This window comes from Mus caroli, unplaced genomic scaffold (genome assembly GCF_978045245.1).
Source record: "Mus caroli unplaced genomic scaffold, Mus_caroli_1 scaffold_3, whole genome shotgun sequence".
NCBI lineage: Eukaryota > Metazoa > Chordata > Mammalia > Rodentia > Muridae > Mus > Mus caroli.
In genome coordinates this window covers 68,084,584-68,156,672 of record NW_028227258.1, presented here as the reverse complement: position 1 = coordinate 68,156,672, position 72,089 = coordinate 68,084,584, and the positions used below count along the sequence as shown (strand labels likewise).

Here is a 72,089-nt window from a genome sequence, read left to right as displayed (position 1 = left end):
CAACCTGAGACCCATGCCTCAAGCAGGAGTCCATACCTCTCACTGCCTGGAGGGCCAGGAACCAGAAGTTGGATAGTCCAGATTCTTTATTTTTATTTATTTATTTTTATTTGTTTGAGACAGGGTTTCTCTGTGTGGCCCTGGCTGTCCTGGAACTCACTCTGTAGACCAGGCTCGCCTCAAACTCAGAAATTCACCTGCCTCTGCCTCCCAAGTGCTGGGATTAAAGGTGTGTTCCACCACGCCCGGCCTGATAGTCCAGATTCTTAAGGAGAAACAAACCAACTGGGAAAAAGTCAATGAAGGGATCCCTAATGAATCTCTGCAATGTTTGTAGACAGGAGCCGAGAAGAAAAATCATCACCAGAGAAGCTTCCTCCAGTAAATGGATGGGAGCAGATGAAGTAACCTGCAACCAAATATTAGCCAGAAGTCAGAGAATCCTGCAATAGAGGGGGAGGATGGATTTTAGAAGGTAGAAGTATCAAGGACACCACAAATACAGGCCTCACAGGATCAACTAATCTAACCTAGTCCCATGGAGGCTCACAGACCCTAAACAGACAATCAGGGAGCCCAAATGGGTTCAGACTTATGGTCGAGTAGCTTGGTGTTCTGATGGGATGCCTAATAGTTGGAGGAGGCTCTGTCTCTGTTGTGGGTTGCTGTTTATATGCTCTGCTCCCTCAATAGTGCCCGTATTCAGGTGCAGTTAAGTAAAATCTTAATTAGTCAGATAAGGCTAGAGGCTGTGGATAGGCAGTGGAAGATGAGGGGGAGCTAAGAATTTTAGAGAGGGGAGAGTCAGAGAGGGAGACGAGAGATATGGATTAGATGATGGTAGAAGATTAACCAGAACCACATGGCTTGAAAGAACCACAGGTAGCTATGGATATCTTAGAAAGGCAATAGAGTAATATAGGATACATATACCCAATCTAGGTGTGCATCTCATATTTATGGCAATTGAGTTTTGAATTCCTTGTACATGCATTTTGGGGGTTGACGATTTACTGCTAAAAATCTGGTTGATAAAATATAAAGTCTCTGGAGTTTTCATTTTACAGCGTTCCAGGGATTTGTGTGAGTGGCAGCCAGCTTACTGCCAGCTAGACAAATGAGGCCATTGGACTAGGAAGGTCTAGATGACTAGCTGTGGAAACGATACAGGCATGCAAGACCACCATTAATAGAAAATAGCCTGGATTTTTTTTCTATAATTACATGGGACATTTCTCTGACTCTCTTGTCTGCTTTTGAGACCCCTTTCATGGTACTGGGTTGCTTTGTCTTGTCTTAGTAAGGGGCATGTGCCTGTCTTATTATAAACTGTTGTATTTGCTTGACATCCCTGGGAGGACGTCTCTCTTCTGAAAGGAAGCAAAGGAGTGGAGGTGGAAGAGGGACTGTTAGGGGGCAAGGGATTTCAGGAAAGGAAGGAGGGAAAAGTGGGCTGTAATATATAAGAGAATTTTTTTTTTTTTTTTTTTTTTTTGGTTTTTCCAGACAGGGTTTCTCTGTGTAGCCCTGGCTGTCCTGGAACTCACTTCGTAGACCAGGCTGGCCTCAAACTCAGAAATCTGCCTGCCTCTGCCTCCTGAGTGCTGGGATTAAAGGCATGCACCACCATGTCCGGCTTAAGAGAAAATTTACTAAAAGGGAAAATACCATAAAAAATAAATTCATGTTTAAGAAGACTCCACAGAATACCCTACATCATTCCTGGAGGTTCCACAGATTCCAGAGACAACACTTTGAGACACTAGGGTCTCTGAGCCCCTCAGGGCAAAGAAGAAGGCAGTGGTCAAGGAATTCTAGAGGGTGCTCAACGTTAGATCCAGATTGCCAAGATTTCCTTTGAACAATTTGTTTGCAAAACACTTAAGAGGAGCCTGACACCTTCACCCCAAAAGGAAACTGTTACAACATATTTGATCATACTGTTTAGCCCAAAATTGTGTTATGTACTGAAAAAAAAAGTAACTGGTTTTAGTTGTGGAGTGACTCAGCTTTGGTACACACCTTTAATTCCTCTGGATGGAATATAGACATACATTTAAGTACACACCTCTAATTCCAGACACTGAAGGTAAAGGTAGTTTGTAGAAAGAAGCCCCAGCAGGGCAGTGGTGGTGCACGACTTTAATCCCAGCACTTGGAAGGCAGAGGCAGGCGAATTTCTGTGTTCGAGGCCAGCCTGGTCTACAGAGTGAGTTCCAGTACAGCCAGGGCTACACAGACAAACCCGTCTCAAAAAGAAGAAGAAGAAGAAGAAGAAGAAGAAGAAGAAGAAGAAGAAGAAGAAGAAGAAGAAGAAGAAGAAGAAGAAGAAGAAGAAGAAGAAGAAGAAGAAGGAGAAGAAGAAGAAGGAAAGAAAGAATGAAAGAAATCCCAATTCGCAGAGAAACTAAGAATTCAGAGAAAGATTAGGCAGAAATGGATATACTCAACTGTTATGAGAAGAGAGAGGAAAGAAAAGAGCTCACTGCAGAGAGAAAGGGCAGAGAGAAAGGGCAGAGAGAAAGGGAGATAGGACAGTTTTAGCAGGACAGTAGAATAGAGGCAGGTTGAAGAGAGAACAAAAAGCAGAAAGTGAGAAGGAGTCTGAAGATTAGAACTGATTGTCAAAGTAGGAGACCAGGTGAGCAATTCAGGAGAAGCCAAAAAAAGCTATGTTGATTCAGTTACAGCGGAGAGGATTTTTTGAGCCAGAACAAATTAAATCAGGCAGTCGGGGATCAGAAAGAACTAGAAAGTGGGGACCTTATTCAGCTTTGCACATTCTAAGCTGTGAACATTATTAGCTGAGAACATTCTAAGCCTAGTTTTGATTTGATGGGGGCTAGAAACTTCCAGGATTAGTCCAAGGTCAGCAAACCAAGGCAGAAAGCCTCAGAGACAACAATTAATACATGCAAATAAAATTTACTTTGACAGGAAATTATTTGAATGTTGCCTGGACTGTCACCTCTGGACAAAAGTATGGCTAAGGCATCTTCAGTTAAAGATACCAGTGTCCAGAAACTGTGAAAGATGTCACCAGATTCTCATCTTTCCAGAAGTCTGGATGTGTTGCAACCACCCCTGGTTGTCTGTGTAGTGTATCTCTGTCTCTCTATCTCTCTCTACCTCTCTGTCTCTGTCTCTCTCTCTGTATCTCTATCTCTCTGTCTGTCTCTCTTTCTCTCTGGCTTTATATGGGCATTTGTCAGTTTGGTTTTTTTTGAAATGACTAGTTGCTTTCTCTGGTAGGAGGACATTACACAGCCTTACCACCTGTCTTCCTCATTTTTAGTACAAAAAAATCCTTTTGACTCTGGCAAGGCACCCATAAAGTCACTGCTACCATCCACCTTCCCTCCCAAAACAAAACAAAACACCCTTACACCTGTCTCACCTAACAGAGTCTTCATAAGCAAAACCTATGATTCCTGCCCAAGAGGGTCCCAGTCTCTTTAGAGCAACTTTCCTGCAAAGGGGTGAGGAGGTTTGCACAGTGATCATCTACAATCATTTCAAATGTTAGATTTAAGACAGGGGATCCGTCTATCAAGGTCCCAAAAGCACCAGATACAGAGTCACTGATGCTCAAGGTTGGCAGTAAGTCTAACCAAGGAATAAAAAAATCAAAATCAATTGATTGGTCCAAGATTGAAGGATAAGCAAAATTGAAGCAAGACAGAGGAGAGCTAGTAGCTACTGAGCTGACAGAATCACTGTAATTATTTCTGTGTCCCACTGACTGTGGGTCTCTCTAAGAGATGAAGACCTGGAGAAATGAGAGATATGGGCAAAATTTTACATGTCACTTTACATGAGGGTAGTACTAGCCCTAATCTTTGATATCTGTTGAATATATGCTGCACCCTTTGGAAAACAGAATAATCTCTCCTTTTCAGGGCCAGCAGAGCAAGCATGGCAGTTCCTGAAGAGACCTTACCTGTAGAAGATGCAGACTATGAGGTATCAAGAAGCTGAATCCTGCCAATGAAAGTGATTGAATTGAAAAGCATTTAGCATATTCCTAAAGGACACCCTTAAGTGACTCTGAAAAAGGAGGATTTCCTGAGGGGGAAGTACAAGACCACCAACCAAGCCGGGCTCTGGTGGTGCAGGCCTTTAATCCCAGCACTTGGGAGGCAGAGAAAGGACTGAGTTCAAGGCCAGCCCGGTGTACAAAGTCAGTTCCAGGACAGCCAGGGCTACACAGAGAAACCCTGTCTTGAAAAAAACCAAAACAAACAAACAAACAAAAAGACTACTAACCAAATTGGGAGGAGTCATCACAAGGTCTGTGGGTCTAAGTAGAATAACACATGGGAAAGAAGAAAGTCAAGTTTAGAGGTTTGGGGCTCTGCTTCCTGTTCACCATATGGGAGCTCTTCCACCTTCCCTCCTTTGTGAACATTCAGACTTCTGACAAGTTAAGGAAAATACCTTTTCCTTGATCATGTTTGTGGCAGAAATTAGTGTAAGACAAGCACAAGGGTAAATAAAAGCTGTGCATGGAATGACACGATCCCTACATTTATGAAAGGTTGACCACAGTAAGCAAATTACACTGGGGAAGGCTATTCTTATTCACATTTAGACTACCTCTGGAATTGTGTAACATTCAAAATTGGAAAGTATAACTTTTAATTTTTTTATATTTTGCTTAGTAGATAGATCCAGTTCAAATGCAGATTTTTCGGTAGAAAAACACACACCTTTAATTTGAGTTTTGAGTCAGGAAAACACACTGTAGCCCTGGTTGTCCTGGAACTCACTCTGTAGACCAGGCTGGCCTTGAATTTAGAAATCCACCTGTCTCTGCCTCCCAAATGCTGGGATTAAAGGCTTGCACCACCACGCCTGGCTAAAACACACACCTTTAAGGCAGATATTGAGACTAGAAGACACACCTTCAACTTGGCCACACCTTCTGCTGGAGGCCTATACATGGAATAAGGAAGCTTTGTGTCTTTACCTGTTTGCTCTCATCTTACTGAGCAAGCCCATTTCTTTACTGGTATTGGAGACTATTTCTTCAGAATTCCAGCACATACTGAAGAACACCTGAGACTTCAAACCTTGTAGACTAAGTAAGTACTGGCTTTTGTAGTAGTTGGATTAGCTGGACCTTAACCTGTATGTTAGTGTCATATGTCCACTTTTTATTTCTATAGTGGAATTCATTCTGTATGTTTTATACAGGACCCTGACTAAATACAATATACTTGAAATGTGAATGTATAACATTTTCCAAGCTCATCCAAAGTTCAATATAATTGTAGTGTTTTACTCATAAAGAGTTCCAGAGTATGTTTGTTAGAACCAGGTAAGGTAAGAATGGGAGGGGTGCCCCAGTGGGCCCATGCTTAGGCATCCCTTCCCCCTCTGGTATCAACCACAGTATAGAACAGAATTTATTGCTGGGCAGTGGTGGCACATGCCTTTAATCCAAGCACTTGGGAGACAGAGGTAGGCGGCTTTCTGAGTTTGAGGTCAGCCTGGTCTACAGAGTGAGTTTCAGGGTAGCCAGGGCTATACAGAGAAACCCTGTCTAAAAAACAAACAAAAGAATAGAGTTTATTATACAGTATGGTTTAGTATAGGTTTTGTATAGAATAGAGTTTATTTAGAGCATGGGAAGGGAAGTTGAGCAGGGATGAGAAGAGAACAGAGGGAGAGAGAGAGAGAGAGAGAGAGGGGGGGGCAGCCAGGAACACATGGAGAAAGAGGGAGAAGGGAAAGAGAGAGGGGGAAAAAGTAGTTACAGAATCAGGGAGAGTAAAATTGCAAGGAGGGAGTAAACAACCCCCTTTATAGTGAATCAGCGGTACCTGGCTATTGCCAGGTAACTGTTGGGTAGAGCCTCTGTGAGCTACTGCCTGTGAGGAATTACAAGTGTTTAGCAGATGCTTGAGAGTATTTTTTTTAAATAGAACTCTACTCCTACCATTTATTTCTTCTTACAAAAAATTCTGTCATTATATATTAAATTTTTTGTTTTATATATCAAAAAATACGTTTACAAAAGAGATAAATTTGTTAACAGCATGAACACTCTTTAAGATTAGCTTAGGAAAGACAAAAACTTTTGGTGGAGCAGAAGAAGCAAGAGGGGCTTTTTCTTCTGTCTGGGTGACTGAATATATATAAATGTAGTATAATAAGAAACATTTTGAACTATGTATTGAAAAGACAATTAGGGGCTGGAGAGATAGCTCAGCAGGTAAGACCTTCCAAAGGTCCTCAGTTAAAATCCCAGCAACCACATGGTGGCTCACATCTGTAATGAGATCTGATGTTCTCTTATGGTGTGTCTGAAGACAGTTACAGTGTACTTACATATAATCATAAATAAATATTTAAAAAAAGAAAGAAAAAGAAAAGACAATTAACAGACATTGGAAAATTTGAAAACCTTGTGAATATGATAAATGATCATATACTTTAGCATGAGACTATATACTTAAGTGTATAGGCTTAAGTCTATAGTTAAAAGACAACTAAAGGAAACTTATTTGTAACAATGACAGCTGATACTACAGATTTAGCACAAGAAACACTTTAAGTCTATGGGATAAAGACAATTAAAGGAAACTTAAAATTTGCATTTTTGATTATAAAAGTTGGGTCATATAGTGGAGTGTTTAATTAGGGTTAGGCATAAAAAGGGGAGGAAATATGAAACATTTAGTCAATGGAAACTGAGTTTCCAAAAGAAAGTAACAGAAGGTTAAATCTGTGAAAGGTTACAGCTGAACTTTTGTATTCTTTACCTTGAAGGTTGACAGTTAGGCAAACCTGTCTTTCATAAGAGATCTGGTAGTTGCAATTAGTAAACAAATTGATTAATGAGCCAATAAGCTGGTCAATTACCTTTGGGTAAGGAGCTAGAGGTCTGTTTTCTAGCTGAAGTTAGCTTAGCTGTCAATATAGTCAGATATTTGGGAAATGCAAATTATAATCTAGGTGTCGCTAATTATAATGACAGAGGTTAGTCAATAATCCATTACCTAGACATTTTCCCCAAGTCTCTGCATTCTCCATCACAGCTGGGGCAGAATCAGTTTGTCCATTAGGCCCAGAAGGCAAGAAACGTTTTTATTTTTATTTTTATTTTATTTTATTAGATATTTTCCTTATTTACATTTCAAATGCTATCCTGAAAGTTCCCTATACCCTCCCCCAGCCCTGCTCCCCTACCTACCCACTCCCACTTCTTGACCCTGGAGTTCCCCTATACTGGGGCATATAAAGTTTGCAAGACCTAGGGGCCTCTCTTCCCAGTGATGGCCGACTAGGCCATCTTCTGCTACATATGCAGCTAGAGACACGAGCTCTGGGGGTACTGGTTAGTTCATATTGTTGTTACACCCATAGGGCCACAAACCCCTTCAGCTCCTTGGGTACTTTCTCTAGCTCCTCCACTGGGTTCCCTATGTTCCATCCAATAGAAGAATTGTGAGCATCCACTTCTGTATTTGCCAGGCACTGGCATAGCCTCATAGGAGACAGCTATATCAGAGTCACTTCAGCAAAATCTTGCTGGCATATGAAATAGTGTATGATTATGGGATGGATTCCCGGGTGGGGGAGTCTCTGGATAGTCCATCTTTAGATGGACTAATCTTAGCTAAAAACTTTGTCTCTGTAACTCCTTTCATGGGTATTTTGTTCCCTATTCTAAGGAAGAATGAAGTATCCACATGTTGGTCTTCCTTCTTCTTGATTTTTTTTTTTTTTTTTGTGTGTGTGTTTTGCAAATTGTATCTTGGGTATTCTAAGTTTCTGGGCTAATATCCACTTACCAGTGAGTGCATATCAAGTGACTTCTTTTGTGATTGGGTTACCTCACTAAGGATGATACCCTCCAGATACATCCATTTGTCCAAGAATTTCATTGTTTTTGATAGCTGAGTAGTACTCCATTGTGTAAATGTACCACATTTTCTGTATCCATTTCTCTGTTGAGGGACATCTGGGTTCTTTTCAGCTTCTGGCTATTATAAATAAGGCTGCTATGAACATAGTGGAGCATGTGTCCTTCTTACCAGTTGGGACATCTGCTGGATATATGCCCAGGAGAGGTATTGCGGGATCCTCCCGTAGTACTATGTCCAATTTTCTGAGGAACTGCCAGACTGACTTCCAGAGTAGTTGTACAATCTTGCAATCCCACCAGCAATGAAGGAGTGTTCCTCTTTCTCCACATTCTCTCCAGCATCTGCTGTCACCTGAATTTTGATCTTAGCCATTCTGACTGGTTTGAGGTGGAATCTAAAGGATGTTTTGATTTGCATTTCCCTGATGATTAAGGATGTTGAGCATTTTTTCAGATGCTCCTCTGCCATTCAGTATTCCTCAGTTGAGAATTCTTTGTTTAGCTCTGTGCCTCATTTTTTAATGGGCTTATTTGAATTTCTGGATTCCAGCTTCTTGAGCTCTTTGTATATATTGGATATTATTCCCCTATCAGATTTAGGAATGGTAAAGATCCTTTCCCAATCTGCTGGTGGCCTTTTTGTCTTATTGACAGTGTCTATTGCCTTACAGAAGCTTTGCTATTTTATGAGGTCCCATTTGTCAATTCTTGATCTTACAGCACAAGCCATTGCTGTTCTGTTTAGGAATTTTTCCCCTGTGCCATATCTTCAAGGCTTTCTCCCACTTTCTCCTCTATAAATTTCAGTGTCTCTGGTTTTATGTGGAGGTCTTTGATCCACTTAGACTTGAGCTTTGTACAAGGAAATAAGAATGGATCAATTTGCATTCTTCTACATGATAAATGTCAGTTGTGCCAGCACCATTACTTGAAAATGCTGTCAATTTTCCATTGGATGGTTTTAGCTCCCTTGTCAAAGATCAAGAGACCATCGCTGTGTGGGTTCATTTCTGGGTCTTCAATTCTATTCCATTGATCTACCTGTCTGTCCTTGTACCAGTACCATGCAGTTTTTATCACAATGCTCTGTAGTACAGCTTGGGTTCAGGCATGGTGATTCCAGAGGAAGAACCTTTTTTGTGGAATTGGAATGTGGGAGAGATGACTGAACTTGTCCTAGGCGATATGAGAGATTTAACTCTCCAAGTGTCCTCAGTTGGACAGTGTAGGGTGAGTCCAGGCAGCCTCAAGGCAATGGAGCTCTGTAACTCATGGTTATCATAACACAATCTATGCAGTCTTGTCACTGTGCCTACATCTTCTCATACAGCTTTGTGTGGGGTGGGAGGGTTGTAACTGTTATGCTTTGGAAGTGTCTATCTGACCTAATAAGCTTAAACATTTGCTGTTACATTTAGCAGATTTCTGAGATGATTGAGACATAGTATATACTAAGCATATCTGAGTTAGGCAATCTTTAACCTAAAGCAGTGATCTTTGATCTTGTTTAGTGATGTAAATATTTATATTAGTTTTAAAATTATTGTTTACCAAGGTAGGATAGAAATCAGAGACCCTATGTCAGGATGTTCTAAGGTGACAAGGCAGTGAGGTAGGAACTGCCCATAACAAAGATGGTGGATGAACATGGGACTGTCATTAACTAAGATGGCACTGAAGCCACAGCCATTCATGTGACCTCCCGTAGCTAAGATGGCACCGAAGCAATAACATAGGAAAACCTTATCTGCCCACAAAAAAGATGGCAGATACTCACAAGACTGCCCCCAACCAAGATGGTGCTAAAGCTACAGCTCTGCCAGGAAGAATGTCACATGTTTGTTATATCTTGGAATGGCAGAAATAATTGTGTATCAATAGATAAAAACATATAAAAAGACAAACACCATAGAGATAGTGGACATGTTTTGTCTGGTGGACAAGAGGTCTTTGTTTTCACAGTAGCCAGCCTCTGTTGCTGTGACCAGAGCAGTGGGATCTGTGCATGGACTAGCTCAGCTGTCACACCTGGTTTAGAGTTGATGGAGAACAGAATGGAAAAAAATCAGAGAGCTGACAGTGGTGGTGGTGGGCGGGCCCCAGGAGCACAGAAGCATAGGCAGCAGCTCAACCTCCTGTGAGCAGGGTGGGGTGGGGAGTAAGAGGCAGCACCTGCAGCTGTGCTCTGTCTGCCTGCAACTCTGCTCTAGCACAGCATGTTTTGTGCAGCATGATGTTAGGTCAGGCAGGGAGCAAGAAAGCAAGGGGGAAAGCAGAGAGAGGAGGTTTGAAGCAGCCACAGAATCACGGCAGAATCCAGGGGAAACACTGTTTCTCAATGGTTATCATACTACAATCTAGACAGTCTTCTTTTTTTTTTGTTTGTTTGTTTGTTTGTTTGTTTGTTTGTTTGTTTTTCGAGACAGGGTTTCTCTGTGTAGCCCTGGCTGTCCTGGCACTCACTTTGTAGACCAGGCTGGCCTTGAACTCAGAAATCCGCCTGCCTCTGCCTCCCGAGTGCTGGGATTAAAGGCGTGCGCCACCACGCCCGGCTTAGACAGTCTTCTTACTGTGCCTGTATGTGGGAGGGAGAATTAAGAAGAAAAGTAGCAAGAGATGGAGGTAGTGTGAGGGGACCCTGTGTAGAAACCTTTCCATTTTTCTGGATGGCTGGTGAGAGACTTGTAAAATATATTTAAGTGCCCTTAAACGGCAATGAAGAGTCATTGCTTAGTGGATATTGGGGCCAAATGTAGCCTGTAAATTTGGAAGTCTTAATGAGTGGGAGGCATCTCAGTAAGGATCCTGGGAGTGGTTGCAAAGGCATATCCTTTCTGGGTGAGAGTGGCAGTTATTAATTTCTCCTACCAGCATCCTAAGGATAAGTTAACTAAAACAACAGGAGGGACAGATCACCAAGACCTCAAGTAGTCAATTGGGGTCTCAGCTCAGGCCAGTACCTGAGTGGACAGTGAGGAGAATGGTAACCAGGCTTGGGGTGTCACAGCATTGAGAAAGAAAATGATGCAGGGGAGAGAGAAAATCTCACTCAAGGGAAAATGTCCTGTAATGAGGAGTCAGCAAGGAGACCAATCATAAAGATTGGGACTGTCTCTATCCACAAGAACACCACAGGGTGGCTGTGAGCTCAACATCCCTCCCTTGGAACCAGGGGATATTTACACTGACCAGTGTGGGAGAGGGAACTTACCAATTTGCTTTTGCTTGGATGGATAGGTCTAGAGAGAAATTGGCTGGAAAGTTCATGTGGCAGCAGGAGATGTTAACCTGACAGTTTTTAAATCTGCATCACAACATCAATTGTGTTTTATAAAAAGAAATCCAGGATGTGTTTGTTAGATCCAGGTATTGTGAGGGTGGGAGTGGTACCCTGGTGGGTAAACACTGAGGCATATCTTCCCCCTGAGGTACCAGCCAAGATTAGTATAGAATAGAGTTTATTTACACCATGGAGAGGGGAGTTGAGGAGGGATGAGAAGAGAAGAGAAGAGGAGAGAGAGAAAGAGAGAGAGAGAGAGAGAGAGAGAGAGAGAGAGAGAGAGAGAGAGAGAGAGAGAGAGAGAGAGAATTTAAGAGATATTGAAATAAAATCTAAAATACCTATACTTGTATCCAACAGGAAGAAGAATAAATAACTTCTAGTTATTTTCAGATCAGCTTTAACCTCCAAAGTACCTCCAGCAGAAATGTCAGGGGACATGGAAGCCAAGATCTGGGGCTCCACACAGATCAGTGTTAAAGAATTCTGCTATGAGTGGACCATTAGCAACTTTTCATTTTGCATGGGGGGAATTAGGAGAAAGATTAAAAGCCCAGTGTTCTCTTTGAAGGCCAATGAGGACGTGGCCTGGTGTTTGAGAGTACACCCAAACGGGTTTGATGAAGAAAGCAAAGATTACCTGTCAGTTTACCTGGTGTTGGTAAACTGCCCAAAGAGAGAAGTTAGAGCAAAGTTTGAAATCTGGATCAAAAATTCCCAAGGAGAGAAATATCAATATACGCAGAGCTTGAATGTCCCTAGCTTTCAGAGAAAGCAAAACTGGGGATTCAGTAAGTTCATCCTTCGAGATTCCCTCCTCTCCCATCGGAATTGGCTTCTCCCTAAAGACCAGCTCACCCTCTGCTGCAAGGTGAGCATAGTAGGAGCCATCATAAACATGCCTGGACAGAACATGATACCTGCAAACAAGGATCCAAGACATATGTTGACAGATGACCTAGGCAAGCTGTGGGAGAATTCCCTCTTCACGGACTGCTCCCTGTTGGTAGCTGGCCATGAATTCAGGGCTCACAAAGCCATCCTAGCAGCTCACTCTCCAGTTTTCAGAGACATGTTTGAACATCAAATGAAGGAGAGACTAGCAAACTGCTTTGAGATCCAGGAGCTGGATTTTCAAGTCTTTAAGGAGATGATGGGCTTCATCTACACTGGGAAGGCTCCAACCCTCCACAGCCACTCCATGGCCTGTGATGTGCTGGCAGCTGCTGACAAGTATGGCCTTGAGGGCTTGAAGGTCATATGTGAGGATGCCCTCTGCAGGAACCTCTCTGTGGAGAATGCTGCACACACTCTCATTGTGGCTGACCTCCACAGCACAGAGCAGCTGAAGACTCGGGCTCTACATTTCATTGCCCTTCATGCTTCTGAAGTCTCTAAAAGCTCCGGGTGGAAGTCAGTGGTGGAGTCCCATCCCCACTTGGTGGATGAAAGATTCCACTCCCTGGCTTCTGCACAGAGTGTTTTCTTGGAGTCCTTATTCAAATGCCTTAAGGGATTTTAGGAGCTAGACAGATATCACCAACACCTGTCTTCCCACATCAACAACCAGTCTCATCTATAGAACTATGTCATAACACCAGCTGTAGCCTTACTTTCTGCCTGCATGCATCTCCTTCGAGTCCCAGAGACAATTCTTTAAGATCCCTCAGGCTAACTCCTTACTGTATTCTAGCGCCTAACTCCAGAACACAGTCACTGATAACTCACTGTCCAATCCTGAGGGGAAAGCATGAAAGATGCCTGTAGATCTTCCCTTCTCCTTCAGTTCTTGTAAAACCACAACTACCAGTCTAATCCCCAACTCTATAGAATCTTTCTGGCCTGACCACTTTTCTTTTCTTTTTTGTTTTTTTGTTTTTTGTTTTTTGTTTTTTTCCAGACAGGGTTTCTCTGTGTAGCTCTGGCTGTCCTGGAACTCTCTGTAGACCGGGCTGGCCTTGAACTCAGAAATCCAACTGCCTCTGCCTCCCAAGGTTTGGGATTAAAGGCGTATGCCACCACTGCCCGGCCTGACCACCTTTCACAGTGTCACTGAATTCCAAGGAGACAATGTAAGCAGATTCTGATGGAATCTCCTCCCTCCTTGTGAACCCTTTCAGACTTCTAACCTATCTCCATTCCTTTTTTTTTTTTAATTTTTTATTAGGTATTTTCTTCATTTACATTTCCAGTGCTATCCACCCCCCACTCCCCTACCCACCCACTCCCACTTCTTGGCCCTGGCATTCCCCTGTATTGAGTCATATAAAGTTTGCACGACCAATGGGCCTCTCCTCCCAATGATGGCTGACTAGGCCATCTTCTGATACATATGCAGCTAGAGACACGAGCTCCGGGGGGGAAGGGGGGGTACAGGTTAGTTCATATTGTTGTTCCACCTATAGGGTTGCAGACCCCTTTAGCTCCTTGGGTACTTTCTCTAGCTCCTCTGTTGGGGGCCGTATGTTCCAACCAATAGCTGACTGCGAGCATCCACTTCGAATTGATCCATTCTTATCTCCTTGTACAAACTCAAGTCAAAGGACTTTTTATGTGGATCAAAGGACTCCACATAAAACAAGAGATACTGAAACTTAGAGGAGAAACTGGGGAAAAGCCTTGAGCATAGGAGCACAGGGAAAATATTTCTGAACAGAACAGCAATGATTTGTGCTCAAGATCAAGAATTGACAAATGGGAACTCATAAAACTGCAAAGCTTCTGAAAGGCAAAAGACACTGTCAGTAACACAAAAGGCCACCAACAGATTGGGGAAAGATCCTTACCAATCCTAAATCAAATAGGGAACTAATATCCAATATATATAAAGAACTCAAGAAGTCGGACTCCACAAAACTAAACCCTATTTTAAAAAAATGTGGGGGAATACAGAGCTAAAAAAAAGAATTCTCAACTGAGGAATAAATACTGAATGGCTAAGAAGCACCTAAAAAAAATGTTCAACATCCTTAATCATCAGGGAAATGCAAATCAATACAACCCCGAGATTCCACCTCACACCAGTCAGAATGGCTAAGATCAAAAACTAAGGTAATCATAGATGCTGGTGAAGATGTTCAGAAAGAGGAACACTCCTCCATTGCTGGTGGGACTGCAAGCTGGTACAACCACTCTGGAAATCAGTTTGGTGGTTCTTCATAAAATTGGACATAGTTCTACCGGAAGATCCAGCAATACCACTCATAAGTATATATCCAGAAGATGTTCCAACTCATAATAAGGACACGTGTTGGCTGGTGAGATGGCTCAGTAGGTAAGAGTACCCGACTGCTCTTCCGAAGGTCCAAAGTTCAAATCCCAGCAACCACATGGTGGCTCACAACCACCCGTAATGAGATCTGATGCCCTCTTCTGGTGCATCTGAAGACAGCTACAGTGTTTTTAAATATAATTAATTAAAAAGAGGACACATGCTCCGCTATGTTCATAGCAGACTTATTTATAATAGCCAGAAGATGGAAAGAGCCCAGATGTCCCTCAATAGAGGAATGGATATAGAAAATATGGAACATTTACACAATGATGTACTACTCAGCTATTAAAAACAGTGAATTTGTAAAATTCTTAGACAAATGGATGGATCTGGAGGATATCACCCTAAACAAGGTAACCCAAGCACAAAAGAACACACATGATATACACTCACTGAGAAGTGGATATTAGCCCAGAGGCTCAGAATCCTTCTTAGAAGGGGGAACAAAATACCCATGAAAGGAGTTACAAAGTTCAGAGCAGAGCCTAAAGGAATGACTATCCAGAGACTGCCCCCACTTGGGGATTCACCCCATAAGCAACCACCAAACCCAGACACTAGGCAGATGCCAACAAGAGCCTGCTGACAGGAGCCTGATATAGCTGTCCCCTGAGAGGCTCTGCCAGTTCCTGACAAATAGAGAAGTGGATGCACACAGTCATCCAATGGATGGAGGACAAGGTCCCTGATGAAGGAGCTAAAGAAAGTATCCAGGGAGCTGTAGGGGTCTGAAGCCCTACAGTCAATATGAACTAACCAGTACCCTCAGAGCTCCCAAAAATCATAGAAAACACATGGTGGAACCTGTGGCTCTAGCTATATATATAGTAGAGGATGGCCTTGTCAGTCATCAATGGGAGGAGAGGCCCTTGGTCCTGTGAAGGCTCTATGTCCCAGTATAGGGAAACACCGGAACCAGGAATGGGAGTGGGTAGGTTGGGGGGCAGAGAGAGGGGATAGGGGATTTTCCCAGGGGAAACTAGGAAAGGGGAAAACATTTGAAATGTAAATAAAGAAAATGTCTAATAAGAAAAAAAGTAAAAGATCACTTGCCACAGACCCTCTGGGCCCCTTTGTCTTTGAGGAACGGGTTTCTAGTCACAGGTGGACAAAGCATTGGATGAAATGACAGATGCACACAGGAGAGGGTGTAGAATCTGAATGTAATTTATCAAATTGAGCATCAAACTTTTTTTTTTTTTTTTTTTTTTTTTGGTTTTTCGAGACAGGGTTTCTCTGTATAGCCCTGGCTGTCCTGGAACTCACTTTGTAGACCAGGCTGGCCTCGAACTCAGAAATCCGACTGCCTCTGCCTCCCAAGTGCTGGGATTAAAGGCGTGCACCACCACCGCCTAGCCCAAACTTTTTATACAGAAGAAAATAGGGAAGTTAGGTGACACATCAGCAAGGTACAAATGAGGTTACCGGATGCTTAATGACTCTTACACAAAACAGAGGAATGTAAAAACAAAGACTGGCCGGAACTGGGCAATAAAATAACTGAGACAAAGTCAGCCCTATCTAAGGTCAGCTATAGTCTTAGAAGCCAGGTGTAAGGTCTTTACACTTGCAGGGCAAGGGCTTTCACACCCAAGTCATGGTTCTAACTAGGGAGTCCGTTCTAGCTAACCATCTCATGAATAATGCAACACTCTAAAACAACAGCCTGATCTACTTCCTAAACCATTGTAAATTCCTGTATATGGGAGAGACTTGGCTTTTATTCTAAGTGATAGTATAATACCAGAGGCAATTCTGAATGTCACTGAACAGGCAACTTTCCTGAATTCCAAGTCCATGGTCAGCTCAAGGACTTTCTAGGACGTTGGACCACTGGTGAAGGCTTAGCTATGTCAGAATTCAATCTTAAAGAGACTTATAATAAGATAATACTAAAAGAGAGCATGTGGATCCATACACTAGACTAACTCGGGAATAGGGTATGAGTATATGGGTTAATGAGAATGCCAGAACTCCAGGAGGTAAGCTTCCATGAAACTCTTTGCCTCATGAGTGGCTTTTAGGCTTCACAGCCTGTCAAGCTGACTCGACCAGAGTACATGGCAATCACTAATATTTCCCTGGCACTACACTCCAACACTGTGGACTATGATCAAGTATTCCTTGGTTTTAGTTTAACAGGTAGTGTTTTATAAGTGCTGGGGTTTGCATCCTGAATGGCTTCCACCATGGAGTCTGATAACACCACACATGTTCTGGATATTGAATCAGCTGGTCATGGCTGAATTCTCCTATCTGTCCAAATAGAGATTGTCTTAACCATCTTCTGGAAGAGGTAACAAGTAAGGTGGAGGTCTCAGATTCCTTGGAACCATGATTTCAAGCTTCCTGTTTTGTCCAGGAATGCTGAAGGAGTCCTGTACTATGCTTACCTTGCAGCAGAGGGTGAGCTGGTCTTCAGGGAGAAGCTAAATGCCCCTAGGAGAAAAGAAAAGCTCAAAAAAAAAATGAAAATTTGAAACCCTTGTATTGGTTTCTTGATGTAGATGGTGTTCACTTACATGTCATAGAGACTGCCCTGTCTTATACTTTGCAGTGATGGAAATAGAGACCTGAGATCCCCTCATGCACTGATACAACAAATTATGAATAACATCACTCTCAGAAACAGTGTTGTCTGCTATGTGTCCTTCTTGTACCAAACTTTCTTTAGGAAAATCTGGTAAATCATAAGAAAGAAGAAAGGACTTGTGGGAGTAATGAGGGTATGAAGTGTGAAAATGCAAGGAAACTTGCCTAGCATGTGGAGGTCCCCAATTCTATTTCCTGCCAAACACACAGATGCAGGTTCCCATAGGTATGTATGTAGATTGGCTCCAGAATGAAGAAAACTGTCTGGGGACCAAGCAGAGGATGGCAGGCACAGTGAACATTTATATGGATTGATCTCTAGGGCATCCCTTAAAGGGGTCACCGAGTGAGGGTGTGTGGTACTCATGAAAGATCTTCTTACCTGGAAGACTGAGATAGTTAGTAGGATGAAGGCTAGCCTGTTGTGCAGGAAGATGTTACAACAGTAAAAAACTGAGAATGTATACAATGAAGAGAAGAAGAGAGTATGAGAAGGATCTTTTTCTGCACTTGCCAGGGGAAATAATCATATCTAGCAAATTTCAGGGTGGAAAGCTATGCTTTGATGTTTCCTTCCATCTCTTTCTGCAGTGGTGGAATTCAGGGTACACCCAAGACTAGGTGATGCCTGATTCCTCTTCGTCTGTCTCTGAAGGGCTAGGGCCCATAGGCTGCACCACATGCATTCCATTTATTTAAAAAATATTTTATTCATTATATCTTTTTCATGCCCTTAAACAAAACTCTTAATTTGTTCCTTATGTATTAAAAAGTCAAGTATTTAATTCCTCTGAGGGGAGAAGTAGGAAGTTCTCTGTGTTTTTATGTCCAATTTGATCTAAAGAATAAGTTCCAAAACAGCCAAGGCCATTTAAAGACACTGTGTTTCATGAGGGAGACGGGGATGAGGGGGGAGAGAACTCAAATCAACATGAAAATGGTTTGTCATTTTGTGGAGGGTTATTAATGTTTTTAGTTCACAATAGTCTTGAGATTGTCTCAGGAAATTGCTTATAGACAAGATTGTGAACAATGAATCAAAATTCTGTCTAGAAGGGGTGAAAATAACTGTTTTCTCTATATACATAAAAAGGGGCCTGCATTGGGAAATTCAGAGAATCCTGAGTGCTTGATGTATGTGTCCATCATACATAAGGAGATTCTATCTCCCACACCAAAACAAACTCACAAATCCCACCTCAACATCCACACCCTTAAATATGACTCCCCAGAAGATGAACTATGAAGGTAAAGTCAAGGTGTCCTTCTGAAAATTATATTCAAGATCAGAGGCAGAAGAACCTAAGCCGAAGTGGTAGCCTTAGATACAGAGTAAGGCTGCTCTGGGAACCTAGTTTATTTGAATTGATGGCATCCTTCTTAAATGAATTAATATCTAAAATGAAAGCAAACACACAAACATTAAATAAAAAAACAAACAAACAAGCCAAAAACACAGGTTGAGCAATTATTAAAACAGCAGTTGAGCAGGCACATCATCGTTAAGGAGAATGTGCAAATGATTAATAAGTCAAGGGATCCCCAGCTTTACTAAACATGCTGGCCGGTCTCATATTAACATCACAAACTAGAGGTATCTGAGAGGAGGGAACCTTAATTGAGAAAAATGCCTCCAGAATATTTAACTGCAAGGCATTTGCTTAATTAGTGACTGATAGGGGAGAACCCAGCCCATTGTGGGTGGTGTCATATGTGTGCTTGTGATCCTTGGATGGTAGGCTGAGCATGCTATGAGGAACAAGCCAGTTAGCAGCACCCTTTCATGGCCTTTCATCTGACTGAGGGCTGATTAAACACACACACACACACACACACACACACACACAGACACACAGACACACACACACACACAGACACACACACACACACACACACACATATATATATATATATATATATATATATATATATATATATATATCCCAGAAATTTCATAATAAAAGACCTAATGTGTAAATAGAGAATTCACAATAGAGAAAAATTGAAATGTCTGAGAATCTCTTAAAGAAAAGTTCTCTGATCTTTGTTATCAAGGAAATGCAGATCAAATCTACTTTGAGATTCCATCTTATGTCTATCAGAATGGCCAAGGTCAGTAACAAGAGTGACAGTTCACACTGACTAGGATGCCAAGCAAGGGGAGCGCTTCTCCATTGCTGGTGGGAGTGGAAAATTTTACATCCACAATGTAGATCAGTATGCTGATTTATCAGAAAGATAGTAATCATTTTACCTCTAAGACTCACCTGTATCACTGGCATGGTATTGGTCAGGGTTCTCTAGAGTCACAGAACTTATGGGTGGTCTTTATATAGTAAAGGAATTTATTGATGACTTACAGTCTACAGTCCAACTCCCAACAATGGTCAGTAGCAACTGTGAATGGAAATCCAAGGATCTAGCAGTTGCTCAGTCCCACACAGCAAGCAGGAAGGAGAGAGGGGAAGAGTTCCTTCTTCCAATGTCCTTATGTAGGTCTCTGGCAGAAGGTGTAGCCCAGAATAAAGGTGTGTACCACCACAACTTTAATGTCAGATGACCTTGAACTCGGAGATCTCCCTGTCTTCTGGAATTCATAACCACTATGCCTCAAGATTTACATACCAAGATCCAGGTCAGAAAATTCTATCTCCCAGCCTCCAGATTAGGATCACTGGTGAGCCTTCCAAATCTGGATTGTAGTTCATTCCAGATATAGTCAAATTGACAACCAGGAATAGCCACTACAGGCATATACCCAAAGGATGCTTCTTTTTAACCACAAGAATCTTGGTCAACCATGTTTTTTGGTGCTTTATTCATAGTATCCAGAAATTAGAAACAACTCAGATGTCTCTCAACTGAAAAAAAAAAAAAAAAAAGAATAAAGATACCGTGGTACACTCACAAAATGAAGAATTACTCAGTTGTTAAAAATAATGACAGAAAAGCCAGGGCACAAGGCCTGGGCTAACCTGTAAGACCCTAAGGCCTTAGTATTGAGTGTGTGACCACCAAAACCACAACTTGACAATAGATCGCTGCAATGGCAAGAGGTTTATTGTTCTGACGTGCGTGGCGTTGCTCAGCCTCCCAGCGAGAGTCAACCCCGAATTCAAAAAGCACAACTCTTTTATACTCTTTTTATGGTGGGTTATTATGACTGGTCAGCAAAGCAGCAGTACATTTTGAACTTATGGCTCAGCTATTAACGTCACAGCTATTAACATCACTGGGAATTCTAGCAAGGTCAGGGCAGTTTGTGGTATTTCTTGGGATTTAGTGTGAGGCAGGGCAGGGGGATTGTTTTTTTTTTTTTTTTTTTTTTTTCTGGGAACTGCTATTTTGTTATGGTTATTTTTCTGAGAAAAGCTCATTCATTTGGTTTTGGCAGCTGTAGACTTAGTCATTTTTGATTGCTAATTTGGAAAGTCCCTTCAGAAAGGAAGGGGCTTAGTGTTCTTGAACTTATTTTGGATTCTATAAACCTGCTCTGCTACAATCCAGTCCCATATCCAATGGGTTGAGTCAATACACTCCAACATCTACCTTATCTGTGAGCTGCTGGAGTGCCTGGAAAAGCCACTTCTAGGTATCAAATGTCATTATGGAACAGGGCAGATTCCATGCCTGATACCCAGCTTTCAGAGTGGAAGAGCTGAAGTTGCAGGATTCTGCTTTCCCTACTGGGAGATAGAGAGATTACAGGACAGTGGTGCTGCCAGCAGGCTACAAGCACAAAGGTGAAGCCCTAGTAACCATAGAGTGCCCTAATTTGAGGGCAGTGAGCTGTGCAGTAGCCTGGAACTTGCACAGACTCACCCCAGACACAGGTTGCAGAGCAACAGGATTGCCTAATTCTGGGCACCATTAAGATATCTGAAGTGAGTCTTGGCAATGTTCTAGTATTTATAGTGTTTTGTTTTGTTTTATATTTTGTTATTTCATAGAAGTCTATTCTTTTCTGAGAGACAGAAAGGAAGAGGATAAATATGGGAGAGAAAGTAGGAAGGAACTAGAAGTAGAGGGAAGGAAACTGTATTCAGATTATACAGTATTAGAAAATAATCTATGCACCGTCAATAAGACAAAAAGAACAACAACAGATTGGTAAAGGATCTTTACCTACCCTAAATCAGATAGGGGACTAATATCTAATATATATAAAGAACTCAAGAAGGTGGACTCCAGAAAATCAAATAACCCCATTAAAAAATGCGGCTCAGAACTGAACAAAGAATTCTCACCTGAGGAATACCGAATGGCAGAGAAGCACCTGAAAAAATGTTCAACATCCTTAATCATCAGGGAAATGCAAATCAAAACAACCCTGAGATTCCACCTCACACCAGTCAGAATGGCTAAGATCAAAAATTCAGGTGACAGCAGATGTTGGCGAGGATGTGGAGAAAGAGGAACACTCCTTCATTGTTGGTGGGATTGCAAACTTGTACAACCAGTCTGGAAATCAGTTTGACGGTTCCTCAGAAAATTGGACATAATACTACCAGAGAATCCAGCAATACCTCTCCTGGGCATATATCCAGAACATGTTCCAACTGGTAAGAAGGACACATGCTCCACTAAGTTCATAGAAGCCTTATTTATAATAGCCAGAAGCTGGAAAGAACCCAGATGCCCCTCAAAATAGGAATAGGCAAATGGATGGAACTGGAGGGCATCATCCTGAGTGAGGTAACACAATCACAAAGGAACTCACACAATATGCACTCACTGATAAGTAGACATTAGCCCAAAAACTTAGGATACCCAAGATATAAGATACAATTTGTTAAACGCATGAAACTCAAGAAGTGCGAAGACCAAAGTGTGGACACTGTGCCCCTTCTTAGAATTGGGAACAAAACACCCATGGAAAGAGTTACAGAGATAAAGTTTGGAGCTGTGACGAAAGGATGGACCATCTAAAGACTGCCATATCCAGGGATCCATCCCATAATCAGCTTCCAAACGCTGACACCATTGCATACACTAGCAAGATTTTCCTGAAAGGACCCAGATATAGCTGTCTCTTGTGAGACAATGCCCGGGCCTAGCAAACACAGAAGCGGATGCTCACAGTCAGCTATTGGATGGATCATAGGGCCTCCAATGGATGAGCTAGAGAAAGTACCCAAGGAGCTAAAGGGAACTGCAACCCTATAGGTGGAACAACATTATGAACTAACCAGTACCCCAGACCTCTTGACTCTAGCTGCATATGTATCAAAAGATGGCCTAGTAGGCCATCACTGGAAAGAGAGGCCCATTGGACTTGCAAACTTTATATGCCCCAGTACAGGGGAATGCCAGGGCCAAAATGTGGGAGTTGGTGGGTAGGGGAGTGGGGGGGGGAGTGTATTGGGGACTTTTTGGATAGCATTGGAAATGTAAATGAGGAAAATACCTAATAAAAAAAATAATTCAAAAAAAATGAAAATCATCTATGTTCAATAGAAAAGAAAAAAGGGGCATGGGGGAAAAATTAGTCTTTGAGAACTTTCAGAATGAGACAAAAAGTGTTGCTAAGTAGCCCTCCTCTGCTTCTGTTTTAGTGTAATGTCATTATGGACATTAAAATTCATTAATATTAGCAGTAACTATGTATAAGGACACATTTTAACAAAATCAGAGTAAATTAAAATACAGAAGTTTGCTCTCTGACTTTCTTGACTGTTGCTCCCAACTCTGATATAAACCTTGTCTCCCTCCTTTCAATTTTCATTGTCTCAGTCAATGTTTTGGAAATTTAGTTTATTTCATGTTTATGATGCTTATGCATGTGTATTTGTTCACTATTTGCATGTGTGCTACCCACAGAAATAAGAAGGTGATACATTTCATGAGACTGGCATCCAGATGTTTGTGAGGAGTCTTTTTTTTTTTTTCTAGGAATGAAACCTGTGTTCTTCTGAACAGCAGCAAGTGTTCCTAAATCTACAGCAACCTCTTGAACCTCAGACCTACTTAGTTGTAACTCCATATTTTCTGTTACTCTCAGCAGAAGTCTGTGTGGTGTGGAAACATGACAAATGAATTCTGAGAGTTCTGGAGCACCAGAAAAGGGAAGCACAATCACTTCTTTTAGGTGTATGTCTAGACCTTTGGTGTTTGGGATGCAGGAGTCTAGTCTCTGGCCCTCTTTTCTCTGTTTACCCACATTCAGTTGTAATTATGCACTTCTGTAACTATTACTAATACTGATCGGTTTGGGTGACAAGAGAAGTATGTTATCACTTCCTCTACTGGAAATGTTTACAGGAATAGCCTTGAGTGCATTGACACTTGCTGAGCCCAACACCAACAGCCCAGGCACTAAGATCAACAATTATAAGTGGGACTTCATGGAACTGAAATGCTTCTCTGTAAGGCATTTTGACAGTGTTAATTGGACAAGATGGCAGCCTATTGAAATGCAGGTGTTTCACCAACCCAACATCTGAAAAAAGACTAATTCACAAAATATATAAAGAACTCAAGAATCTAGACATTATCAAACCAAATAAACCAATTTAAAATGGGGTATAGACCTGAACAGAAAATTCTGAATAGAGGAATCTCAAATATCTGAGAAACATTTAAAGACGTGTTTAACATTCTTGGTCAGCAGGAAATGCAACAAAATGCAAATCAAAATGACTCCAAGATTCCATCTTATACCTTTCAGAGTGGCTAAGATAAAAAACACAAGTGAGAGCTCATGCAGGTAAGGCTGTGGAGCAAATACACTCCTCCATTGCTGGTGGAAATGCTAATTTGTACAGCCACCTTGGAAATCAATATGATGGTTTTTCGGATAATTGAAAATCCATCTACCTCAAGACCCAGCTATCCCACTCCTGGACATATACACAAAGGACAATCCATCCTACCACAAGAACATTTGCTTAAATATGTTCATAGCAGCTTTAGTCATAATACTCAGAAACAGGAAACCTAGATAACCCTCAACAGAAGGATGGGTAAGGAGAATTGGCACATGTACACAATAGAGCATTACTAGATTGAAATAGAAGAATAATATCATAAATCTTGCAGGCAAATGTATAGAAGTATTTTTCCTTAGTGAAGTAACCCAGTCCCAGAAATTTATACATGGAATCAACTCACTTGAAAGTGGCTATTAACAAATTGTAGCTTATATCTTGTGTATCCTAAGTTTCTGGGCTAATATCCACTTATCAGTGAGTACATATTGTGTGAGTTCCTTTGTGATTGGGTTACCTCACTCAGGATGATGCCCTCTAGGTCCATCCATTTGCCTAGGAATTTCATAAATTCATTCTTTTTAATAGCTGAGTAGTACTCCATTGTGTAAATGTACCACATTTTCTGTATCCATTCCTCTGTTGAGGGGCATCTGGGTTCTTTCCAGCTTCTGGCTATTATAAATAAGGCTGCTATGAACATAGTGGAGCATGTGTCCTTCTTACTGGTTGGAACATCTTCTGGATATATGCCCAGGAGAGGTATTGTGGGATCCTCCGGTAGTACTATGTCCAATTTTGTGAGGAACCGCTAGACTGATTTCCAGAGTGGTTGTACAAGCTTGCAATCCCACCAACAATGGAGGAGTGTTCCTCTTTCCCTACATCCTCGCCAGCATCTGCTGTCACCTGAATTTTTGATCTTAGCCATTCTGACTGGTGTGAGGTGGAATCTCAGGGTTGTTTTGATTTGCATTTCCCTGATGATTAAGGATGTTGAACATTTTTTCAGGTGCTTCTCTGCCATTCGGTATTCCCCAGGTGAGAATTCTTTGTTCAGTTCTGAGCCGCATTTTTTAATGGGGTTATTTGATTTTCTGTAGTTCACCTTCTTGAGTTCTTTATATATATTGGATATTAGTCCCCTATCTAATTTAGGATAGATAAAGATCCTTTCCCAATCTGTTGGTGGACTTTTTGTCTTATTGACGGTGTCTTTTGCCTTGCAGAAGCTTTGCAACTTTATGAGGTCCCATTTATTGATTCTCGATCTTACAGCACAAGCCATTGCTGTTCTAATCAGGAATTTTTCCCCTGTACCCATATCTTCAAGGCTTTTCCCTACTTTCTCCTCTATAAGTTTCAGTGTCTCTGGTTTTATGTGGAGTTCCTTAATCCACTTAGATTTGACCTTAGTACAAGGAGATAGGAATGGATCAATTCGCATTCTTCTACATGAGAAACGCCAGTTGTGCCAGCACTATTTGTTGAAAATGCTGTCTTTTTTCCACTGGATGGTTTTAGCTCCCTTGTCAAAGATCAAGTGACCATACGTGTGTGGGTTCTAATCTGGCTCTACAATTCTGTTCCATTGGTCTACTTGTCTGTTGCTATACCAGTACCATGCAGTTTTTATCACAATTCCTTTGTAGTAAAGCTTTAGGTCACTTTGCCCCTTCTTAGAATTGGGAACAAAACACCCATGGAAGGAGTTACAGAGACAAAGTTTGGAGCTGTGACGAAAGGACGGACCATCTAGAGACTGCCATATCCGGGGATCCATCCCATAATCAGCTTCCAAACACTGACACCATTGCATACACTAACAAGATTTTGCTGAAAGGACCCTGATATAGTTGTCTCTTGTGAGACTATGCTGGGGCCTAGCAAACACCAAAGTGGATGCTCACAGTCAGTTATTGGATGGATCACAGAGCCCCCAATGGAGGAGCTAGAGAAAGTACCCAAGGAGCTAAAGAGATCTTCAGCCCTATAAGTGGAACAACATTATGAACTAACCAGTACCCCGGAGCTCTTGACTCTAGCTGCATATGTATCAAAAAATGGCCTAGTCGTCCATTAATGGAAAGAGAGGCCCATTGGACTTGCAATCTTTATATGCCCTAGTACAGGGAAAAGCCGGGGCCAAAAGTGGGAGTGGGTGGGTAGGGGGATGGGGGGGAGGGTATGGGGGACTTTTGGGATAGCATTGGAAATACAAATGAGGAAAATACCTAATAAAAATATTTTTTAAAAAAGAAAGTGGCTATTAGATATAATGCAAAGGATAGTCATACAACAAACCCATAGTATTAATACCAAGGAGAGCTCAAGTGTAGAATGCAGGGATCTCTCCAGCAAAGGACAATAGAATAGATTTCCTGGGAACTATGGGCAGGTGGAGATGGATAAAGCAAAGATGAGGGAACATAATGGGAGGAGAGAGTACTGGGAGAGATCACTGGAATTTAGAATCATTTCAGGAGTTAAAAAGAACTCCAGTGCAATGGAATCTCCATGGAATCTACAAGGGGAATCCTAGCAAAAACCCTTAGTAGGGATATGGAGTCTGAACTGGCCCTCTTCTGTAACCAGGCATGGCTTCCAGTGGAGGGATTGGAACACCAACCCAGCCACAGAAACTACAAACTACAATATCCACATGGAAGGAGCCCTAGAGTAATAATCACACAGAAATTGTGAGAGTGGACAAGTGTCTTGTACAACCTGAGACCCATGCCTCAATTAGGAGCCCATAGGAACCAGAGGATGGATAGTCTAGAGAACTAAGAGAGAAGCAAACACAACTGGAAAAAAAGTCAATGGAGTGATTCCTGATGATACTCTACTATACTTGTAGACAGGAGCCTAGCATAATCATCACTAGAGAAGCTTCATCCAGCACTGGATGGGAGCAGAAGAAGAGACCTACAGCCACATATTAGGCAGAAGTCAGAGAATCCTGCAAAAGAAGAGGAGGAAGGATTTTAGAAGGTAGAAGTGTGTTTGTTTGTTTGTTTGTTTGTTTTTCGAGATAGGGTTTCTCTGTGTAGCCTTGGCTGTCCTGGAACTCACTCTGTAGACCAGGCTGGCCTCAAACTCAGAGATCTTCCTGCCTCTGCCTCCCAAGTGCTGGGATCAAAGGCACGCACCACTAAGCCTGGTGAAGGTAGAAGTGTTAAGGACACCGCAAGTACAGGGCTCACAGAATCAACTAACCTAACCTAGTCCCATGGAGGCTCAAAGAGCCTAAACAGGGAGCCCAAATCAGTTCAGACTCTAGACCCGACCCTGTGCATGTGTGCATGCGCATATGTATAGATAGATAGATAGATAGATAGATAGATAGATAGATAGATAGACATGTAGTTATAGATATGTATATATAAATATAGATAGACATAAAAATGGTTGAGTAGCTTGGTGTTCTGGTGTGATTCCTAACAGTAGGAGGAGGGTCTGTCTCTGCTGTGGATTGCTATTTGTATGTTCTGTTCCTTCAAATGTGCCCATACTCAGGAGCTGACAGTCAGGTGAAACCTTAATTAGTGAGATAAGGCTAAAGACTGGGATTGGGAAGTAGAAGGAGAGAGAGGAGCTGAAAGTTTTGGAGAAGGGGGAGTCTGGGACAGGGAGAGGGAGAGAGGAAACAGGAGATGAAGAAAAAATAGGTGAAAAAGATGAACCAGAACCACATGGCCTGAAAGAGGCACTGGTAGCTATAGATATCTTACAGTGGCAATAGAGTAATGTAGGGTACATTTGCTCCATCTAGGAATATAGCTTGTATTTATATCAATAAAGTTTTGAGTTCTATGTATGGGCATTTTGGGGGTTGAGGATTTACTGTTATAAATCTGGCTGTTTGCCAGGCAGTGGTTGTGCACACCTTTGATCCTAGCACTTAGGAGGCAGAGGCAGGTGGAGCTCTGAGTTCGAGGCCAGCCTGGTCTACAGAGTCAGTTCCAGGACAGCCAGAGCTACACAAAGAAACCCTATGTCGAAAAAACAACAACAACAACAACTAAATAAATAAATAAATAAATAAATAAATAAATAAATAAATAAACATACATACATACATACATACATACATACATAAATATAGCTAATAAATTACAAGTCTCTGGAGTTTTCATTTTACGGGGATAAGGGGATTTCTGTGAGTGGCAGCCGGCTTTCTGCTGGCTAGCCAAAGAGGGTGGCTGCACTGGGTAGGTCTGGGAGGCTCAGCAGCTAGCTAGCTGCAGAAAACATGTAGGCTGGCAAGACCACCTTCAACAGCAACAGCTTGGATTGTTTTCTATGCTGCATTTCTCTGACTCTTTTGCCTGCTTTTGAGACCCCTTTCCTCCTACTGGGTTGCTTTGTCTGCCTTACCAAGTGGACATGTCCCAGTCTTATTGTAACCTATTCTGTTTAGTTGACATCCCTGGGAGGCCTGCTGTCTTCTGAATGGAAGCAAAGGAGTGGACTTGAAAGAGGGAATATTGGGAGGAAGTGACTTGGAGGAAAGGAGTGAGGGGAAATTGGTGTTGGGATGTAATACATAAGAGAAAATTCAATTAAAGGGAAAATACCATTAAAAAATAAATTAATGTTAAAGGAGACTTCTCAGAAGAACATCCCACAACATTTCTGGAGGCTCCACAGAAATTTCAGAGACTACACTTTGAGACTATAGGGTCTCTGAGCCCCTCCGAGCAAGGAAGAGGGCAGTGGTCAAGAAATTCCAGAGGGTGCTCAATCTGAGATCCAGACTGCTAAGATTTCCTTTGATCAATTTGTTCCTAAAATACTTTAAGGAGCCTGAAACCTCCACCTAACAAGGAAACTGTTAAAGCATACTTAATCACACTGTGAGCCCCAAATTGTGTTACTTACCAGAAAAAAAAAAAAAAAGATATTTTTAGTATAGGAGTGGCTCAGCTATGGCACACACCATTAATCTTCTGCCATACAGACAAACCCTTAGTACCCATCTTTAATTCCAAAACCTGAAAGTAGTTCATTTGTAGAAAGAAGCGCCAGTGTTTTTGATTTTTTGTTTGTTTGTTTGTTTTTTGGAGACAGTGTTTCTCTGTGTAGCCCTGGCTGTCCTGGACCTCACGCTGTAGACCAGGCTGGCCTTGAACTCAGAAATCCCCCTGCCTCTGCCTCCAAGTGCTGGTATTAAAGGTGTGTGCCACCACCGCCTGGCTGCACCACTGTTTAGAGAAACTGAAAAATCAGAGAAAGATTAAACAGAAGAGGATATGTTTACCAGTTGTGAGAAGAAACAGGAAAGGGAAGAGATCACTGCAGAGAGAAGAGGAGAGAAGGCAGTTTTACAAGGACAGTGGTATAGAGACAGGTTGAAGAGAGAACAAGAGAGACACAGGTAAAGACAGAAGGAGCCAGAGAGTGAGAGGAGCCAGAAGATTACAATTGATTGTGAAAGTTACTATGAGACCAAGTAAGCAATTCAGGAGAAGCTGAGAAAAGCCAGACTGAGTTAGTTACAGTTGAGAAGAGTTTTGACACAGAGGAAATTAAATCAGGCAGCCAGAAAGTGGTAACCTTATTCAGCTGTAAATCTCAGAAGCTAATAACATTCTAAGCCTAGATGTGATGGGTGCTAGAACCTTCCAGGACTTGTCCTAGGTCAGCAGACCAAGGCAGAAAGCCTCAGAGATGACAACTGATGCATGCAAATAAAAGTTACTTTTACAGGAAATTATTTGAAAGGTACCTGGGCTGTCACCTCTGGAGAAAATTATGGCTAACGCATCTTTAGTTGAGACAGCAGTGTCCAGAAACTGTGAAAGACATCCCTACATTTTCTTCTTTCCAGGAGTCTAGAAGTGTGGCAGTCACACCTGGTTGTCTGTTTAGTGACTCTCTGTCTCTCTATCTCTCTCTGCACTTGTCTCTCTCTTTCTCATTCTGTTTCTCTCTCCTCCCCTCTCTTCTCCCACCCACCTGTCTTGCTTTCTATGTGCATTCCTCAGTTTTGTTTTGGAATGACCAGTTGCATTCTCTGGTATTTGGACTCTTCCCAGGCTATATTCCTCCAGTGTGGTACAAAATTCTTTTCACTCTGGCAAGTCACCTGTAAAATCTCTCCTCTCCTCCACCCCCTAAAAAAAAAAAAAAAAAAAAAAAATACCTTACACATGTCCCACTCTGTGACAGAGAATTCATGAGAAAAGTCTATGATTCCTGCCCACGGGGTCTCAGTTCTCCTGTTAGAGGCAACTTGCACCCTACAGGAGCCTGCTCCTCGGACCTAAGAAAACAACAATTTAGAGCACCTTTCCAGCAAAGGGAGGGTTGCAAAGTGATCATTTACAAGCATTTCAAATGTCAGATTTAAAACAAGGGATCCTCCTATGGAGGCCCCAAAGCACCAGATACAGAATCCCCGACACTCACAGATTGCAATAAGTCTAACGGAGGAATAAATAATCAAAATCAATTGATTTATTCATGCAATATTGAGGGATAAGCAAAATTAAAACAAGACAAACCGGAGAGCTAGGAGCTGGGGAGCTAATTGAATTATGGTAGTTACTTCTGTGTCCTCTAGGCTGTAGCTCTCTCCAAGACATGACAACTGAAAAGATGAGGATATAGGCAGAATTTTACATGTCACTTTACATGAGGGCAGTAATAACAAACCCTAATCTTTTATATCTGTTGAATGTATGCTGGAGGCCTTGGAGAACAGGATACTCTCTCCCTTTTAAGGAACAGCAGAGCAAGCATGGCAGTTCCAAACCTGAATAGCACAAATTTCACTTGTAGAGGATGCAGACTATGGGGTATTGAAAAGCTGAATCCAAAAAAAAAAAAAAAAAAACCAAAAAAAAAAAAAAAAAAAAAAAGCCGGGCAGTGGTGGTGTATGCCTTTAATCCCAGCACTTGGGAGGCAGAGGCAGGTGGATTTCTGAGTTCGAGGCCAGCCTGGTCTACAGAGTGAGTTCTAGGACAGCCAGGGCTACACAAAGAAACTCTTTCTCAAAAAAAAAAAAAAAAAAAAAAAAAAAAAAAGCTGAATCCTACGAATTAAAGTGATTGAATTGAGAAGCATTTGTGATATTCCTAAACTACACCCTTAAGTGAGTTTAAAAAAGGATTTCCTGCTGGGCAGTGGTGGTGCATGCCTTTAATCCCAGCACTGGGGAGGCAGAGGCAGGTGGTTTCCTGAGTTTGAGGCCAGCCTGGTCTAGAAAGTGAGTTCCAGCACAACCAGAGCTATACAGAGAAACCCAGTCTCTGAAAAAAAAAAAGAAAGGAAGAAAAGAAAGGAAGAAAGGAAGAAAGGAAGAAAGGAAGAAAGGAAGAAAGAAAGAAAGAAAGAAAGAAAGAAAGAAAGAAAGAAAGAAAGAAAGAAAGAAAGAAAGAAAGAAAGAAAGAGGATTTCCAAAGAGGATTTCCTGAGGGGGAAGTACAAGACCACCAACTAAATTGGGAGGGGTCATCACAGGGTTTTTAGGTCCGATTAGAATAACACACAGGAAAGAAGAAGGCCTCTTTCAGAGGACTGGGGCTCTGCTTCCTGCCCAGCACATGCCCTCCTTTTTTGTGAACACTCAGACTCCTGAACAGTTAAGGAAAACAGCCATTTCCTCATCATGTTTGACCAGATTATGCAGATTGACCAGATTATGCAAAATACACTGCTGATGGCTTTTCCTATTCCCATCTTGACTACCTCTTGAATTAAGTAAGGCCCAAAACTGGAAGGCATAACTTTTACATTTTTTTGTAAGTTGAAGTAGATAGTTCCAGTTCAAATACAGGTTTTCAGATAGAAAAACACACACCTTTAATCTGAGTTTTGAGACAGGAAAACACACACCTTTCATCCAGATCTTGAGACTAGAAGACACACCTTCAACTGGGCCACACCTTCTTCTCTAGGCATAAATAATCACTTGGAAGAAGGAAACTCTGTCTTTGCCTGCTTGCTCTCTTTTTACTAGCAAGCCCAATTCTTTCCTGGCACTGGAGTCTATTTCTTCAGAATTCCAGCATATACTCAAGAACACCTGAGACTTCAAACCGTGTGGACTGAGTAAGTACTGGCTTTAGATATTGTTGGAATAAATAGACCTCAGCCTGTATGTTATTCTCATATATCCACTTTCAATTAATATGAAGGAATTCATTCTGTAGGTTCTCTACAGAACCCTAACTAATACAATATAATTGAAATGAGAATATATAACATTTTCCAAGCTCATAGAAAGTTCAATATAGTAACCGTTGTGTTTTATGAAAAGATAGCCAGGATATGTTTGTTTATATATACACACACACACACACACACACACACACACACACACACACACACACATATATATATATATATATATATATATATATATATATATATATATATATATATAGAGAGAGAGATTAGTATAAGACAGGGTTTATTTAGAGAATGGGAAGAGGAATTGAGTAGGGATGAGAAGGGTATAGAGGCAGAGAAAGAGAAAAAGACAGAGAGAGAGAGAGAAGAGGAGAAGCTCGCCAGGAACACATGGAGAACGAGGTAGGAGGGGTGAGAGAAGAGAGGGAGAAAGTAGTTAAAGAGTTAGGGAATAAAAGAAAAGAAGAAAGTGAGGAAGGGGGCAAACAGCCCCTTTCATGGTGAGTCAGGCATTCCTGGGTACTGCCAGGTAACTGTTGGGTGGAGCCTAGAGAGAATCATAAACTTCCTTCATTTTGGATTCTTTAAAAGAAAAGGAAAAACAAGACAGAGATGATGGTGGAGCAGGAATAGGGTCGTTGTGATCTTTAGCTATTTCCTGCTGACTTTGGGAGGACATATCTTTGGGAAACCAAAGAAAGTATGAATGGGGATGTTGGTCAAGTCTTAGGAGAGTTGGCTGTTTCCTTGCTATCCAGAGTCTGTGGAACCGTCTGTAAGTAAAAGGAGCAGGTCCAGTTGAAGCATCTGTCTGTGAGTGTAGATTGGAGCATGTGGGATGCTTCTCTGGAGCTGTCATGGGTGTTGATTTTTTTTGGGGGGGGGTTCGAGACAGGGTTTCTCTCTATAGCCCTGGCTGTCCTGGAACTCACGTTGTAGACCAGGTTGGCCTCGAACTCAGAAATCAGCCTGCCTCTATCTCCTGAGAGCTGGGATTAAAGGCATGCGGCACCACGCCCAACTATGGGTGTTGATTTTAAGTAAACTCCTTGACATGACAAGATGCTGAAACTTTGTGAGTGTGGGTGTGGGTATGGGTGATGGTAGTAGTAGTAAGTTATATATATATATATATATATATATATATATATATATATATATATATATATATATTAGACAATAAAGTTAAGTACATTTTGAGAAAAAAGAATTTTTCTTAGGTGTACATTTGAAACCCTTAGGTATTGGTGGTTGGGGTGAAGGAAGTTCCAATTCCAGGGAACAGGAGAGGAATTCCACCTTCTGGAATAGGTCGCAAGTGGGAATGTAGACTATTCATTGGCAAGTGTACTTATCCAAATGGAGTCTGTTTGGTCCATGAGAGGTAGATCTGATTGTGTTTCTTGGAGCTTGTAAGTTTATACAAAAGAGATAAATTTGTGAACAGCAGGAACAGTCTTTAAGATGAGCTTAGGAAAGACAAAAGCTTTTGGTGGAGCAGAAGAAGCAAGGAGGGCTTTTTCTTCTATCTAGGATACTGAATACACACACACACACATGTAGTATAATGAGAAGCATTTTGAAGTATGTATTGAAAAACCAACAAACACTGGAAATTTTGACGACTTTGTGAATATGATAATTCATATATAGTTTAGCATGAGAAACATATTAGGTCTATAGTTATAAGACAACCAAAGGAAACTTATATTTGTAACATTGACAGCTGATAGTATAGATTTAGCACAAGAGACACAAAGTCTATGGGTTAATGACAATCAACGGGAACTTAAAATTTGAACCTGTGATTATAAAAGTTAGATCATATAGTGGAATGTTTTATTAGGGTTAGGCTAATTTATAAGAACTCTATTGATTAATGTTAGGACAGTGGCTTAACAGGGGGGGTATGAAGTATTTAGTCACTGGGAACTGAGTTTCAAAAAGGAAGTTACAGAAGGTTATATCTGAGAAAGGTTACATCTGAACTGTGTATCCTTTATCATGAAGCATGTGAGTAAGTCAAACCTGTCTTTAATAAGAGATCTGGTAGTTGAAATTAGTAAAAAAAATTGATTAATAAGCTAAAAGGTGGTCGATTACCTTTGGGTAAGGAGCTAGAGGTCTGTTTTAGCTTAGTTGTCAATGTAGTTATACATGTAGGAAAAATAAATTACAATCTAGATGTCATGAATTATAATGACAGAGGTTGGTCAATAGTCCACTACCTAAACTGTTTTCCCAGGTCCCTGCATTCTCCATTGCAACTCAGGCAGAGTCAGTGTGTCCAGTAGGCCCAGAAGACAAGGAGCTTTTTCCTGTGGAGTAGGAACTTGGGAGAAATGACTCACCTTGTCCTAGGCAATGTTAGACATTGAACTCCCTGGGTATCCTCAGGTTGACAACAGTATAGGCTGAGCCCAGGCAGTGGGAAGGCAATGAGCACAGTTTCTCAGTGGTTATCCTAACACCATCTAGGCAGTCTTGTTGTCACTGTGCCTATCTTCTCAGACACCTTGGTGGGGGTGGGGGTGTAACTGTTATGCTCTGGTGTCTCTATCTGTCCTAATAAGCTTAAACATTTACCGTTACATTTAGCAGTTTCTGGGAAGATTGAGAGCTAGTATCTATTAAGAATATCTGAGTTAGGCAATCTTTAACTTAAAGCAGTGATATTTAATCTTTTTACTGTTACAAATCTTTAAATTAATTTTTAAATTATTATTTACCAAGGCAGGATAAAAATCAGAGACCCTAAGGATGTTCTAAGGTGAGGAGGCAGTGAGGTAGGAACTGCCCATAACAAAGATGATGGATAGGTGATCATGGGACTGTCATTAACTAAGATGGCACTGGAGCTACAGCCAGTCATGTGACCTCCCTTAGCTAAGATGGCACTGAAGCAATAGCATAGAAAAACTATCTGCCCACAAAAAAAAGATGGCAGACATTCACAAGATTGCCCCCAAACTAAATAGTGCTGAAGCTACAGCTCTGCCTGGAGCAATATCACATGTTTGTTATATGTTGGAATGGCAGAAATAATTGTATATCAATAGATAAAAACATATAAAAAGACAACACATAGAGAAAATGGGCATGTTTTATCTGATGGACAAGAGGTCTCTCCTTTCACTGTATTCAGCCTCTGTTGCTGTATCCAGAGCACATGAGCATAGGCGGAGGCTCAACCTGGTGTGAGCAGGTCACAAGTGGGGCAGGGTAAGAAAGCAAGCACCTTGGGTGTGGGGGGAGTAAAGGCAGCACTTGCAGCTGTGCTCTGTCTGCCTACAACTCTGCTCTAGCACAGCATGTTTTTATGCCCCATGGTTTTGGGTCTGGCAGGGAGCAAGAAATCAAGGGGGAAAGCAGAGAGAGGAGGCTGGAGGCAGCCACAGAGGCAACAGCAGAATCATGGGAGAACACTTTCTCAGTGGTTATCATACCACAATCTAGGCAGTCTTATTGATGTGCCTATATGAGGGAGGGAGAGCAAAGCAATAAAGCGTCAAGAGATGGAGGTGGTCAGAGGGGACCCTACATAGCAATCTTTCTACTTTTCTGGATGGCTATGGAGAAAGTTGCAGATGTTTTTGTTTTTGTTTTTTCTAAGTGCCCTTAAACAGCCATGTGGAGTTTTTCATTAGTGCACATTTGGGGCCAAATTTAGCCTGTGAATTTGGAAGCCTTTAAGAGTGGGAGGCAGGGGCTGGAGAGATGGCTCAGTGGTTAAGAGCACTGACTGCTCTTCCGAAGGTCCTGAGTTCAAATCCCAGCAACCACATGGTGGCTCACAACCATCCGTAATGAGGTCTTATACTCTCTTCTGGTGCATCTGAAGACAGCTACAGTGTACTTAGATATAATAATAAATAAATCTTTAAAAAAAAAAAAAGAGTGGGAGGCATTCCAATAGGAAGCCTGGGAGGGAATAGGTAGACATACTCTTTCTGGGTGAGAGTGGCAGTTACTAATTTCCCCTACCAGCATCCTGAGGATAAGTTAATAACTAAAACAGCAGGAGGGATAGATCACCAAGACCTCAAGCTGACAACTGGGATCTGATCTCAGGTTAGTACCTGAGAGGGGAGTGAGGAGTGTGGTTTACCCAGGCCTTGGGTTTCACAGCAGTGAGGAAAGGAAATGACATAGGAGAAAGGATATCTCACTCAAGGGAAAATATCCTAAAATGAGGAGTCAGCAAGGAGGACAAGCATAAAGACTGTGAATGTCCCCATCCACAGGACACCACAGGGTGGCTGTGAGCTCAACATCCCTCCTTGGGTCCAGGGGATATTTACACTGACCAGTGTCAGAGAGGGGGCTTACCAATTTGATGGTGTTTGGATGAATCTTTCTAGCAAGCGATCTGTTAGCTGGAAAGTTCATATGGCAGCAGGAGATGTTAACCTGCAAGTTTTTAAATCTGAGTCACAACACCAATGTTGTGTTTTACAAAAAGAAATCCAGGACTAGTTTGTTAGAGCAAGGTATTGTGAGGGTGAGAGTGGTGCCATGGCGGACCCATGTTGAGGCATCCCTTCCCCCTGAGGTATCAGCCATATGACAGGTTTAATATAGAATACAGTTTATTTAGAGCATGGGAAGGGGAGTTGAGTAGGGATGAGAAGAGAGGGGCAGATAAAGAAATTAATACTGAATTCTAGACAGAAAATTTTAGAATGACACAAGTTTTCAACATCATAGAAGGGGCTACTTAGGAGAAATTAAAACAAATCTAAAAATTATCTATTATTGTATCCTATACTGTAAAGAGTAAATAATATCTAGTTCTTCTTTTCAGGTTCCAGTTTTAAATCCAAAGTACATCAAGCAGAAATGTCAGGGGAACTGGAAGCCAAGACCAGGGACGACACATGGAGCCATGAACTGAAATTCTGCTACAGGTGGACCATTAGCAACTTCTCTTTTTTTGTTGAGGAAATGGAGGAATATATTACAAGCCCAGTGTTCTCATCAGAGGACAATGACAAAATGACATGGTGTTTGAGAGTATACCCAACCGGGGTTGATGAGAAAAACAAAGATTATGTGTCACTTTATCTGATTTTGCTCAGCTGTGAAAAGGGCTCAGTTTGGGCAAAGTTCGAGGTTTGTATCTTAAATGCCAAGGGTGAAAATTGCAATATAGAAAGGATCCCAAGCTTTTCTAGAATACAGCCACACCAGCCCTTTGGATTCGAAAAGTTCATCACTCGAGGTTCCTTCTTGTCTCCAGCCCAAGTGCTAACACCAGATGACAAATTTACCCTCCTCTGCAAGGTGAGCATACTCCAAGACTCCTTCAGCATTTCTGGACAGAACCCAAGACCTGCAATCAAGGTTCCAAGGTGCACATTGGAAGATGAACTAGGGGAGCTGTGGGAGAATTCCCTCTTCACAGACTACTCCCTGTTGGTAGCTGGCCATGAATTCAGGGCTCACAAGGCCATCCTGGCAGCTCGCTCTCCAGTTTTCAGAGCCATGTTTGAAAATGAAATGGAGGATAGACTAACAAACCGTGTTGAGATCCATGACCTGGATCCCCAAGTCTTCAAGGAGATGATGGGCTTCATCTACACAGGGAAGGTGCCACACCTCCACAGCCACTCCATGGCCTGTGATCTGCTGGCAGCTGCTGACAGGTATGGCCTGGAGGGCTTGATGGTCATGTGTGAGGATGCCCTCTGCAGGAACCTCTCTGTGGAGAATGCTGCACACACTCTCATTGTGGCTGACCTCCACAGCACAGAGCACCTGAAGACTCAGGCTCTGGATTTCATTATAGTTTATGCTTCCGAGGTCTCTAAGACCTCAGGGTGGATGTCAATGAGGGGATCACATCCCCACTTGGTGGCTGAAGCATTTCACTCTCTGGCTTCTGCACAGCGTGTTTTCTGGGCACTCTCTTTCAAACAACTTAAGTGGTCTTTAAGACCGAATCAGCTATGACCTACACCTGTCTTCCAACAGCAACTGGGAAGTATTCTTCCCAGTGACTCCTCCTCAGACAATGGTAGTGCTGGAACATTTACACTGAATCTGGGGGAGGGCAGCATGGTGGATTTGCAATAGTTCTAAATATGTTGGAATGGTGGGTGGGAAAATGGACAGCATTGGAATCTGGGACAGTCTACCTGGCATGTATTCTGTTGATCTTCTCATTTTTGTCTGATGTCTTGGAATCTGGGATTGAACTTAGGTACTCTCCTGAAGCACAGACCAAAAGGGTTTCTTCAGAGAAATGTGTCCTCATTGGACTAACAGAAAAGATGACCAGGGGCTCAGAGGAAAGGAGAAATCAAACATGAATGTTTATTCTTAAGAGAAGTGAAGGGGAAAGAAGGCTTTGTTTTCTTTTAAACTCAGTTTGGGGTGTGGGTTGGACGTGGGGGCATCCTTGTACAGGGAGGAGGTATGGGATTTGGTATGGGGATTGACTGGGGGGATGGAATACAATCTGGAGTTTAAAATAAAATAAAATAAAATAAAACAACTCAGTTTGGTTTGAATAAGCATGGCCCATGGGAATTGACACTACTAGGAACTGTGGTCAAGTTGGAGGAAGTATGTGGGGAATTGGGCTATGCATTGACAGTCTGGTCTCCAGTGGAGCTGAGGTCTGAACCCCGAAAATGGTAATAATTCACCTACATGACACAGTAGGCATTCCCTTATGGTCCTGGAGCTAAGGCTTCTGCCTAAGTTATTCACCCCACCCCCACCCCTGCCACAGTGCCCACAAGAGAATCAGGGGCTGTCTTTCAGTTTCTGGACACTTAAACCAAAGATGCCTTAAAAATATTTACCTTCAGCAGTGACATCCCAGGCAACTTTCAAATAATTTCCTGTAAAAGTAACTTTTATTTACATGTATTATTTGTGGTCTCTGAGGTTTTCTGTCTTGGTCTGCTGACCTAGGACAAGTCCTGGTAGGTTCTAGCCCCCATCAAATCAAAACTAATAATCTTTGTTATAGGCAATTTCTACCTCACTGCCTCCTCACCTTAGAACATCCTGACATAAGGTCTCCTACTTCTATCCTGCCATGGTAAATAATAACTTTAATATTAATTTAAAGATTTACAATAGTAAAAAAGGTTAATGATCACAGCCTTATGTTTAAGCTTATTAGGGCAGAGGAAGAATAGAATCTTGAAGGAGGCCTTGACTAAATTAACCATTGAAACTGGTGGTGACTGGTTTTCTCTCCTACATTATTTCTTGTATAAGGCCAGGAATACTCCTTGTACTTTAGATCTTACCTGCTTTGAGATCCTATATGGGAAATTTCCTCCCATGCTTGCTAACTGCCAGTCCTATCATTCTAGCCAAATATGACCAATATATGTTCTTAAAATACTTGAAAGCTCTCCATAGACCCCAGAAGCAACTCTGGCCTGCCATACACCATGTTTATGATTCTGTCTCCCTACCTCCCACTGGAAAGGGCCTCACACCATAAGAGCTGTTAAGGTAGATAGAATCCAGACATGGAGACAGCACTCCCATGTTAAGACAGCCAGGAGGGAGATGAAGCTCCCAGAGGTATTGACACAAGAACAATGGTAAGTCATCCCATACCCAGGTGATCTGCTAAAGTTGTCCCTTCATCATTCTTAATTCTGCTCACTTTATGCCTGCATCTTGGAACCATCAGAGTTACAATCCAACAGCCCCTCATCCTCACTTGGATAATTGCTAACATTGACCAAAATTTCATCATCCACCAGGTCAGCCACACTGCCCTGCTTCTGACTTGGTTCCCATACTTACTTTGATCTGGAAGATTTGTTGCATCACAAGTTAGACCTCTATGGGAGAAAATACCTCAAAAACCAATATTTTTACATGCACCCAGAGCTTATGAAGGAGCTTCAGATTACTACTGTGCACAATGGGATTATGAAAGCACAGGCTCCATCTACTGGTACTCTTGTTAAAATCTGATTTCATCAAGCTAGTCGAACCAAACACCAGAGAATATACATGGAGGGACACATGGCTCCAGCTGTGTGTGAGGCAGAGGATAGTCTTGTTGGACATCAATGCTAGGAGCGGTCCTTGGTCCTGTGGAGAATCAAAGACCCAGTGTAGGGGAATGCCTAGGAGGGAGGCAGGAGTGGGTGCAGAGGTGGGGGAACACTCTCACAGAGGCAGGGGGTGGGAATACGGAGTTTCCAGAAGGATGGCCTGGAAAGCTGATAACATTTGAAATGTAAATAAAGAAAATATCCAAGAAAAGAAAAAGGAAAAAACCTCCCTGTTTCTCTCATGCATACTCACCTTGTAACCACCTGACACTCAGCTTCACTAAAAGAAGAAAACAGGCCACCAGACAGCATTCAGGTTATATTTGAGGACTGAGAGGATATTCAAGAATCTGGGCAGATTCTAGGGGTAACCATTAGAAAAACTCTCTTCTCTGTCTGACAAGTTGTTAGATTCCAGGGGTAACCACTGGACGCAATAAAGTCCTGGAGAGGCAGGAATTCAGGCCCTTGCCTCTGCCTATGCCCACACCTACCCTAATGTGAGAGTCACCAACTTCACTAGTCACTTCCTGTCTCGAACACATCTCACTACACCCCTTACATCAGCACCCCTGCATTTGTGAAAGCTCCTTTCCAGAAACTTAACTCCTCTTGTCCTGAATTGTCACAGGACTGTTAGTTATGCTTAAATGCCCAACCCACCTACTGTGATAGAACAGCTGTCCCTGGAAACTACTCAAAGATTACAGAGAGTACTCAGTGTACAAGCCAGCAATCAGAAAGAGGTAAGCTGACCTTAGAGGCAATAACAGAAAGTCTTTTTATTGGAAATCAGATACCCTTAGAACATTCACATCTCTGCTATTCCATTGTACCTCTGGCCAATATAGAATATGAGTACTTCTTTCCTCCAGAGGATACTTGGTGGGCTTGTACATACATACCCTAGTTGTAAATGTATCATCTGATTTCTGTTTCCTGGCACAGCTAGTTCACCCAATAACTTACTATACAGGGAAAAGCATTCCCAATAAATTAGACTCCACAGCTCACAAGGCAGAAAGTGTTGCTGTACCCGCTATAGTATTACCCACCCTGATTGGTATAGGAGTAGATGGAGAAGCTGGCACAGGAGCTTCAACACTAGTACTACAATCTGCCATATGAAAAAACTGAAAGACAAAAGCCACACGATCATCTCATTAGATGCAGAAAAAGACTCTGACAAAATTCAACACCTTCCATGACAAAAGTCCCAAGAGACAGAAGGGATGTAGCTGAATATATAAAAAAAAAAGGGCAGTTTAGAGCAAGCATATAGCCAACATCAACTTAAATGGAGAAAAGCTAGCAGAAATTTCACTAAAATGCAGACAAGATGAGGTTGTCAATTCTGAATATATACCTATTAAATAGAGCACTTAAGAGCAATAAGACGACGGGGGCAGACGGCTTCTGGGACAGGCGGGAGCCACAGAGCTGCTGAGGCAGCACCCTTTAGGGGCCGCAGACATCCGGCACCCTCCCAGTCGGAGGACAGTGACCTGCCCTGCAGCGAGCGCCATCTTGGCTCCGGGACTCCGCCGAACTTAGTCTACAGGTTAGAGTGAGGACCACAGAGGCAGACAGCTTCTGGGACAGGCGGGAGCCACAGAGCCGCTGAGGCAGCACCCTTTTGGGGCCGCAGACATCCGGCACCCTCCCAGTCGGAGGACAGTGACCTGCCCTGCAGGGAGCGCCATCTTGGCTCCGGGACTCCACCGAGCTTAGTCTCTACAGGTCAGAGTGGGGACCACGGGGGCAGACGGCTTCTGGGACAGGCAGGAGCCACAGAGCCGCTGAGGCAGCACCCTTTTGGGGCCGCAGACTTCCGGCACCCTCCCAGCCGGAGGACAGAGACCTGCCCTGCAGAGAGCGCCATCTTGGCTCAGGGACTCCGCCGAACTTAGTCTACAGGTTAGAGTGAGGACCACAGAGGCAGACAGCTTCTGGGACAGGCGGGAGCCACAGAGCCGCTGAGGCAGCACCCTTTTGGGGCCGCAGACATCCGGCACCCTCCCAGTCGGAGGACAGTGACCTGCCCTGCAGGGAGCGCCATCTTGGCTCCGGGACTCCGCCGAGCTTAGTCTCTACAGGTCAGAGTGGGGACCACGGGGGCAGACGGCTTCTGGGACAGGCGGGAGCCACAGAGCTGCTGAGGCAGCACCCTTTAGGGGCCGCAGACATCCGGCACCCTCCCAGTCGGAGGACAGTGACCTGCCCTGCAGGGAGCGCCATCTTGGCTCCGGGACTCCGCCGAACTTAGTCTGTACAGGTCAGAGTGAGGACCACAGAGGCAGACAGCTTCTGGGACAGGCGGGAGCCACAGAACCGCTGAGGCAGCACCCTTTTGGGGCCGCAGACATCCGACACCCTCCTAGCCGGAGAACAGTGACCTGCCCTGCAGGGAGCGCCATCTTGGCTCCGGGACTCCGCCGAACTTAGTCTGTACAGGTCTGCTGACAGAGGATACTCAGAATCCCCAGAAGAACAACCTCTGAACAGAGACAACTATAACAACTCCAGAGATTACCAGATGGCGAGAGGTAAAGGTAAGAATCTTACTAACAGAAACCAAGACCACTCACCATCATCAGGACCCAGCACTCCCACTTCGCCCAGTCCAGGGCACCCCAACACACCTGAAAAACTAGACCTGGATTTAAAAGCATATCTCATGATGATGGTAGAGGACATCAAGAAGGACTTTAAAGAACTACAGGAGAACATGGCTAAAGAGTTACAAGTCCTTAAAGAAAAACAGGAAAACACAACCAAACTGGTAGAAGTCCTTAAAGAGAAACAGGAAAACACATCCAATCAGATGATGGAAATGAACAAAACCATACTAGACCTAAAAAGGGAAGTAGAAACAATAAAGAAAACCCAAAATGAGGCAACACTGGAGATAGAAACCCTAGGAAAGAAATCTGGAACCATAGATGCAAGCATCAGCAACAGAATACAAGAGATGGAAGAGAGAATCTCAGGTGCAGAAGATTCCATAGAGAACATGGGCACAACAATCAAGGAAAATGGAAAATGCAAAAAGATCCTAACTCAAAACATCCAGGAAATACAGGACACAATGAGAAGACCAAACCTACGGATAATAGGAGTGGATGAGAATGAAGATTTTCAACTCAAAGGACCAGCAAACATCTTCAACAAAATTATAGAAGAAAACTTCCCAAATCTAAAGAAAGAGATGCCCATGAACATACAAGAAGCCTACAGAACTCCAAATAGGCTGGACCAGAAAAGAAATACCTCCCGACACATAATAATCAGAACAACAAATGCACTAAATAAAGATAGAATACTAAAAGCAGTAAGAGAAAAAGGCCAAGTAACATATAAAGGCAAGCCTATCAGAATTACACCAGATTTTTCACCAGAGACTATGAAAGCTAGAAGATCCTGGACAGATGTTATACAGACACTAAAAGAACACAAATTCCAGCCCAAGCTACTATACCCAGCCAAACTCTCAATTAACATAGATGGAGAAACCAAAGTATTCCACGACAAAGCCAAATTCACACATTATCTCTCCACGAATCCAGCCCTTCAAAGGATAATAACAGAAAAAAACCAATACAAGGACAGGAACCACGCCCTAGAAACAACAAGAAGGTAATCCCTCAACAAACCTAAAAGAAGACAGCCACAAGAACAGAATGCCAACTTTAACAACAAAAATAACAGGAAACAACAATTACTTTTCCTTAATATCTCTTAATATCAATGGACTCAACTCCCCGATAAAAAGACATAGACTAACAAACTGGCTACACAAACAAGACCCAACATTTTGCTGCTTACAAGAATCTCATCTCAGAGAAAAAGATAGACACTACCTCAGAATGAAAGGCTGGAAAACAATTTTCCAAGCAAATGGTCTGAAGAAACAAGCTGGAGTAGCCATTCTAATATCAGATAAGATTGACTTCCAACCCAAAGTCATCAAAAAAGACAGGGAGGGGCACTTCATACTCATCAAGATAAAATCCTCCAAGAGGAACTATCAATCCTGAATATCTATGCTCCAAATACAAAGGCAGCCTCATTCATTAAAGAAACTTTAGTAAATCTCAAAGCACACATTGCACCTCATACAATAATAGTGGGAGACTTCAACACACCACTTTCACCAATGGACAGATCATGGAAACAGAAACTAAACAGGGACACAGTGAAACTAACACAAGTTATGGATCAAATGGATCTGGCAGATATCTACAGAACATTTTACCCTAAAACAAAAGGATACACCTTCTTCTCAGCACCTCATGGTACCTTCTCCAAAATTGACCACGTAATTGGGCACAAAACAGGACTCAACAGATACAAAAACATTGAAATTGTCCCATGCATCCTATCAGATCACCATGGACTAAGGCTGATCATCAATAACAAAATAAATAATAGAAAGCCAACATTCACATGGAAACTGAACAACACCCTTCTCAATGATACCTTGGTCAAGGAAGGAATAAAGAAAGAAATCAAGGACTTTTTAGAGTTCAATGAAAATGAAGCCACAACATACCCAAACTTATGGGACGCAATGAAAGCATTTCTAAGAGGAAAACTCATAGCTCTGAGTGCCTCCAAAAGGAAACTAGAGAGAGTACACATTAGCAGCTTGACAACACACCTAAAAGCACTAGAACAAAAGGAAGCAAATTCACCCAAGAGGAGTAGACGGCAGGAAATAATCAAACTCAGGGGTGAAATCAACCAAGTGGAAACAAGAAAAACTATTCAAAGAATCAACCAATCAAGGAGCTGGTTCTTTGAGAAAATCAACAAGATAGATAAACCCTTAGCCAGACTCACTAGAGGGCACAGGGAAAGCATCCTAATTAACAAAATCAGAAATGAAAAAGGAGACATAACAACAGATCCTGAAGACATCCAAAACACCATCAGATCCTTCTACCAAAGGCTATACTCAACAAAACAGGAGAACCTGGATGAAATGGAGAAGTTCGTAGACAGATACCAGGTACCAAAGTTGAATCAAGATCAGGTTAATGATCTAAACAGCCCTATATCCCCCAAAGAAATAGAAGCAGTCATTAATAGTCTCCCAACCAAAAAAAGCCCAGGACCAGATGGGTTTAGTGCAGAGTTCTATCAGACCTTCAAAGAAGATCTAATCCCAGTTCTTCACAAACTATTCCACAAAATAGAAACAGAAGGTACTCTACCCAACTCATTCTATGAAGCCACAATTACTCTGATACCTAAACCACAAAAAGACCCAACAAAGATAGAAAACTTCAGACCAATATCCCTTATGAATATTGATGCAAAAATCCTCAATAAAGTTCTTGCTAACCGAATCCAAGAACACATCAAAACAATCATCCATCCTGACCAAGTAGGTTTCATCCCAGGGATGCAGGGATGGTTCAATATACGGAAATCCATCAACGTAATCCAGTATATAAACAAACTCAAAGACAAAAACCACATGGTCATCTCGTTAGATGCGGAAAAAGCATTTGACAAGATCCAACACCCATTCATGATAAAAGTCTTGGAAAGATCAGGAATTCAAGGCCCATACCTAAACATGATAAAAGCAATCTACAGCAAACCAGTAGCCAACATCAAAGTAAATGGTGAGAAGCTTGAAGCAATCCCTCTAAAATCAGGGACTAGAGAAGGCTGTCCACTTTCTCCATACCTATTCAACATTGTACTTGAAGTCCTAGCCAGAGCAATTCGACAACAAAAGGAGATCAAAGGGATACAAATTGGAAAAGATGAAGTCAAAATATCACTTTTTGCAGATGATATGATAGTATATATAAGTGACCCTAAAAATTCCACCAGAGAACTCCTAAGCCTGATAAACAGCTTCGGTGAAGTAGCTGGATATAAAATTAACTCAAACAAATCAATGGCCTTTCTCTACACAAAGAATAAACAGGCTGAGAAAGAAATTAGGGAAACAACACCCTTCTCAATAGTCACAAATAATATAAAATATCTTGGCGTGACTCTAACTAAGGAAGTGAAAGATCTGTATAATAAAAACTTCAAGTCTCTGAAGAAAGAAATTATAGAAGATCTCAGAAGATGGAAAGATCTCCCATGCTCATGGATTGGCAGGATCAACATTGTAAAAATGGCTATCTTGCCAAAAGCAATCTACAGATTCAATGCAATCCCCATCAAAATTCCAAATCAATTCTTCAACGAATTAGAAAGTGCAATCTGCAAATTCATCTGGAATAACAAAAAACCTAGGATAGCAAAAACTCTTCTCAAGGATAAAAGAACCTCTGGTGGAATCACCATGCCGGACCTAAAGCTCTACTACAGAGCAATTGTGATAAAAACTGCATGGTACTGGTATAGTGACAGACAAATAGACCAATGGAATAGAATTGAAGACCCAGAAATGAACCCACACACCTACGGTCACTTGATCTTCGACAAGGGAGCTAAAAACATCCAGTGGAAGAAAGACAGCATTTTCAACAAATGGTGCTGGCACAACTGGTTGTTAACATGTAGAAGAATGCGAATCGATCCATTCCTATCTCCTTGTACTAAGGTCAAGTCTAAGTGGATCAAGGAACTTCACATAAAACCAGAGACACTGAAACTTATAGAGGAGAAAGTGGGGAAAAGCCTTGAAGATATGGGCACAGGGGAAAAATTCCTGAATAGAACAGTAATGGCTTGTGCTGTAAGATCGAGAATTGACAAGTGGGACCTCATGAAACTACAAAGCTTCTGCAAGGCTAAAGACACCATCAATAAGACAAAAAAACCACCAACAGATTGGGAAAGGATCTTCACCTATCCTAAATCAGATAAGGGACTAATATCCAATATATATAAAGAACTCAAGAAGGTGGACTCCAGAAAGTCAAATAACCCCATTAAAAAATGGGGCTCAGAACTGAACAAAGAATTCTCGCCTGAGGAATACCGAATGGCAGAGAAACACCTGAAAAAATGTTCAACATCCTTAATCATCAGGGAAATGCAAATCAAAACAACCCTGAGATTCCACCTCACACCAGTCAGAATGGCTAAGATCAAAAATTCAGGTGACAGCAGTTGCTGGCGAGGATGTGGAGAAAGAGGAACACTCCTCCATTGTTGGTGGGATTGCAAGCTTGTACAACCACTCTGGAAATCAGTCTGGCGGTTCCTCAGAAAATTGGACATAGTACTACCGGAGGATCCAGCAATACCTCTCCTGGGCATATATCCAGAAGATGTCCCAACCGGTAAAAAGGACACATGCTCCACTGTGTTCATAGCAGCCCTATTTATAATAGCCAGAAGCTGGAAAGAACCCAGATGTCCCTCAACAGAGGAATGGATACAGAAATTATGGTACATTTACACAATGGAGTACTACTCAGCTATTAAAAAGAATGAATTTATGAAATTCCTAGCCAAATGGATGGACCTGGAGGGCATCATCTTGAGTGAAGTAACACAATCACAAAAGAACTCACACAATATGTATTCACTGATAAGTGGATATTAGCCCAAAACTTAGGATACCCAAGATTTAAGATACAATTTGCTAAACGCATGAAACTCAAGAAGAATGAAGACCAAAGTGTGGACACTGTGCACCTTCTCAGAATTGGGAACAAAACACCCAGGGAAGGAGTTACAGAGACAAAGTTCGTAGCGGTGATGAAAGGATGGACCATTTAGAGACTGCCGTATCCAGGGATCCATCCCATAATCAACTTCTAAACGCTGACACCATTGCATACACTAGCAAGATTTTGCTGAAAGGACCCAAATATAGCTGTCTCTTGTGAGACGATGCCGGGGCCTAGCAAACACAGGAGTGGATGTTCACAGTCAGCTATTGGATGTATCACAGGGCTCCCAATGGAGAAGCTAGAGTAAGTACCCAAGGAGCTAAAGGGATCTGCAACCCTATTTTTGGAACAACATGATGTACAAACTAGAACCCCGGAGCTCTTGTCTCTAGCTGCATATGTATCGAAAGATGGCCTAGTCAGCCATCAATGGAAAGAGAGGCCCATTGGACTTGCAAACTTTATATGCCCCAATATAGGGGAATGCCAGGGCCAAAAGAATGGGAATGGGTGGGTAGGGAAGTGGGGGGCGCTATGGGGGACTTTTGGGATAGTATTGGAAATGTAATTGAGGAAAATATGTAATAAAAATATAAAAAAAAAAAATAAAATGGCTGGCTTAAAACTCAAAAAAAAAAAAAAAAAAAAAAAAAAGAGCAATAAGACAAGGCCGGGCTTGGTGGTGCAGGCCTTTAATCCCAGCACTCGGGAGGCAGAGGCAGGCGGATTTCTGAGTTTGAGGCTAGCCTGGTCTAAAGAGTGAGTTCCAGGATAGCCAGGGCTACACAGAGAAACCCTGTCTCAAAAAAAATAAAAAAATAAATAAAAATAAAAAATGAAGAGCAATAAGACAACTGAAGAAGATCAAGGGTACAAATTAGAAAGGAAGAAGTCAAATATTGTTATTTGTATTAACATGAGGGTAGACATGTGACTCTGCATGGGGCTACACTAGGTGACATAGCTGAAGGGGGGTATTGGACACAATCCCCTGTTCTTGACTGAGAGGCTCTGTCTAACTCAGAACTGCCTGTAAAGGAAAAAGTATTTTTTCCCAAGAGTTTCCTTGGTTATATGAAGAACATTTAAGACTAGACTCTATATCAAGGAGCTAATGGCCTATACAAAATTTTGAATGGTGCTTTTTTTCCTCTAATATTGATTTGTTTGGTCATTGTTTTCTGTCTACACTTTTGCTTGTATGTTTTGGTTCATGATTTTGTATTTTATTGGCTTTGTGGATTTGTGTGTGAATGCATGTATGTTTCATGTGCCTTTCCTTTGTTTTTCATCCTCGTTTTGTTTGTCTGCTTGTCACCTAACTGAAGGGAGTGACAACGAAGCAGTGGATGAGTAGAGAGATGGGGAGGGACTGGAAGGACATGGGGAAAGGCAAATTGTAATCTGAATATATTGTGTGGAAAAACTCATTTTCAATAAAAAGGAAAGAAAAGTGGGGTCTTTGTATGGTGATTTGGCCATATGTTAATCCTCAGGAATGAGAAAGTACTCTTATCCAACAATTCAATCCAGAAAACCCAACATGTTTCAGATAGAGCAAGGATTTGGAGATCAAGAAATCCATGCTTAACCATGGGGTTGAGGCCTGCCTGGGCTATTTGAGCTACTTTCACAGAGTCAAAGAGTATAAAGGAAGTGAGGAGGTCTTTGCCAATTGGCTCTTCTAACATTATATCACTAGAGAAGGAGTCCTAGGAAAAAATGCATGTGCTGACATTGGGAATAAATTCCATGGTTTATAAATTACTCAGTGTAATGTAATTCATTATACTAGAAAGGTATTTTTTCTTAGTTCCAATAAGATAAGAAATAACTAGACAGCAGATACAAAAGCCTGAAAACATTTGCAATACTGGAGATAATACAATAATTCCATGGACTCCCAAACTTCTCAATATTAGTAATAGTCAGGGAATGGCATGGATACAACTGAGTGTGGGAGATGGAGAATCAATAGGGTCAGAGTCTGAACTCCTCATTCCAAAGACCAAAGTTGGGAAGATTTAGCTGAAAGCAGAGATTGTGCTCTGCTAGCTCTGTACCCCAAATTTCCTCAGAATTCACTTGTCAAGTTCCCCCTTCAACACCTCATGCTGAGGACAACCACAGGTGTGTAATCAGAATGAAATGGGACAGGGCATGAAGAGCCTGAGCACTTGGAGCACTGACTCCCATTCAACAGAACCCCAGCTTCATTCCTACTAGCAAAGGGCAACTCATAAACATCTGGATGCCAGTCTCATGGGATCTAGTGCCCTCTTCTGGATTCTGTGTGTAGCACACATGCAAGTAGTGCCCAGACACACATGCAGGAGCAACACTATAAACAGGAAGTGAGGGCTAGAGATATGGCTCAGTGGTTAGGAGCACTGACTGCTCTTCCAGAGGTCCAGAGTTCAATTCACAACAACCACATGGTGGCTCACAGCCATCTGTAATGAGATCTGAAGCCCTCTTCTGGAGTGTCTGAAGACAGCTACAGTGCACTCAAATAAAATAAATAAAACTTTTTTTAAAACATGAAGTAAATCAGTTTTCTAAAACTGAAAATCCAAGGGAGGGAGACTAGGTATTCCTCGCAATTTGGAGAAACACCCAAGAATCTGCAAGAAGAAGCTTCTGGCCTTTATTTTACTCTTTTTTGTTAAGTTTTGTCCTGATACATGGTTACCACTGACTTTAATGTTCATGATGGCATTACACTAAAACAACACCAGAGGGGCTCTACTTAGAACCACTTCTTATCTCATTCTGAAAGTTCTGCAAAACGACTATATTTTTTTCTTTCCATGCATTTGATCCTCCTCCTCCTCCTCGTCCTCCTCCCTTCTTTAATTAAACATGGATTCTTTATTAATACTCTATAATCTGAGTGAGCAGATTTCCCTCAATTACTCTAGTTCTTTCCTATGGCAGGATCTTCCCTGTGTAATTAATTTAATTATTAATACAACAAGAAAAGTCTGTGATTGGACAGAGAAAAGGGAGGTTATACGAAGAGTTTCAAAGATGGAGACAGAGGAAACAGAGAGAGGAGAAGGAAGCAAAATGGAGGAAGTACAGGATGATATATATAGTATCATATAGGGATAGAATAATTGGGGTAACTTGTCTACTCTAGGTTTGTAGCTGGCACCAATATTGATTGGTCCTGAACTTATTGTGTAGGCATCTCGTGTATTGAGAATTTATTAATATATAAATCTGTCTGATTAATTATAAGCTTCTAGAGTTTTGATTTTACTGGGTTACTGGGAAGTGTGATAGCTAACCTCGAGGTGGGAGGTCATTACATTGGGGCTGGCATGACAAGAGCTCCTCAAGGGAACTCAGGAGCTCTGGGCCAAAGAATCCCCTGAGATCAGAACACCCCCATTGGAACAATGTGGCTTGCCCATGAATGGTGTATCAGGAGACCATGCCTCTCATTTTTTTTTTTTTCTACAACAGGTGGTGCTCAACATGGGAAAAAGAAACCACTAGAAATGTAAGATTAGTAGCCTGAGAGTTAGAGATTTGTTTTGTTTTGTTTTGCTTTGCTTTTAAATGAGTAGCTGGATAGCACTGAGAAAAGTCACATGGACTCCAGAATGGGAATTGAAACAAAGCAGGCTCTGAGGTCCCTTGCTGTGGAAAGAGACAAGGTGGCTGCTCTGAGTCGGAGTGCTGCAGAATGGATTGGGATTAATTGCTTTTTGGAAAGATTTATATACAGATTTTGTCTGAGTCATGTAGGGAATTTAGCCCATGGTTCAGAACTAGAATAGGGAAAATAAGTCACTGACTCCAAGTAGAGGGCAGTGATAGTAATCACCTGCCATGTACAAGTAATAATTAACTATGTCTATGGCTCCAGGTAATGAGATCAACAGATAGCTATTATAACAGGTATTAATAAAATAAATGTCTGTGGCTCTAGGCAGAGAGCTGAACAGATACATGGTATAACAGGATGGCTGCTCTAGGCAGAGAGATTAACAAGGAAAACCTGCCTGCTTCCTATATGCTAATATTAGTGGAAATTTGAATTAAATGCTTTAAAATGCTATAGAGATATATTGCTCTGATATCCTTTATAGTATACTCAAATTCTGTTTAACGTGTGCTCCACAGGAATCTTGAGTTATTTTCCTGCTTGGAAAAATAGCAAAAGCCGAAGAATAGATACATAAAGTATTTTGTTTACTTCACTTGTTTTGGGTTGTTTTAGTTTTCAAAATTGGTATGATTTTGAGTGTTGTGGTTATATTATTCCTCTGGGACAGTGTTGTGGTAAATCTCCAACCCAAATATGCCCTGGCAATGAAAACATAACTCAATGGATGTGAATACAAGCTGTGCAGATAGATTGGGCAGATCTACCACTACATTACCATCTTCCCCATCTATGAAGCCCCTTATAACTTGCTGTTTCTCCAGGCCACGAGCCTCTGTTCCAATTTTCTTCCACCTCCTCCTCTGCCCGTCCTTCGTCGTCCTCTCTCCCTTTCTCTCCAAAACCTTCAGCTCCACCTTCCCCTCTTTCTCTGCCAAATCACTAGCTCTAGCCTTTATTTTATACATTAAGGTGGGAAGAAGGCTTACAGGAAATCCCCTGAGTGCTGACTCATTCCTTGTTTGCAGCCCCTCACAGGAGAACAGTATTAGCATCAATATAATTAGCCTCAGGGCTATCGGCAACACTTACCCATTTTGTACAATGAAAAGACTATTTTATCACAGATATAATTGAACACAGCTATTACCATAAACTACAAGATAGACTTAACACCTTGACATGATCTTTGCCTATTAAATAACAACTCTGTCATCTATCCTATTTTAAAAGAATTATAATTCTACACCTGACTCACTCACATCCTGGGTCTAGATTGTATGCCAGATGAAAACCATCCTCTCAAATCTATATCATCTTTCTCAATGATAATCAACTTAGGTTGGCTATAAGACTACCAGTCTTCAATCCCATCAGAAATCCAAGAACGACTAATATTACCTGAAAATATGAGAAGCACAAAATATAACTTCCAAAACTTAGCCAATTCATAGAGACTGTTGACCACCTGGACATCCCCTTATACTTCACAAGGTTGAAGCATTGGTCTTCAGCCTTCTGGCCTAGGGTCATCTGACCGATCTTTGTAATGCAGAATTTTAAAGGGTTGATTACCCTGTCTTAGTAAAGATTTTCAGTCAACCATTCTGCATGGTGTATCCTTTTTCTGGATAGTGTTTTGTCTGTAGATGAGATGAGGCAATTCTTGCCTAGTGGCTCTCTCGTCACAAATAGAGCAACTCCATTGATGCTCAATTTCTTCTTTGAATTTAAAAAAAGGAATGCTGTCAAGAGCAGACTTGTCTCAACAAGTTAATAAATAACATTCATTGTCACATTCTGTGGATTTCTGACATTTTTTAAAATGAACTATCTATGTAAAGTAATCTATACTGTTCACTGTTACTACTCTCAACCATTTCAAATTGAATGAAAACACTCTAACAATAAACTCAGAGCCATGAATATCCTATTTGGCCAGAAACACACAAACTTACTCATCTCAACTCAGTTTCTAATAACAGTAATAGAAGTATTGGATCCAAGCATTGTATTCTTAATTATGTTATATAGGCACAATGCTTATGTGAGAGTGACAATATAACTCCAATTTTATATCAATAAAAAATTAATACCAATGAAAACATTAAATATGTATCAACTAAATTCTGTATCAAGGTAAAATATAGCTACGTAATATTTTGCTTAAGAGTAAACTTGCTAACCTATCCCTATTTGTCTATGTCTATAATTTCCATAATATTACTATATTTCCCCTTTCTTTCCCACCCCTCCTTTTTACCTAAGAAGGAAGGATAGAGAAGAGGAAAGGAAAGATAGAAATTCCTGAGTTTAAGCTCTCTAGTTGCCTGGCTAACTCAGTCATGAGACTCTTACTTTCAGGGTCTTAGGTTCTTGCTCCATGTTGGGTGACAATGTTCCTTCAAACTTAATGACAAAAATGATGGACTGGGTGTTAGGTCTATCTTATATCTTGTAAATTACAAAATGGTAATAGTTGTGCTCAATTTACATTTGAAAGAAAAGTTTATTTGAACAGAAAGTGTGGTGTGTAGAAGGATTAATTTAATTATTAATACAACAAGAAGCCTGTGATTAGACAGGGAAAAGAGAGGCTGAGCAAAGAGTTGCAGCGATACAGACAGAGAAGATAGGGAGGGGAGAAGGAAGCAAAATGGAGGATGAACAGGGTGATTCAGATTCATCAGGGTTTAAAAAGCCACAGGTAGATATAATAACATATAGGGATAGAATAATTGGGGTAACTTGTTTAATCTAGGTGGGCAGCTTGTACCATTATCAACTGGACCTGAATTTATTGTGTGGGCATCTTGTGTATGAGAATTTATTGAGTTTTAGTTCATTGTTATCATAGCAGGAAGCAGGGTGGCATGCAAGCAGGCACAGTACTGGAGATGTAGCTGAGCATTCTACAACCAGATTAGCAGGCATCAGGAAGATAGACAGATCCTGAGCCTGGCTTGTGCTTATGAAACCACAAATCCCATGCCCAGGAATATACTTTGTTAATTCTGAGATTCACCAGAGCAAACCAATTTCACCATTTTAGGCCTAATTTAAAATCAGGATTTACTAAGTTTTAAATACTGACCAAGAGGTTAGATCCTGATCTAAAGGCAGTCCGGATGAGACTCAGCTCTGCAGGCAACCATGAAGAAGCTCTTTTACTGAGTGTACAGAGCTTGAGCACAAGGAGTTGTGGTAAATCTTCAACTCTCTAACCCCAAGAAGCCTCCCTCAAAGGCTGCCTACACAGTGAGTGACACAGAGAGAGGAGAGAGAGGAGAAGTGGGAAACAGAGATGAGAAAGAGAGAGACAAAGACAGAGAGATGGAGAGAATGAGAGACACTAAACAGACAACATGTAGTGACTGCCACACATCCCAACTCCTAGAAAAGAGGAGAATCTGGGGCTGTCTTTCACAGTTTCTGGACACTGGTATCTAAACCAGAGATGCCTTAAAAATACTTACCTTCAGCAGTGACATCCCAGGCAACTTTCAAATAATTTCCTGTAAAAGTAACTTTTATTTACATGTATTATTTGTGGTCTCTGAGGTTTTCTGCCTTGGTCTGCTGACCTAGGACAAGTCCTGGAAGGTTCTAGCCCCCATCAAATCAAAACTAGGCTTAGAATGTTCTCAGTTTCTGAGACTTACAGCTGAATAAGGTCCCCACTTTTTAGTTCTTTCCAATCGCTGACTGCCTAATTTAATTTGTTCTGGCTCAAAACTTCTCTCCACTGTAACTAAATCAACATGACTTGTCTCAGCTTCTCCTGAATTGCTCACATGCTCTTCTACTAACTTTCACAATCAGTTCTAGTCTTCAGACTCCTTCTCATTCTCTGGCTTATTCTGTCTTTACCTGTGTCTCTCTTGTTCTCTCTTCAACCTGCCTCTATACCACTGTCCAAGGAAAACTGCCCTCTCTCCTTTTCTGTCTGCACTGATCTCTTCAATAGCTTCTCATTCCTTTCTCTTCTAGTAACAGTTGGGCATATCCTTTTCTGTGCTATCTTTCTCTGGTTTTTCACTTTGCCTGAACACTGGTACTTCTTTCTACACACTAATCTTACTTTCAGTGTTTGGAATTAAAGATGTGTCCTAAGGGTTTGTCTGTATTCCAGCCAGAAGGATTCAAGGTGTGTGCCAAAGCTGAGCCACTCCACAACTAAAAACAGTTTTGTTTTCAGCAAGTAACACAATGTTGTGCTAAACAGTATCATTATATATCCTGTAACAATTTACTTTTGGAGTGGAGGTATCAGGCTTCTCCTAACTGTTTTGGGAACAAGTCGATCAAAGGAAATCTTGGCAATCTGGATCTCAGGCCTTGTACCCTGTGGAATTCCTTGACCACTGCCCTCTTTCTTGCCCTGAGGGACTCAGAGACCCTACTGTCTCAAAGTGTAGTCTCTGGAATTTCTGTGGTGCCTCCAGGAATGTTGTGTGGTGTCCTTCTGAGAAGTCTCCTTGAACATGAATTTAATTTTATGGTATTTAGCCTCTAATTGAATTTTTTCTTATATATTGAATCCCTAAACCAGTTTCCCCTCCCTCCTTTCTTCCAAGTGCTTTGGCCACCCCACCCAACCCCCAACACTCCCTCTTCCACCTCCATTCCTCTGCTTCCTTTCAGAAGAGGGCAGGCCTCCCAGGGATATCAACCAAACACAACAGTTTACAGTAAGACTGGCACATGCCCTCTTACTAAGTCAGAACAAAGAAATTCAGTAGGAGGAAAGTCGTCTCAAAAACAGGCAAAAGAGTCAGAGAAATGGAGCATTTAATTATAAAAAAACAATCCACTCTATTCACTATCAATTGTGCTCTTCTCCCTCCTGCATGGTTTCCATGGCTACCTGGCTGCTGAGCTGCCCAGATCTTCTCAGGACAACCAACCCCTTTGGCTAGCTGGCAGATGGACAGTTCAGGCTTCATACCCCTACTAATGGTCTTTGGTGGATCCCTCTTGTAGATTCCAGGGAGTTTCCTTGGCACTGGATTTGTTTCTCACCCCTGAAAAGATTTTCAATTCTAATAAACTCTCCCAGTACTCTCTCCTTTGATTATAGTCCCTCAGCTTTGCTTTATCCATCCCCACCTGTCCCCAATTCCCAGGAAATCTTTTCTATTGTTCTTTCCTAGAGAGATCCCTGCATTCTACACTTGAGCTCTCCTTAGTATTAATCCTATCAGTCTGCTGTATGACTATTCTTTGTATTAAAACTAATATCCACTTTCAAGTGAGTTGATTCCATGTGTGAATTTCTGGGACTGGATTACTTCACTAAAGAAAAAATTATTTTTATCCATTTGCTTGCAAAATTCAGTATGTCATTTTTTTATGTAATGCTCTACTGTGTAAATATGCCAATTTTCTTCATCCATCCTTCTCTTGAGGGTCATGTAGGTTTCCAGGTTCTGCATATTATGATTAAAGCTGCTACAAACATATTTAAGCAAATTTGAGTTAGGATGGAAAGTCCTTTGGGTATCTGCCCAAGAGTGGGAAAGCTGGGTCTTGAGGTAGATAGATTCCCAGTTATCTGAGGAACCACCATATTGATTTCCAGAGTGACTGTACAGGTTAGCATTTCCACTAGCAATGGGGGAGTGTATTTGCTCCACAGCCTTACCTGCATGAGCTCTCACTTGTGTTTTTGACCTTAGCCACTCTGAAAGGCTTGAGAAGGAATCTCAGAGTCATTTTAATTTTCATGATGACCAAGGATGTTAAACATTTCTTTAAATTCTTCTCAGATATTTGAAATTCCTCTGTTCAGAATTTTCTGTTCAGATCTCTACCCCACTTTTAATTTGCGTCTTTGGTTTAATAATATCTAGATTCTCGATTTCTTTTTGTACCTTATAGATTAGTCTTTTATCAGATGTTTGGTTGGTAAAATTTTTGCATTTAAATTTTACATTTCCCTGTTGTTTTGTGTCATTCTTAGGAGGCAAGACCATATATTAAGAAAATTTTACAGAGGTTGGAGAGGTTAAGAGAAAAGAGTCTGAGAGACCTAGGGATAGTGACAAAGAGAATATTTACTAAAAGTGAGACTACAGAGGAAAAGCAGGTGAAAGGACTGAAGCAACAGACTCCAAACCTAGCAAAGTTCCTGTTAGCAGCCATGTTCAAAACAGAAGACCATAGCAGACACCTGAAACAGATAGCTTAAGAAGGAGGTAAAAAGCGAGACCCAGAAGATCAAAGGTGCCCTTTCCCCAAGTCCAGAACAACGCTAACATTAAAAGGGGAAACCCACCAGCTTTTTTATTACTAGTAAAGTTCCACATTCTGTTTTGCTAAAATCTGAAGATAAAGTCTCTTCATCAGTTTATAAATGACTTTCCAGTGGCAACAGAAACAACACAAACAACCCCAAAGTCCTCTTAGGTATCCTGGCAAATTTGGACTTTTAAGCCCCTGCTAAAAAGGCTTACTTTTTATTGTGTCAATTACAGGTGACCTCCCTAGATCTGGGGATATATACTCAAAATTATGTCCCTGACATCAGCCAATGGCCAATATATCACCAGTTGGCAGAATCTGGCTCTCATCCTGTTTACACATCAGAGCAGCAACGACCTCCTGGTTAAAGATGATGCCAGAATGACTCATTACCAGCCTCTTTGCCTGCATGAGCCCCCTTTTCTGATGGCAAAAGGTTACCTTGCCTATCCATTTTTGATCTGCAATCATTATTCCAATGCCGCCTTTGCCACACCTTCTGCATATTCGAGGAGGCAGGAGAATTCTCTATGGATTACATTTCAAAAAAAAAAAAGTTGTTGCTAGGAAGGCCTTGCCTAAAATCCATGTGAAGTGACCTTGCTTACCACAACTAAAGCATCTGCCACTTTGATTTTTCTTAATACATTTAGAAGTCACTTCTATCGAACTAGCAACATAAGCATGAGATCCAATGATCCTAGATTGTAATATGGAGACAAAAAGCCACAGAGATGACAAGAAATACAGATGAATAATAGTTACTTTTCCAATAAACACCTTAGAAATTCAACTGCTCTATCACCTCTGGAGGTAAGTCTTGTTAAGGCATCTTCAGTTTAGGTACTAGTGTCCTGAAACTTTGAAAGATGTGATGCCAGGCTTTACAGGATTCTGATCTGAGGCTGAGGTTAAAATGTCTGAAAAGAATCTGCTGAAGAGTCACTGATACTAGTAGTAGCAATAAGTCAAAGGGAGGAATCAAAAATCAAAAACAACGGATTGATTTATGCTGAGGGATGAGCAGCTTTGGAGCCAGGCATACAAGAGAGCTGGGGGTGGCTGAGCTGATTGAACCACCATAGGTATCTTTGTGTCCTCTAGACTATAGTTCTAAGAAATGAAGCACTGAAGATATGAGAAATGTAGGAAGAGTTTTACACTTCATTTTTCATGAGGGCGGTAATGACTAACCCTAATCTTTGATGATATCTGTTGCATGTATGCTGCAGTCTCTCCCCTTTCAGGACTAATACAGTAAGCATGGCAGTTCCATGTCTGAAGAGGACAAAAATCACCTATGGAGGATGTAGTCTATGAGGTATTGATAAGGTGAATCCTGCCAATTAAAGTGTTGAATTAAGAAGCATTTAGGATATTTCTAAACCACAACCTTAAGTGAAAAATGATTTTCCTGAGGGGGACATACAAGATCAGGAACCAAATTGGAAGGAGTCATTACAAGATCTGTGGGTCTAATCAGAATAACACACTGGAAAAAAAGAAAGTCACTTTAAGAGGTTTGGGGTTTTGCTTTCTGCCCACTATATAGGAGCTCTTCCACATGCCCTCCATTTTGTGAGCACTCAGGCTGCTGACAAGTTCAGGACAAAACACCTTCCTTAATCATGTTTATGGCAGGAATCAGTGTAAGACCAGCACAAGGGTAAGTAACAGATGTGCAGAGATTGACATTATAACTTCATTTATGGAAGAATGACCCCAGTAATCAAAGTACACTAGTGATGGCCATTCTTCCTGTCGGGATACTCTGGGCTTACATAACATGTAAAACTAAAGGGCATACATAGCTTTTAAAAATTTTTTGCTTAAGATGAAGTAGTTAGATCCAGTTCAAATACAGATCTGTGGGGTAGAAAACCAGACACCTTTAATCTGAGTCTCGAGTCAAGAAAACACACACCTTTAATCCAGAAATTGAGACTAGAAGAAACACCCTGAACTGGGCCACACCTTCTGATAGGGGCCTATATAAACACATGGAAGAAGGAAGATTTGTCTCTTGGCCTGCTTGCTCTCACAACACTAGCAAGCTCATTTCTTCAGTGACATTAGAAACTACTTCTTCAGGATTCTGGTATATACTGAAGAACACCTGAGACTTCAAACTTTGTGGACTAAGTAAGTACTGGCTTTAGCAACTGTTATAGTAGTTGGACCTCTGCCCATACTCTTTTGTTGGTAGTCCAGTCCTGGGGAGAGTGTAGCCAGTTGACACTGTTGCTCAGAAAATGGGCCTGAAAACCCCCTCAATTCCTTCAGTCTCTTTTCCAAATCCTTCATTGGGGACCACATTCCACCTCACTACTTGTGCTCACTGAAATGGTTTGTCCTTTGAGTAGAGGAAGGCTAGTGATTTGTTGGAGTTAATTTCATATCCAGCCCTGCTGAAGTTGTTTATGAGATTTAGGAGTTCTCTGGTGGGATGTTTGGGGTGGCTTAAGGATACTATTATATCAGCTGCAAATAGTGATATTTTTTTACTTCTTCCTTTCCAATTTGTATCATTTTGTTGACTAATTGCTCTGGTTAGGACTTCAAGTACTATATTGAATTGGTAGGGATTTTAGTGAGGTTTCTTCAAATTTTTCTCCATTTAGTTTGATGTAGGCTACTGGTTTACTATATATTGCTTTTCCTATGTTAAAGTATGGGCCTTGAATTCCTGATTTTTGCAAGACTTTCACCATGAAGGGGTGTTGAATTTTGTCAAATGCATTCTCAGCATCTAATGAGATGATCATGTGATCATTATTCTTTGAGTTTGTTTATATAGTGAATTATGTTGATGGATTTCTATATATTGAACCATCCCCACATCCCTGGGGTGATCACAATCAGAACCAGGGAGACCAACTAACACCACAGATAACCAGATGGCAAGAGAAATACAGCACAATTTAAATGAGAATGTTTAAAATTTTCAAACTCTTAGAAAAGTGGATAGAATAGCCAAAATTAGTTACCACATTCAATAAACACACAAAGTCACAGAAAGGCAGAGACAAAGAGAGACACAAACACAGAGGGGGGAGACAGAGAACAGGAGAGGGAGATTTAAAACTCACCATAGATCTATATTATCTTCTATAAAACAAATGTTGAAATCTAGAGAAAAATACAGTAGAAACACAAGTTTCCAACATAATACATGGGGAAATTTAGGAGAAATTGAAACTAAAATCTAAAAATGTATCTATAATTGTATCTGATATGATGAAGGGGAAATAACTTCTAGTTCTTCTTTACAGATCAACTTAATCCTCGAAACTACCTCCAGCAGAAATGTCAGAGGACATGGAAGCCACCGGGTGGGGATACACACATATCAGCGTTGACAGCGTCTGCCAGAAGTGGATTATTAGCAACTTTTCATTTTGCATGGATGGAATTAGGGAAAAAATTACAAGCCCAAAATTCTCGTTAAAGGCCAGTGACAAAGTGGAATGGGTTTTGAGGGTACACCCAAATGGAAGTGATGAAGAAAGCAAAGATTACTTGTCAGTTTACCTGGGATTACTCCACTGTCAAAAGAGCCCAGTTTGGGCAAAGTATGAATTCTGGATCATAAATTCCCAAGGAGAGAAATATCAAAGTAGGAAGAGCACAAACGTCGTTAGCTTTCAAAAAAATCAATTCAGGGGATTCAAAAAGTTTATCCTACGAGATTTCTTCCTCTCCAATCCACCTTGGCTCCTCCCTGAAGACCAGCTTACCCTCTGCTGCCAGGTGAGCATAATGGGAGCCTTCTTTAACATACCTGGACAGAGCATAACACCTGCAGTCCCGGATCCAAGACACATGATGGCAGATAACCTAGGTGAGCTGTGGGAGAATTCCCTCTTCACAGACTGCTGCCTGTTTGTAGCTGGCCAAGATTTCAGGGCTCACAAGGCAATCCTAGCAGCTCGCTCTCCAGTTTTCAGAGCCATGTTTGAACATGAAATGGAGGAGAGACTAACAAACCGTGTTGAGATCCATGACCTGGATCCCAAAGTCTTCAAGGAGATGATGGGCTTCATTTACACTGGGAAGGTGCCAAACCTCCACAGCCACTCCATGGCCTGTGATCTGCTGGCAGCTGCTGACAGGTATGGCCTTGAGGGCTTGATGGTCATATGTGAGGATGCCCTCTGCAGGAACCTCTCTGTGGAGAATGCTGCACACACTCTCATTCTGGCTGACCTCCACAGTACAGAGCACCTGAAGACTCAGGTCCTGGATTTCATTGCACTTCATGCTTCTGAGGTCTCTGAGACCTCAGAGTGGAAGTCAATGGTGAAGTCCCATCCCCACTTGGTGGCTGAAGCATTCCACTCCCTGGCTTCTGCACAGTGTTTCTTGGAGCCCTCACTAAACACCTAAAATGAGTTTAGGGGATGGACAGCTATGACCAACATCTGTCTTCCAATAGCAATAACCAGTGTTGTTACCACCGACTTCTGGTTAGAGTGCAGTATTGCTGGAACATTTATAGTGAACCTGGGAAAAACACAGCATGGTGGCTCAGGATTTAAAACAGCTGTTATATGTTAAAATGGTGGGTGGGAGATGGGCAGCACTGGAGTCTGGGACAGTCTCCTTGACATCTACTCTGTTAATGTTCTAGTTTGATTTTTGTCTGATGACTTGGAAACTGAGATTTAATTTAGGTGCTGGCCCTAAGCACAGACAAACCTGAGTTTCTTCAGAGGCACCTGTCTGCATTTGGACTATGTAGAAGAGATGCCTGGGGCCCAGAGCAAAGGATAAGTCAAGCACGAATGTTAACTCACTGGAGAAGGAAAAGACAATGAAGACTTTTATTTTTTAAAGATTCAGTTTGTGGGAACTCAGCTGCAGAAGCAGTTACAGTTCACTCAGAGAACTCTGGTTCAGTTCTCAGCACACAGGAGAGTTTTTCAGCCACCTCTTAACTTGTGATCCAGAGGATCTGAGGCCCTCATCTGGTCCTCATTGCTACAAACAGCTCTGTTGACAAAACCTTAACCAAATAAAATATAATATGAATAAAACTTTTGAAAACAATTTGTGGATTCTAGAAATGTTTATGTTCAGAGAAGTCACATGTAGTTCAATAAGTCCTGCTCAGCTCTGGATGTTTGTGCAGACCTCTCACTGTCCTACCAGTATTAGAAACTTTTCTTGGCATTTAGTGTTGACAAATGAGAACTCTACCATCATGCTCTTATGGCGACTGGGAAGAGTAGACCAAAGTAGAGGGAGTCTACTCCTTTGGGATAGATGTGTTTGTGTTTCAAGGCAGGCAAAAATCTTTTGTATGTTTTGAAAACATTAGAAGGGATTAGTTCATTACAGATTCATACTCCTGAGGCCAATAATCTTCCCAAAGTTGTGTCCCCTTAATATAGTTCTGCATGTTGTTGTCAACCAGAACCATTTTGTGGCTACTTCATAAATGTAGTGATGCTACTGTTATGAGTTATATTATAAATAGCTGATATACAGGATATGTGATATGTACCCTCTATGAATAGCTCATCAGACTGCCAAAGGGATGGGGACCCACAGGTTAAAAACCAACTGTAGACATCCTTTCTGTGTGCCTACTCCTCCTGTGAGTCCCACAGACAATTCCCTTTAAAAATTTTAAAAAGATAGAATTTATCTAGTAATTCCTTATTTCAGTAGCTGCACTGTTGTTACTTTCTTCCTCTAGAGGCTCAAGTTTCTTTCATTTCAAAACACCACTCTTGAAGACAAATTCTTCTCTTAAAAAAAAATAGAGTTAATCAAGTCTTGGAAAGAGGGGGAAAAAAATCAGGAGACAAAACAGGAGATCGTCCTCTTAGCCTTATGTAATTTCTATTGAATTGGAATTAATTCAGTAGTTCAACCAAAACCTGAGGTTTAGGCCCAAAGAAGGGTTCTTTAAAATATTCTCCATACGTATGAATTCTTGAAAAACTAAAAAGATCCTTTTTTTTCCTTTAATATAAGTAACTAGCAAGGTACAGTGCCACTATAAACAAGCTAAATTGGAATAAAAATTAAAAGCAAGGTCAAGCATGGTGACTTTTAATTCCAGCACTCGGGAGGCAGAGGAAGGTAAATCTCTGAGTTTGAGGCCAGACTGATCTAGAGAATGAGTTCTAGGACAGCTGGAACCTGTCTTGCTCATCTTGTGATTAAACCAGAGGAGAGATTGGTTCCTTGACAGCACTCTGCAATCAAAGGTGGCATCATTCTGTGTTGGTGGACAGTGTGCCACTGAGCAGCTGATCTTGATGGGCTCATCCAGGTAGACATGATGCTCCTGAAATGGGTGCCACTTCAGGCAGCAAGTAAAGATGGCCAAGGCTGACCGGGGTGGGTGTGGGGTCTGGACCAGCGACAATGAGGAGGAGCTCCTCCGGGTTTGAATGCTCTTCACAGGCTGACACCCCCATTCCCACAACATTTTAAAATTAAACTTTGCATTGTCTAAGCATAGATATCTCTTCAATTGGGAAGGAAGAACCCAGCACAAGCCCCATCACCTCCTTTAAAAATCAGAGGCTCCTTGACCAAAAAACGCAACTTTCAGTCCATTTTTCCTAAAGGCTCAAACATTGTGCCTTCTTGGGGAAAAAAAAAAAAACCCTCCTGGAAGACAGTTTGGGGACAGGAGGCTTCTGAGCAGTTGTCACACATCAGTTCTTGTATTTTGTTTGACAACCCTCAGCTTCTTTGCATCTTCCCTTCCATAGCAGAAAAGGTGCAGCACTGAAGCATGAAGAGGGTTGACTCTGAGCAGCCAGGAAGTTACTTCAGGGCCCAAGGAAGAGAAACAGAGGACCTCCGGGCAGAGGTGCAGGGACAGAGGAGGAGGGCTAGTGGGTCAGCGGGCCTGGCTGCATTGCCCTGCTGTGGTGTGGAAGCCAGGAGTGTCAGGGGTCCCAGGGCCAGCGTGAACCCAGGCTGTGATCCGGGCTATGGGCATGGAAGGGCTGCCTGGGCACGGACAGCCTCTGGGTCACGAGTGTCAGGCACCTGTTGGGTGTCCTGGGACCTGGCTCTGTAGAACAGTGCAGAGAGAGCAACGACCTATACCAGTGAGGCTTGGGCGCTCAGGCTGGCCCAATGTTGGTTCCTTGTGGAGCTCTGGACTCTGCTGCTCAGCACTTGGGCCACCTCCCCTCAGGAGCATCCTCCCCAGGGTCTCATCCCATGGACTGGCAACTCCCAGAGGATGAAGGTGTGGGGAAGGGAGGCTGGCTCAGAGGTGGAGGGAGAAGCCTGGAGGCCTGGGCTGGGACCACTGCAGCCTCCTCCACTTGCAACCAGTGAGGCAAGAGGCAAGAAAAATTTCCACCTTGCCATCATTGGCCTCCATAGTGACTCTGACTGAAACCTACCAGGTGCATGGTCACCGGAATGCGTACCCTTTAAAAGAGACCCCCCCCCCTTCCTTCTCCTAAGCAGTAGTCTGGGGATATCATATGCTTGACGCCATGGAAGCCATGTTTGTCACCAGCAGAGAAGAGGGCAAGCTTATTTTTTTTCTCTCTACTTTTTTTTTAATTAGGTATTTATTTCATTTACATTTCAAATGCTATCCCAAAAGTCCCCCACAGCCTTCCCCACCCACTCCCCCACCCACCCACTCCCACTTCTTGGCCCTGGCCTCCCCCTGTATTGAGGCATATAAAGTTTGCACGACCAATGGGCCTCTCATTCCACTGATGGCCGACTAGGCCATCTTCTGATACATATGCAGCTAGAGACAGGAGCTCCGGGGGGTACTAGTTAGTTCATATTGTTGTTCCACCTATAGGGCTGCAGATCCCCCCAGCTCCTTGGGTACTTTCTCTAGCTCCTCCATTGGGGGCCCTGTGATCCATCCAATAGCTGACTGTGAGCATCCACTTCTGTGTTTGCTAGGCCGCAATATAGTCTCACAAGAGACAGCTATATCAGGGTACTTTCAGCAAAATCTTACTAGTATATGCAATGGTGTCTGCGTTTGGAGGCTGATTATGAGATGGGTCCTCAGTATGGCAGTCTCTAGATGGTCCATCCTTTTGTCTCAGCTCCAAACTTTGTCTCTGTAACTCCTTCCATGGGTGTTTTGTTCCCAATTCTAAGAAGGGGCAAAGTATCCACACTTTGGTCTTTGTTCTTCTTGAGTTTCATGTGTTTCGCAAATTTTATCTTATATCTTGGGTATTCTAAGTTTCTGGGCTAACATCCACATATCAGTGAGTACATATCATGTGAGTTCTTTTGTGATTGGGTTACCTCACTCAGGATGATGCCCTCCAGGTCCATCCATTTGCCTAGGAATTTCATAAATTCGTTGTTTTTAATAGCTGAGTAGTACTCAATTGTGTAAATGTACCACATTTTCTGTATCCATTCCTCTGTTGTGGGGCATCTGGGTTCTTTCCAGCTTCTGGCTATTATAAATAAGACTGTTATGAACATAGTGGAGCATGTGTTCTTCTTACCGGTTGGAACATCTTCTGGATATATGCCCAGGAGAGGTATTGGAGGATCCTCTGGTAGAATTATGTCCAATTTTCTGAGGAACCACCAGAGTGATTTCCAGAGTGGTTGTACAAGCTTGCAATCCCACCAGCCAGGGAGGAGTGTTCTTCGTTCTCCACATGCTCGCCAGCATCTTCTATCACCTGAATTTGGCAAGCTTATTTTTAACAGGATTCCCTCCCCCCCAACGCCTAAACCCCAACCCCCATCTCCACTCCTGCCTCTGCCATCTTCATCTTCAAAGCTCCAGACAACCTTAAGGGCCATTTTGGTTAAGAGCAAGAAAAATTTTGAGGGGTTGGATATTTCAAAATCACACAGCAGCAACTTAGAGCAGAAAGTGCCAACATGAACTAAATGTGTTTACTACAGTTCTCACTGAAAATACTAACAGGTAAGGAGCATAGTTCCAGGAAAAGGAAACACTCATAAGCAGCTATCATAGATGTCAGCAAATGAGTCACTCACCCATTCACTACAGATGACCAAGTTACACATGTCCCTAGATTTGATGACACCTGAAGGACTTTCCTCCAAACTGCTAAGTCTCAGTGCCTTACGAATTCCATCCCAATTTCATGTCATTTTCACTGATGGGACAATGTTTCTCAGAACTCCTTCCAGGATTCTAACCTGGAGAATGGAAAGTTGTTGTTTGTTTGTTTGTTTGTTTGTGGGTGGGGATGTATTGTTTTGTTTTGTTTTGTTGAGGTGATGGTGGGATTAGTGACAGCTTTTCTCTGGCTGTGCAGGATCTCTTTATGTAGATCAAGCTCAACAATTCCTCCTTAAGCTCCCTCCCACTAACTCCTTGCTGTATGCTAGCTGCTAACTCCAGCATTCACTCACTGAAAACTCACTGACCAATCCTGGCAGGGAAGCATGGAAACTGCCTGTAGATGTTTCCCTCTCCTTCACTTCTTGGGGAAACACACTTTCCAGTCTAATCCCCAACACTATAGCAATCCTGGGGTGACCACTTTTCACTGTCTCCCCAAATTGCAAGGAGACAAAATAAGCAGATTGTGATGCAAAAACCCCCTCCTGTGAACCCTTTCAGACTTTTAAACTATCCCCATTCCTAAGTGTCAGCTCCCTGTACACAGAAACATTGAACCACTAGTGGCCAAAACTCTTGGGTCTAAAGAAAAGTTCCTGCCTGACAGCAGTGATGGCTGTCCTTAATGGTTAACTTGACTGTATCTGGAATGAACTACAATCCAGAATTTATGAAGATATTGTAAAAATGTAAACTGAGGATTATGTCCAGGCCTAATTGTACATGCCTTTAATCCCAGCATTTAGAAAACAGAGCCATGCAGATCTCTGAGTTTAAGGTCAATTTACAGAACTAATTCTAAGACAGCCAGGCCTAGGCAGTGAACCTGTAATAGAACCAAAGAAGCATGTTCCAGTCCCAGCAAGAAGCAGCAGTGGGCAGCTTGGGTCTAGACTAGAGTCACCTTTTGATCAAGATGTAGAGATGTTGCCTCTTCTAGTACCAAGCTTGGCTGTATGGTGACATGCTTCCCACCTTAATGACAATAGACTGAACCTCCAAAATGTCGAGCCAGCAAAAAATAAATGTTTGCCTTTATATGAGTTCCTTTGGTCATGATGTGTCTTCACAGCCATAAATCCCAAACTATGACAACATATACCAGACAACATATACCAATCACACTCTTCAAAAATCTAGAGACGGAACACAGGACAAGGATCAGAACTGCTACCAAACACAGACAAATGTAGAGATTAGGATTTAAATCTTTAACCATTGCAACCCAAGACTCTTAGATTCTAGCATAAACAACACAGTCAGTAACAGCCAGGGCAAAAAGTCTACATTGTAGCCCAGCTATCCTAACACAGCAGTCCCTGAACATTCCAACATGGCTGAAGAACATGCAAAAACCTTAAAACAATCTGTATGAAGGTGATAGAGGTCATTAAGGAGAGAATGAAGAATTCTCTTAAACCAATCCATGAACGCATATATAAACAGTGTAAGGAAAGAAAGAGATCCATTAAAGAAATCCACAAAAACAAAGTAAAAAGGGGAAGGTAAAGAGTCAAATTGTTTAATGTGTGAAAATGGAAATAGAATCCATAAACAAAACAAATACTCAGGGAATTTTGGAAAGGAGGAATTTAACATTTCCATACAAGGAATTGGACATAGTACTAACAGAGGATGCAGCAATACCACTCCTGGGCATATACCCAGAAGATGTTCCAAAATGTAATAAGAACACATTCTCTACTATTTCATAGCAGCCTTATGTATAATAGCCAGAAACTGGAAAGAACCCAGATGTCCCTGAACAGAGGAATAGATACAGAAAATATGGTACATTTACACAATGGAGTACTACTCAGCTATTAAGAACAATGAATTTAGGAAATTCCTAGGCAAATGGTTGGATCTGGAGGATATCATCCTGAGTGGGGTAACACAATCACAAAAGAACATACATGATATGCACTCACTGATAAGCATATATTAGTCCAGAAACTTAGAATACCCAAGATATAATTTGCAAAACACATGAAACTCAAGAAAAAGGAAGACCAAAGTGTGGATACTTTGTTCCTTCTTAGAATGGGGAACAAAATACCCATGGTAGAAGTTAGAGAGACAAGGAAAAAGACATTGCCAATAAGACAAAAAAGACACCAACATATTGGCAAAGGATTTTTACCAATCCTAAATCGGATAGGAGACTAATATCCAATATATACAAAGAGCTCAAGAAACTGGACTCTAGAAATTCAAATAACCCCATTAAAAAATGGGATACAGAGCCGGGCGTGGTGGCACATGCCTTTAATCCCAGCACTCGGGAGGCAGAGGCAGGCGGATTTCTGAGTTCGAGGCCAGCCTGGTCTACAAAGTGAGTGCCAGGACAGCCAGGGCTACACAGAGAAACCCTGTCTCGAAAAACAAAAAACAAAAAACAAAAACAAAAAAAAATGGGATACAGAGCTAAACAAAGGATTTTCAACTGAAATACTGAATGGCCGAGAAGCACCTGAAAATATATTCAAAATCTTTAATCATCAGGGAAATGCAAATCAAAACAACCTTGAGATTCCACCTCACACCAGTCAGAATGGCTAAGATCAAAAATTCAGGGACAGCCTGGCTTGGTGGTTCACACCTTTAATCCCAGCACTCTGGAAGCAGAGTCAGGCTGATTTCTGAGTTTGAGGCCAGCCTGGTCTACAAAGTGAGTTCCAGGACAGCCAGGGCTATACAGAGAAACCCTGTCTAGAAAAAGCAAAATAAATAAATAAATAAATAAATAAATAAATAAATAAATAAATAAATAAATTCAGGTGACAGCTGATGCTGGCGAGGATGTGGAGAAAGAGGAACGCTCCTCCATTGCTGGTGGGATTGCAAGCTTGTACAACCACTCTGGAAGTCAGTCTGGCAGAAAATTGGACATAATACTACCGGAAGATCCAGCAATACTTCTCCTGGGCATATACTCAGGAGACATTCCAACTGGTAATAAGAACACATGCTTCACTATGTTCATAGCAGCCTTATTTTTAATAGCCAGAAGCTGGAAAGAACCCAGCTGTCCCTCAACAGAAGAATGGATACAGAAAATGTGGTACATTTACATAATAGAGTACTACTCAGCCATTAAAACAATGAATTTATAAAATTCTTGTTCAAATGGATGTATCTGGAGGATATCATCCTTAGTGAGGTAACCCAATCACAAAAGAAGTCATTAGATATGCACTCACTGATAAGGGAATATTAGCCCAGAAACTTAGAATACCCAAGAAACAATTTGCAAAACACAAAAAATCAAGAAGAAAGACCAACATGTGGATACTTCATTCCCCTTAGAATAAGGAATAAAATACCCATGAAAGGAGTTACAGAGACAAAGTTTGGAGCTAAGACGTAAGGATAGACTATCCAGAGACTACCCCACCTGGGAATCCATTCCATAATCAGTCACCAAACCCAGACACTATTGCATATGCCAGCAAGATTTTGCTGAAAGGACCCTGGTATAGCTGTCTTGTATGAGACTATGCCAGTGAATGGCAAATACAGAAGTGGATGCTCACAGTCATCTATAAGATGGAACACAAGGCTCCCAATGGAGAAGCTAGAGAAAGCACACAAGGAGCTGAAGGGATTTGCAACCCTATAGGTGTAACAACAATATGAACTAACCAGTATCCCCAGAGCTCGTGTCTCGAGCTGCATATGTAGCAAAAGATGGCCTAGTAGGCCATCACTTGGAAGAGAGTCCCCTTGATATTGCAATGTATATTTGCCCTAGTACAGGGGAATGCCAGGTCCAAGAAGTGGGAGTGGGTGGGTAGGGGATCAGGGCGGGAGGAGAGTATAGGGAACATTTGGGATCTCATTTGATACGTATATAAAGAAAATATCTAATAAAAATGAGTTAATATTTTAAAAAAAGTTACAAACAAAACGTTCGGAGCTGAGATGGAAAGAAAGACCATCTAGAGTTTGCCTGACTCCCGTATCCTTCCCATATATGACCAACAAACTCAGACACCATTGCATATGCCAGAAAGATTTGCTGACAGGACCCAGATATAGCTCTCTTCTTGTGAGACTATGACAGTTCCTGGCAAATACAGAAGTGGATGGAACACAGAACCCCTAATGAAGGAGCTAGAGACAGTACCCAAGGAGTTAAAGGGGTCTGCAACCCTATAGGAGGAACAACAATATGAACTAACCAGTACCCCCCAGAGCTGTGTCTCTAGTTGCATATGTATTTGAGGATGGCCTAGTCAGCCATCAATGGAAGGAGAGGCCCTTGTTCTTGCGAAGATCATATGCCCCAGTACAGGGGAATGCTAGGGCCAGGAAGCAGAAGAGGGTGGGTTGGAGTGCAGGGCAGGGGCCAGTATATGGAGGCTTTGGGAATAGTGTTTGAAATGTAAATGAAGAAAATATCTAATTTTTTTTCTTAACGTGAAGAAAATAGATCCAGTTCAAATACATACCATGGGGTAGAGAAAACACACACCTTTAATCTGGGTCTTGAGACAGGAAAACACACACCTTTAATTGGGTCTTGAGACAGGAAAACATACACCTTTAATCTGAGTCTTGAGGCAGGAAAGCACACACCTTTAATCCAGAAATTGAGACTAGAAGACACACCCTGAACTGGGCCACACCTTCTGCTTCGAGCCTCTATAAGCACATGGAAGAAGGAAGATTTGTCACTTGGCCTGCTTGTTTTCCTCATACTACCAAGCCTGTTTCTTCAGTGACATTAGAACCTACTTCTTCAGGATTCCCGTACATATTGCAGAACACCTGAGACCTCAAACTTTGTGGACTTAATAAGTACTGGCTTTAGCAATTTTTATATTAGCTGGACCTCAGCCTGTGGTTTTTGGTTGGAAGTCCAGACCTGAGGAGAGTGTAGCCATTTAACACTGTTGCTCCCAAAATGAGCCTGAAAACCCCCTCAACTCCTTCAGTCCTTTCTCCAATTCCTCCATTTGGGAACTCACTCCACTCCACTAAATGTGCTCAATAAAATGGTTTATCCTTTGAGTAGAGGAAGGCTACTGATTTGAGTTAATTTTATAGGCAGCTACTTTGCTGAATTGTTTATTAGGATTAGGAGTTCTCTGGTGGGATTTTTGGGGTGGCTTAAGGATACTATCATATCAGCTGCAAAATGTGATATTTTGACTTCTTCCTTTCCAATTTGTATCCTTTTGAGCTCCTTTTGTTGTCTAATTGCTTTGGTTAGAACTACCAGTACTGTGTTGACTAGGCAGGGAGAGAGTTCCTGATTTTAGTGAGGTTTCTTCAAGTTTTTCTCCATTTAGTTTGATGTTGGCTACTGGTTTGCTGTATTCTTTTAGTATGGGCCTTGAATTCCTGATCTTTCCAAGAATTTTACCATTAAGGGTGTTGAATTTTGTCAAATGCTTTCTCAGCATATAATGAGATGATCATGCAGGGTTTTTTTTTTTTTCTTTGAGTTTGTTTATACAGCAGTGGATTATGTTGATGGGTCTCCATATATTGAAGCATAACTGCATCCATGGGATGAAGCCTTTTAGATTGAGGTGGATGATGTTCATGCTGATGTGTTCTTAGGTTCAGTTTTCAAGAATTTTATTGAGTATTTTTTTCAGTAATGATCATATCTGAAATTAATCTGAAGTTCTCTTTCTTTGTTGGTTCTTTGTGTG

The 72,089-nt window shown here is 41.8% G+C and overlaps 2 protein-coding genes and 1 pseudogene across 2 annotated transcripts; all 3 read left to right on the top strand.

Annotated features, from left to right (window-relative positions):
* The first annotated feature begins 11,580 nt into the window (after window positions 1-11,580).
* LOC147005568 (TD and POZ domain-containing protein 2-like) lies at window positions 11,581-12,665 on the top strand (annotated as a pseudogene).
* A 24,040-nt stretch (window positions 12,666-36,705) lies between these two features.
* LOC147005567 (TD and POZ domain-containing protein 4-like) lies at window positions 36,706-37,818 on the top strand. Its single transcript, XM_085835302.1, has one exon. It carries the CDS (start codon window positions 36,706-36,708, stop codon window positions 37,816-37,818), a length of 1,113 nt encoding a protein of 370 aa, XP_085691428.1.
* Window positions 37,819-60,659: 22,841 nt separating this feature from the next.
* LOC147005566 (TD and POZ domain-containing protein 5-like) lies at window positions 60,660-61,739 on the top strand. The gene has a single exon (XM_085836054.1). It carries the CDS (start codon window positions 60,660-60,662, stop codon window positions 61,737-61,739), a length of 1,080 nt encoding a protein of 359 aa, XP_085692180.1.
* The last annotated feature ends 10,350 nt before the right edge of the window (window positions 61,740-72,089 follow it).

Bases quoted from the DNA above. Each gene is read 5' to 3' on its own strand.
- LOC147005567 (XM_085835302.1), top strand. From the start codon at position 36,706: ATGTCAGGGGAACTGGAAGCCAAGACCAGGGACGACACATGGAGCCAT.
- LOC147005566 (XM_085836054.1), top strand. From the start codon at position 60,660: ATGTCAGAGGACATGGAAGCCACCGGGTGGGGATACACACATATCAGC.